The sequence below is a fragment of the Haemaphysalis longicornis genome, unplaced genomic scaffold, assembly GCF_048455015.1.
Source record: "Haemaphysalis longicornis isolate Haplotype H1 unplaced genomic scaffold, Haemaphysalis longicornis Haplotype H1 scaffold_12, whole genome shotgun sequence".
In the NCBI taxonomy this organism is placed as follows: Eukaryota; Metazoa; Arthropoda; class Arachnida; order Ixodida; family Ixodidae; genus Haemaphysalis; species Haemaphysalis longicornis.
In genome coordinates, this window is record NW_027526225.1 from 7247344 (window position 1) to 7310049 (window position 62706).

Genomic DNA, 62706 nt, shown 5'->3' on the forward strand with positions numbered 1-62706 from the left:
ATGCTGTCCTGATGATGGTGTTCCTTAAATTTTCTTCGGTGCGAGTAAATTTGTAGTATTGTACAGCTCTGCAATATCCGACTAATTATCAGTGGCTGAATGAGTCTTACCATGTATCCTTCTCTCTTTTCTGCTCTTATCTTGGTTAGTCATTTTTTGATGTGGGCAATTAAATGTTTTCTCCTTAGTGGCGATTGCGAGTTCGGCTCTGCCGCTCGGCTCTATACAGCCTCGCCGAGCATTCATACGTGACTGTTCTCTGGGAGGACATCCTTCCATGTTTTAGGATGATCTTTAACTTTTCCGCGTGGAGCCCTCCGTCGTTTGCCAAACGGAGCTTGCAGAGGAGACACAACTATGGGAATATTGAAAAGTAGTTTAAACATTCACCTGATATGACCCTATATAGACTAGGTTTCCGTAGCTTATCCCTCCATTGAAATGAATTGAATGATATTTATTAACACCACACCAGACCTCACCTTCGCGAGCGCAGAGATTTCCCGCGATTGGAACCCATATACTACGTATAGGGCAGCGACCACTTTCAAATACTCATGTGCACCCTCCGCGGAAAGAGACTCGGAACAAAGAAAAATATTCTTCATATAAACTGGCAAACCTTCCGAGCTTTAAGCTCCCTCATTGAGGCCTTGGCTGACCCTTATTTCGTTTACGGTTTATTGCCGGGGGAGAGGGGGGAAATGCAGAGGGGAAAACGTGGGAAATTTGGGGCGAAAGGGAAAACATAGCTAGCACTCGACAAACCAGGCTAGAGATCTTTGAGAGAGGCCTTCGTCTTGCAGTGGGCACAACCAGGCTGATAATGATGATGATGACTGGGTTTTACTTTACTTCGTTTCTGCTCGTAACCAATGCCTTCCTTGATTCCTGAGGGACTGGCGCTAATCCTTTGCCCTGGTTTTAGTTGGGTGACCCAATGTTGGTGCCGGCATCAGTATAATGGGAAGTGCCAGTAGCTACAAAAACGTCTAAAATTGCTGAAAACAAAATGAGCCGCGATGATGATGATAATGAACGGAGCGGCTAGCGCCACCCGATGGCTAACGCAGCACCCGCTTGAGGTTTCGCTCGTGTAGCGTCGCAAGGATAGCTACATTTCCCTTTTTTAAAGACGATAGTCTTTCTTGGGCTACTTAAACCCAGAAATTTTGGTCTGTCTGTATGTCTGTCTGTCTGTCTGTCTGTGACTCGATTCAGCCACCCGGCCAAAGTAAAACATTGCCTGCGCGATAGTCTTATATAGTCACAGCTAAATGTGCCCGTCTATAAGTCCGGTGTAATGTTCATACTTGTCAATATTGTTGAAGAACAACAAGACATTACGCATATATAAGACAACAAATTAATACGCAAGTGATATTTGCAGCTTTCCTTTATAAAAATTGGTACATGTTTGATTTTGGCGAGATAAAATACTTCATCAACTGAAGAAAAAAATATCACTCCGCCGTCGCCTGCTGTCTCCCGCGCCATATAGCCTCTGACGGCATTTGAAGAAATCAAGTGGCAACAGTTACGAAGGGTTCCACTAGATAGGTTCCACGTTCTGCTTGGAACGCACGTGGACTAGGGAAACGCGGTTCTATAAACGTTGAAGTAGGGCGCCTCGATTCACACGCGTCTTCACCGTACGGCAGCATTGGCATCGAGACACCCGGTTTGGAGCAGTGGAACGCGGGAAATTTAAAATTATTTAAGCAAACCTTTGGCGTCTTTACCTTGGGAGCAACGCGACGCAAGAGCAACAACATGAAAGGTGAGCGGGAAAGCGACGGGAGGCATTTACTTGGCAAAAGTCGATAAAGACTATCGTCTTTTGACGATATTTGCAACGAAAGGAGCAGATACGCGGCTAATTTTTCCGCTTGCACCGCAACCGACCGTGCGTTCACACGTCTGAGCGCGGTGTCGGTTCGACACTAAAGTTTTGAGGGGCTAGGCCCGCCCATCGGCGTCTAGTCGCGCGTCTCCACTGCTATCTGTGTTGTTAATTCATCTGTGATGAGTTCTGCTGCCAGAAAATGAAACCTTTTATCTTGTCAACACAAGCAAGGAAATGCCATCGCCGCCCGGGGCAGTATCCCAGCTAGCAAACCTCAGCAATTTTTAGTGCGGAAGGGAGCATCACGTTCGCGAAAAGGCGCCATTTTCAGCGTAAGTTTGGTTCTTGAAACGCGTTTGGAACCAAAAAATTACACTCATCTCCACGAAGGGAACCATGAGTAGGATGGGGAGCGTCATGGGGGTTCCGTTTGCGTTTCTATTATGTTTGTTAGCCAAATTTGGTGGAAATGTAGGGAACCCCGCAATGCTCATATATCCTACTCATGGTTCCCTTCGGGGAGATGGGTGCAGTTTTCCTTATTGTATGCGTCTATGCGCGAGTGAGACAGATTGAAGTGGTATCTAAAGGTCTTTATTTAGGTTTGTACGTATTCTTACTTTGAGTATGACGGCCTTATGGTCGCTGAAGTGCACAGTCAGTGGATCTCGTATAGCAGCGGTTGTATGTAGTCGTCGCCGTTGCAGTTGGTAAAGACGAGATCGATACACGTTCCGTGGATTGTAGTTGGGTTTAATTGCTGTTAGTGTTTGCGCTGATGCTCTCACTTAATTGCGTCAGCACACTCACTGACGGGGCTGTTGCTTCCATCCTACTTCATCTGAAGAATCACGGAGTCAAGCGCAAGCACAACCGGAGTTGTTGTTGTTGTTCCTCTTCTACAGCACGTACCCACGTGGGGGATTGGCCAAGAAACGGTGGTGTGCGGACGCCGGACCACCGCCGACGCCGCGGGACATAACCCCGAGCATAAGACGCTCCGCATCTAAAAGTTTCGAAAGGCACTATTGATAATCGAGTTACGCTTGTGAACACGGGGGTAAGTTACCTTGCCTCTTTGCAGCACCGGGTAGTTCCTAAGCTCGTGCTAACTGGGACCGATTCATCCCCGAAACCTCCCATGACCGCACTAATTAAAACATTTATTCAGCTCAATTTTCGAGGGTTGGACGCTACTCATCCTCGGTCTTGCGCCGTGACGCTACAGCTACTGACGAGTTGTTCAGCTGCTGGAGGCGACTTGTGCTGCCTCTTTATGTAATATTCGACCAAAGCACGGTGTTACAACCAGGAGTCCGAAGGTCCCCACGAAAAAGTTCGAGCTTCATTGATTAATTGTAGGGTTTAGCGCGCCGGCGCAACGCAGGCAATGAGGTGCACCGAGGGCTCCGGATTATATTTCACCACCCGGGGATCTTTAACGTGCGCCGAAATCTCGAACACATGGCTTTTTTTGCTTTTCGCCTCCATCAGAAAAGCGGCCGCCGCGGCCGGGAATCGAACCCGCGTCCTCGTGTTCAGTAGTACTTTAGCCATTCAACCACCGCGGCGGCTGCAAGTTGAAGCTCTTATACGTCGCGAAGAGTCCACACACGCTCTTTTAACCTATCCGTTGTCATTGTCCAGTCGTCTGTGGAGACCAGGGTTCTTACGGCGGCCTAGCTCGATTCTCGAGATTCGGCCGCAAGGCTAACTCCGCTGAACACCGCCACGGATCGCCAACTTGGCGTAGCGGCAGCGAACAGCAAGGAACACAGGACACAGAAGTCGCCCACTCCGACGTTTATTGCAATGCAATAAGGGGACGTCGGGCGCGTCGCTCTACACCGCCAAGACCACCTTAGCCAGGACGGCAGAAACAGGCGCGAGGGCGGACAAAGGAAGGCCAAAAGGAGCAAGTCGTAGTCACGGCCGCTCCCGACGATGGTTCGTATTCAAAGAGGCTCTCCATTTGTCTACGGCCCCGGACCAGGCCGCCGGAACTTCCGGGCAAACCTGTCACTTGAGGGGTTCGGCAGCGCCCCCCGCTCCCACGGGCATCCTCCCGGAGGGGGGCAGCGCGCGGCCGGGAAGAGAGAGGTACCACCCCTCTCGCCTCCGCGGCGGGCTGAGAGAGATAGGAAAGATGGCGGAGCTCCGCAATCCCCACACGTCTTACGGCAATCCAGGAGTATATGCAAGTGCATTTGTAAAATGGTCCGGCAGTGTTCCCAGTAGTGCAGCGGTGCCTACAAAATCAAAATTTGCTTTTTCGTAACCTATAAATGCAAATAAAGAAGCGATTCAGGATAGTATATAATGTATTATATATTAGGAAAGATTCAATGTCTCATAGTCCACGAAATTTCGTACTTCCTACTTGATATGAATGTGGTCCACTGTAGCGTCACCCCTCGCAAATCCAGTCTGTTTCATTGTTACAAATCCAGAGTGTCGCTTATGCGGTAAAATATTGGCATTGTAAAGAACTTGCATGCAGCACAGAGTAGGCTGATTGGTCTGCAATGAGAAGAAAAAAAAGCGGAGAGTCTGCTCCACGTACTGAACTTTAGGTTAAAATGACATTGTACTTTATGTACCGATATATTGTCACGAAGCCAAAGACGATGCAGTTGTCTTCAAGGGAAAGAAGTTTATTGGAGCGAACTTGTGCTCCCCTAACAACTCAAAGAATACACAGGCGGCGAAGCAGCAGTCAACAAAGTGACGTGCGCTAAGGAGCGTCGGCGATAGTAATACCGCGGCGTCTGCTCTGCAGGCTTTTAGATGCGACTGCATCTCATTCACTCGCCTTGTCCCTGCATCCGGCGTCGTCGGCGTTGTCGTCGGCGTCCGCCCCTCCCCCATTCTCCTCGCCGCGCGAGCTGCGCTCTCCACCGCTCACCCCCTCTCCTCTCCGATAGCGAACACTCTCTCGCAAGGGGCATTGGATTGGATTGGCGTGGATTGGCTTGACTTGGCTTGGATTGGATTGTGTTGGATTGTGTTGGATTGTGTTGCGTCATAGCCGCGGCAGACGCACTGGCGCCGGCGCGTCCCCTCACCGTTATGCGCGCTATAAAACGCGGTGCCTGCGCCGCTCCGCTCCATCGTTCCAGCGCCGTTCCTCCGCTGTCCAACGCTGCAACGTGAACCCCCTATGCGTCGCATCTACACAGGGGTTCCCGCGAGGGGAGGTGGGAGTTTTTCTTTTTATCTTTCGGCGCGCGTGGTTCTCGAGCCGTCGATTCACACCCAGAACATTGTAGATCAACGAAAGTTATTCTAGTCTAGTGACGTTAGGGCGAACCGCTCTCCTTATAAGAATGAGATAACCCGTGCGGCATAAAAATAAAGAATGGAACAAGCGGTTCACTTGGGACATCGATAACACAGCCGAGCGCGGCTGGGCAGTAAAAACAATATAAACAAACCAACCCGTACATGGTTCGTGGGAATATCAACCCGGATGCCTATACACCGTTAGTTGAAGATTAATTAGGCCGAAACCGTGTAACCGCGGTGCCACCATGGCCTGCCACTGAACAAAGTGTAACTATGGTGGTTAATAAGCGTCTCCGGTAGGCAGGAATGGCACCATGCACCAAATGTCTTCTCAGCAATGCGTTTGTGTTCAGAGGTGAAGCAGACTTTAGGAGAATCGGTGTAGGCTTAGTCTTTGCACGCTGGCTTTCCCACATCGATAGTTGCACAGTTAATCAGTCAGCTATTAAAAAAATATACGTGGTTTAGCTTTGGTTAACCCCAGTTGACATAGAAAGCTTCACTGCCCTGGTTAGGTCCATTTTCAAGGGGTGGTCGAAGTGTGGTTCCGCAATGATATACAGACATGTTTACAATGAATACACAGCTTATTCATCATCTTTTTAAGCCTCGCCGCATTACGAGCGACCACAGCGAATTTATTTTTGAAATACCTACAGCGCCCGTTGGGCATTTGGTTTAATTATTAATCACAAAAACAACAAGTAATCATAGAAATGCAAACTATATAATGGGAATACAGGTTTGTCTCTGTAATCAGAACGCAGCAGAACATAGCAACAGAACATAATTCAGAACAAAGCAACAATATACGGTCAAAAGCAGTAAATCAAATGTTAGCATTCAGGAAACACTTTCAAGAGCAGTCAGAACATTTGGTGAGCGCACAATTTCATTCGGGAGCACGTTCCAATCGTTAATTGTATTGGGAAAGAAGGAATACTTAAATACATTGATGCGGCACTGTAAAAGTTTAATTTTTTCTAAACTGTCTCTTCGTGCGGACACGTAATTCGGCGTTTTTAGATAAGTGTTTTTGTTAATTCCAGTTGACCCTATCTTAATGTTATGGAGAAGCTTTAATCTACAAATTTTCCTACGCGAGCATAATGTTTGTCACCCTAAGTTATCTCGGATGACAGAGCTTCTTACATTGAAGTTGAAGTTACCTTCCTCCATAGCGCACGGCACCTCCTGGCCTTCCTTTGCGGCGCGCGCTTATCGCTGCGGTAGCGGTCTCCTTGCCTTCCTCCGCCAGGTAGCGACACTGGTTCCGCGGACGTCTCCGTTCCCTCCTCGCCTGTCTCTCCCCTGCCGGCTATCTCTCCCTGCTATCGGGTCGGGTGCTTCGCCAGGTGGCGGCAAGGGTCCCGCGCACGTCTCCGTTCCCTCCTCGCTTATCTCTCGCCAGAAGAGTTGCAAGCTGAGCTAGTTGGAAAGACATTCTTGGATGAAACCAGCGCGGGCTTAAACAAAGACAAAAGAAGTAGAACACAAGTTGTATCAACGTGCGCTTGAGAGAGCATGAATTGTCATCAAAGGGCGCCTCATCATCACATCATTCTTCACATTGTACTAAGCGCCGAGGATGTAAACCTCATTTTCGTGCCACTGACATTTTATGTAAGCACCGTGAACAAACGCCCCGCGAAATTATGGAACCGTTTCGCATAGCAGAAAGGGGAGACGTGTCAGCCAAGCAAGCGTGTATATTCATCCCAAAGAGATTGCATATCTTTGTGGGCCTAGACTGTAGCCGGTGTCTATCTAGTTGCCTTATCACCGTGGCTTTCGTAAACTTTTGCTCAGGCGCAGCATTTTTTAATGTTATGTGTTAAGTGTTTATATTCTCCCTTCTTGATATTAAACTAGTTTTTAGACCAGTGGCTGTTCTTGTGTTCTTCCTTTGTCTTTGTTTAAAGGGGCCCTGAAAGGCGTTTTGAGCACACTAAATTGACTAGCGCAATCGTTAGATTTGGTCGTCAACATCATCTGTGCCAAGTATTACTCTTTTACGCGCAGCGGAAAGCTCACACTTTTGTAGCAAAGTTTGTCGCCATCTTCACATGTCTACATCATCGATTCCCAGATGTTCGTCATGAGCTAGACATCCTGCTATTGGGTGGCTTTTTCACGCACTTCCGGCAAAGAGATGAGTCGTCTGCTCAGCGTCGGCTCGCCGGCTGATCTGCCAGCGGAGTGCCGGAGTGATTGGACATTTTACGAAAAACGAAACAAGTGTAAACAAACGCTTAACCGTTTGTATTGAATGCAACAGGGCCATAACACGACATGGATATTCTCTTACCTGAGTACGTTCCATAAAGAAAGCGTTGAAGCCCCGTGGCACTTCTTTCTTGCAATCGCAGAGAACGCCCTGAGCCGAATGCCCGGGTTTGACGCATACATTTTATTCAACTTCCAAACAATCCAGAGATGCGTTTCGAACGAACACAACGTCCCAACATGTGTTGCAAGTCCGAACCGCGATTGACATACGATGGGTTGCCTCCTCCTGCCCCTCGTAAATTCGGCACTCACCTCGCGCGCGGTTTGCGGGGACGAACAGCAAGTCACTTAACTGTGTCGCACAAGCCGAGATGGCTTTTAGCCACGCACACTGCACATACCCCATGCGAGGTTGAGTCGTACGCCGCTTGAGAAAGATAATCCGGACCATGGGAAGTACTATCCACCCGCAGAAGCACAACGTCGCATTTCATCGCGAAACAAAGGCGTCCACAACACACACACCATCGCCTCCTGTAATGCCAAACGCATCTCGCACTTCCAAATGGGGGCGAGTAGTATGCCTGCAGTGCCCATTTGCCGCGAGGTGGGGCCCCAAGCTGAAACGGGGTCACGCAACCGTAACTGACTTCTAGAGCGGTTTGTGCCTTGTTGCCAGGGCAACCGATGTTTGATATTGTCAAATAAATGGCGCTCGCTCCAGCGCTAGAAAGCTCAGAGCCGCGGTGAAGCATGTTTTGCCAATGTTGCCGCTCTCCACCACGCGTCGCCCCAAGCTGAACTGGCGTGATGTGCACGGGTTCTGTATCGGTTTAAAATGTCTTTTTCACATGCCGCCGGCAGGAATTACCGCCGCCACAAAATAAGACCCGGCACCAGCGGGGCCAGATCTGATACGGCGCTTTTTGGATAAACAGTGCGCTGTGCATCCAAGGGAGCGAGCGCAGGATCCTCCCCGTGCGGCTGCGAGTTCGCCGCCGATAAAAAAGTCGCGTGCCTCCGATAGCAAAGTTCTGCAGCAACGTACACCGCGAAAGGGCAAGGCCAGGCCGCCGCACACATGGGGCCAGATTTTTCATTCGCTTTTCCAGCCTTGAGCGGAGTGCGGGATTGATGGTGTCAACAAAGCTTGCCCGTAGCAGACGGCTGTGTGAGCAGCGCAATAGCGGAAGTACGTCACCGCCGAGGAGCGAAGCATCATGGGAGGAAAGGCTCGCTCGCCGTCAACAGCGGAGAGTAAGTTGAAAGGAGGAGGAAACGCGGCGCGACGATAATGCGCGGTTTTTGATTTACGATTTCTCAGCGAATACTCATCGCTTCAACAAAATTCTTGCGGGAGGAGATTGCTAATACATTGCTTTATTTGGTTACATGTACATCCACGTATCGGCGGAAGGTATTGCAGGACCCCTTTAAGTTCGCGCTGGTGTCATCCAAAAATACATTGTAAGCTGGGTAACCCTTAATAGAGGTATACATTTTCGAATTTTTCTAACCCATAATTTATAAGGTACAAAAGTAACCTATATCTCAGTAATCTTTATATAAGTATACACGTAAGGGTTACCGAGTTATAGGTTACTTTCTAGCTTTCGGCATGTATACCTTTATATGGTGACATCTGCCGCCGTGCAAGGCCACACACCTGCAAGGTGTTATGCTGCATATTAGCGCGTTTCCGCCGACGTCGCTGTGGAGAGCCGCCGATGTCGCCTTTCCGGAGCGGTTAACGCAGGATGCGTCAGTGGAAGACGATATCTGCAACAACGCTCTTTATGGCGCAGTCTAAACTCGGAAAGCATCGAGTGTATTAAATGCGAATGCATTTCTTAGGCGAGCCATGTCAGGCGCCGTGCGGTGTCCACGCGGCCGCAGGTGTTATCTCTCCGCTCTCACCCCCTCTCCCATAGCAACAGCTGCGAGCGCGCGCGCTCCTCCTCTCCCCTAGCAACCGGAGCAGGTGGTGCGGGCGGATCAGCGGCGAGTGAGTGGAGAGGAGGAGCGCGCTCGGGAGTGTGAGGGCGCTCGCATCGCGGGAGCTCGCCGGAGCCCCCGCGTGTGTGGGAGAGTGTAGGCGAGGGTAGGCGAGGTGCTTCGGTGCTTCTCCTCTCGACGCTCGCCCCACTCTCCCACGCCCGCATGCTTCTCAAAGACCCGTTGACTGTGCACTTTACCGACCACAAGGCAGTGATCGTGGCCGTCAAGTACAACGACAACACAAACAGGTGTTAAATAAATGGTTACGCTACAAATCACCGTCTCCTCATTCATTATAAATTCCGCGCACTCTCGCGCAAAAGGAATGCATTCGCATTTCCTCACGATTCCCTTCGGGGAGGTGGGGTGATTTTTTTGTACGTCTCTTCAATGAACTGCCGGCCACTATTGAGGCTGTGCAAACATTACAATAAGGATATACTAAAATAAAAGTTACTTTTATAATTAGTAAAATTGCGGCACCATAAAGCTCGAAAATATTCTCTTAATATACCTATATGCATCCATATGTATATGCATAAGACGACCTGTTCGATAGTCATTACCCAAGTTGTCACTCAAAAATCTTGGAGAATATTGGCAACGCTTGAGGCATATGAACAGGCATGACTAAATTTGATGTTGGCATCAGCTTTGTGCCGTTTAAGAAACGAGCATCACACATGCATGAAACCTCTTATAGTAAATTGCAGGAATGAAGTTACGCTTTAGTGAAACCACATTTCGCTAAATAAGCCAGATTAGATGCACTTGACAGCGTACTTCAAAAGAGACGCCAAAGCTGTGATAACATAGCCTTAATCCAAAGATTATTGTGGGACCACTTGGAAAAAAAATCGTGCAATACGTGCACTTATGTTTGTACATATTATAGGAGCGCATTTTAAGAAGTTTGGCATGAGTATTTCAGAACATACATAGTACCCATATTTAAGGAATAACACATGAGGACTATTCCTTAAAAAGCACCAAAGCTGCGAACCACCCTAATCTTATTCTTGTCCCTTAACGAGTATTAGGCGTTTCCTATATTTCTATATAAGGTAGAATTCGTTTTAGTCATATATCCTTAATTGTACCTGTTTAATAAACGCTGCGTGATCTACTTCACAAACACGGCCAAATATACAGATTTTTCACCCTAATAGCTGCGCGGATGTATGGAAAGTATTCCAATATTTCGGATTGTTTGGATCCTGCCATTGAACAAATTGTGGACGAGACGAGGAAGTAAGGAAGAACATTTATTATAAAACCACTGTTTCATACAAAGCAGTATTTAGGGCTGTATTCGCTGCATTCTCCGTGTCACCCAGAATCTAACTTCACACACGGGATTCATTCGTCTTTACGAATCCATTTTACACTTCGCTCTTAGGTTTGTCATTTTAATTACATCTGAGTTGTAGATTCACACACTAACGTTTTTCTGCAGCACTAACAAGCTTTCTGGCGAATTGCAATCTGTCTTTTCAACGAAAGTTCTCCTGGCATATAAATTTGCAGCATGAAAACAAGCACTTGGGTAGTGCACAAGCAGGCACGAAATCAGGGCACACTGAAGATTTCCAGAGGTCATCTGAACTTGTTGTCTGCTGCCGTAGATGGAGGTATATATTTGAGGGGCCGTCACTTAGATTTCCCCACCTTGCAAAGCCATCTACAAAAAATAGAAAAAGAACAAAATCCAGTGCCACCATGAGCCCCAACACCAAACCACAGGCATTCGAAGCACTATAATTACATTGCATGGAAATAAAGATGAAGAATAGAGAATTGAATTATAGGCCAGGCCACACCAGAGGTACATCAATTTACGTAATTTAGAGTAATTTCACAGTAGTTTGTTCATCATTACACAGAGTACTTTTGCAGCATAGTTAAAGGAGCCATGAAGAGAAAACAAAAGTTTGTTTTATTCGAAAGATTAGGTGTTTCATAGTACCCCAAGCGCTTTCCCGGAAGCAAATGATGCTTTATTCACTGAGAAATAAGGCAATTTAAGCCAAACTTTTAAATCTCCCGCTAAAATTGCACATTTGGTGACGTGAGCAATGGTGTCACACGGGCCGGTCCATGAAACAGATACTTAGTATGTCGACTCCATATAGCACCCACACGCGGGAGTCGACCGAGACGGCGGCCATTTTAAAAATGCTAGTAAAACCTAGTGCACCCGCAGCCCTAGTCATGGAATCGCCTGATCCGGAGAACAAAACTCTCGCCGAGGAGCTCGGGCTTGCATTTAACAACCTCACACCACTTGAACGCTCAATGCTTCTAAGTGCACGAGCGGCAAGAGTTGTGGGATACGCGGTGGACGGGAAAGCGACCATTCCGCGGTAGCCACAACAGACGAACGCCCTGCCGTCGGCACCGCTGCCTCGTCAGCGCCGTCGCCACGGACGAATACAGACTGGTACGTATGTGCCGTATTTTTATTACGGTTAATAATAGTTCAACTTCAGTAGCAGTATCGCTTATGCCAGTTGGCCGGTGTCGTGTATGGAAAGCCGTTCGCGCGAGCTCTCTGCTTCGACCAGAAAGATACGAGCGTCAATGCGCGGTGTTTACGGCATTTTTCCTCCAAGGTCAGAGCGCCTCGAACCCGAAAATTCGTCTGCGCGACGGCGAGATGTCGAGCTCGGCCAGGCGGTTGTTTCGTACGCATTGGCGCACACGCTTGCGTGTTCGTTCGGAACTTCAACCGTTTACTCCACCGTTCTTTGTCATAAAAAGAATGTGCAGTATGTTTCACGGGCATTTAGCTCGTTATGCAAACTGTAAGCCCTGCCTAACATGCGTTTGCTTTTGCCGGCCTCCGCCAATCGCAGAGCTTAGCCCATGTGACGGCATAGGTTCTGTTGCGGGAAATGAGCTGGTGGGTCGCATGACCATTCCCGTTTTTCCTAATTATGTAGCTTATTTGAGCGAAGTTTGCGTTATAAGTGGTGTCGTTATGGTTCTAACGAGGCAATCTTTCGAATGAACCAAACTTGTGTTTTCTCTTCATGGCTCCTTTAAGAACAAGCGAAGCAACTGTACTCATACCGGCCAACACTCCCGAATTTTCATCGTGCCGTGTTCAGTTTATGTCGCCCGATGTTCTTGCAACTCACCCAGAGCAGGCAGAAATTTTGGGCCACGCGATAAAACTTGGGTGCTGCACATACATTTGCAAAAGAGAAAAAACAACCACTTTCGCACCTCCATGTGGAATCATTGATAGTGCAGCAGGCAACACCACGAACGTCATATCCCCCCCGGTACTAACAATTTTATTTTGAACAAGGCCCCCTGTAGAAACCGCAAAGTCTTTCATTTCAGTAAAGTGTTCTTGTCAGTGTTTTGATTTTCTGCTTTAATAAACAAGGAACCGTAGACTTACAATTTTTTTCCATGGAGATGTGTTGCGGGAGTGGATACACCTAGAGTTTGCACTGATCTTCAAGTATCATTTCCAGGAGGTCCAATAGACTCTTTGTACCTGTAATGGCCGGAAGGGTTATCTAGGTTAAAATGCAAAAAGGTTGACTGCTGGGCCAGTTGGTATACATTTATAATGACAGAACACCACAAACTTGATAAGACGAAGAGAAGAACACAACACGAGCACTCACTAACAAGTGGAAATTTATTAAAGAGCTCTTTTTTGTAATATTCTGCTGTAGCCAGCAAAACAACCCATGAAATAGACTAGCTGTAGTTGATGAAAGACTACACAGCTTTATGCTTAGGACATCGTTACGTTAATTTATAATCTACATGCAGTAACAAACTGATAGAAAGAGTCGCTAAGCATGAGGCAAAATACGGTAGGAAGTATAAAACACTATAGCACTACTTGAAGAAAGACGTGGCATTTTTAAAGGTGAATCATTTTAAGCTACTTTTTGTCTGTGCAGGCCTGGTTGCAATCTTTACATAGAATATTTGAATAGATATGTTCCAGTTTTCGCATCTTCATGCCGTTGTTTCCAGTGAAATCAGACTTCATTTCCATTTGTGTCATACTCGGCGGAGTCTTGGTTGTCAGCTGAAGGAACACTGTCTGTAACAAAACAGTAATGCTGATAAGTCATATCATAGGTGTTCACATGAAAGCATACTTTTCGATCAGCCAGGCATCGATGCGGGTACAGCACCCATGTTTGCCTCTAAGAGTAACTTGGCCAGCCCAGCCTGTAAACAAACTAGTCACAATTTCTATGTCATCTGTAAACAACAATCCAGAAGCCTGCATGCTGCCTCATACATCCCCTAACGGAGCTTTACTACTTTGCACTGGGATCACGGTCACAGCCATTGGCCCTGCGTTCCACGCGAATAAATCAACGAGAGATTTCTGCAAATCAGAATAATGAGCCCCTTACATGGTGAAAATGATCCGCTGACACAAAATGACCATCACAAAATTTACCCGCTCAGGAGTAAAAACTTCGCAGAAATAAAGAGGCATATAGAGAAGAATCAGTTTAGAAATTTTGAGCAGCATTTAGTGGACGACTTTTCGGAAATGCACTATGTACTTGTGTTTACCCGAACAGGCTCCTAGAAGACGAATAAACTAGACACAATTCCGAAGATATCAAGCGAGAAAAGTGAGCGTTCCGTGACGGCTGAAACAAAACGATAATTCACAGAGAATCGTGCGATAGTATAAGTGCTTAACGGGAAGAAAATTCAATTATTCAACCAGAGCTATCCGACAATTACACGGGCCAATCACTTGTTGAGTGTGCCCGATGGCCCAGACAAGCAGTGATGCCAATTTAGCGCTAATCCTGGCGGATTTCATTTATTCTGACGGGGAAAAAATTAGTCTACCGGCTAGTGGATCGTTTTTTTTTTTTTTTTTATTTACAAATACCTCAAAGACCCCAGTGGGCGGGGTTTTACATGAGGGGTGGATGAAAACAAAAGGTTACAAGTATAGGTACAGGTTACAAGCAAGCAAGTTTACAAGGTTACAAAATATAAGTACGAACGGTTTCGGTACAAATGCTTAAAAAAAGAGTGCACAATAAAGAGTGAAAAACATGGCAAAATTAGTACAAATATTCTTCAATGGCCGCTTTGAAGCGCGCCGGATTCGTGAGAGCAATGATGTTTTCGGGGAGGCCGTTCCAGTCGATGTCTGTCAGTACGGAAAATGAATGAAGGTATGCAGATGTGCGTGCGTGGGGGGGGGGGGGGGGGGGGGTAAACTGCTTTGGAATGGTTTATGCGATTCGATGGGTGGTGAGCGGTTTTTATGAACAAGCTGCCACATGATAACGTGTTGTAAAATTTGTGAAATAGGCAAAGTCTCGCAACTTTACGTCTAATTTTAAGGGAGGGCAAGTTAGCTTTACATTTTAAATGTGTTACGCTAGAATGGTAAGAATAATCAGAGAAGATGAACCTGGCTGCACGGTTCTGGACTGATTCGAGGAGGGTACATAAGTTAGCTTGTGGTGAATCCCAGTCAGCGCACGCAAATTCTAGTTTAGGCCGGACAAGTGTTTCGTAGGCTAGTAGTTTCACGGAGGGTGGAGCCAAGTTCAGGTTACGTCGTAGATAGCCAAGCGTACGATTCGCGTCATTTGTAATGCGGTTTATGTGGGATGACCATGAAATGTCACGGGAAATGTGAATGCCTAGATATTTAGTGGACGATACAGAAGAGATGACAGAGCCATTTAAGGAGTAGTTGTATGTGCGATAAGACTGACGCCTACGGAATGACATAAGAAATGTTTTGTTAACGTTAATGACCATTAGCCATTTTCTACACCATTCGTCAATCTTACGTAGGTCTTGTTGGAGCACTGAGTTATCGGTGAGGTCAACAATGGGGCGATAAATGACGCAGTCGTCTGCGAATAATCGAATGCACGAAGAAATGTCAACTGGTAAATCGTTTATATATATGAGAAAAAGTAAAGGTCCGAGAACGGTACCTTGGGGAACACCGGAGAGGACAGGGGACAGAGAGGAAGAGTTATCGTTAGCGTATACGAACTGCTGTCGGTTGGTTAGAAAGTTGGAAATCCATGCGAATACGTGTGCGTCAAGGTTTAGGTGTGAAAGTTTTAACAACAAGCGCTTGTGGGGGACTTTATCGAAGGCCTTCTCGAAATCTAGGAAAATTGCATCGACAGGGGTGTTAACGTCCAGGTTAGAATTTATGTCGCTTAAGAAGAGTGCTAACTGAGTGTCACAGGAGAGGCCCTTTTGGAAGCCATGTTGGTTGGGGTGGAAGAAGTTAACAGATTTTAAAAAGCTGGCTACGTGTGTGTAAATTATATGTTCCATTATTTTAGAGCAAACACATGTCAGGGAAATTGGACGGAAGGTGTTATCAGAGGCTTTCTTGGGTACAGGAACAATTTTACCAATCTTCCAATCTTGTGGCACGCAACCGGTGGAGAGGGACTGCTGGAAGATGTGGCTAAGGATGATGCTTGAGATGTGCTTGGTGTTTTTGAGGATTTTTGCATTGATACAGTCAACGCCAGAGGCCGAGGTTAATTTCAAAGAGTCAATGACGTTTGAGATGCCGTGCGGTGAGAATGTAACGCTGGGCATGTTGGTGAGCAGTTGAGTAGGAAAGGATGTAGGGCCGTCATCCGGTTCGCGGGTGAATACTGAGCAGAAAGAAGAGTTTAAGGCCTCGGCGACGTGGCATTCAGGGATGGCATTTCCAGATGTGTCAAGCAGTGACACACTCGGGTTTGTGTTCTTGGGGTTAATTATCTTCCAGAACTGTTTGGGGTTTGTGCGGATGAGGCTTGGTAAAGTTGATGAAAAGAAGGTACGTTTGGTTTTAGATAGGAGTGACTCAAACTTTTTCGATGTTGCTCGGTACTTTTCCCATGCGCGTGTGTTAGCAGAAGATTTCGCGGTTTTGAATTGCCTATTCCTTTTTCTTTTCAGCCGTTTTAAAGTGGCATTGAACCATGGGGATGCGATGCGTTCTGTTATTTTTTTTGTAGGTATGTATTTCGCAATCAAGCGTCGCATTTCGTGCTTAAAGAGGGACCAATTTGTTTCAACAGACCGCTGTTCAATATCCAACAAGAATGAATCGCAGAAATGGCTCAACTCGGCGTTCATCTCGAGATAATTTCCTTTGTCGTAGAGCGTTATTGTTTTCAATGCTTCGTGTGGGCGTTTGTGTTGACACTGAAATGTACCATGAATAACTGCGTGGTCACTGATTCCGTCTAGATAGGTGAGTGGAAAGAAACTGTTAGGGTCTGACGTTAGAACCAGGTCAAGTATGTTGTTGGAGTAGTTTGTAGTTCTCGTGGGTGATGTGACCAGCTGCGAAAGACCGAATGTGAGACACGTGTTTATGAAATCGCTTTCGACGCTTTTGTTTGCTGACGTGATAGCGAGATCACACCAATTAATAGACGGGAAGTTAAAATCGCCGAAAATTACAATACGCGTGTTGGGGTGTAGGATTGAAATCAAGTGCAACGCATCGTGAAAGCTGGACACAAACGACGTGCCGGCACATGGAGGGCGATAACATACACCCATTATTACCGGAGGGTATGCAGCTGTGCAGCGAATAAATATAATTTCGAGTGGGGAGCTGATAATAATACGAGAACACTGCAAACTACGATGAGCCCCAATCAGGACCCCGCCGCCCCGTCTGTTGTCCCGATCACATCTGAAAATGTCGAAATCTGGGAAGGAATGCTGTATTTCTGTGTTGCATATGGATTGATTTAGCCAGGTCTCGGTAAGTATTACAAATTTGCAATCAGTTGAGGAGACAATGTTACTTAGTAGATTACGTTTGGGAAGCAGGCTTCTGATGTTCGTAGAAATGAATGATACAACACTGTTATGGTGACTGGAAACTGTGTTCGTAAACCGCTATGAATCGCGCCGCACTACCTTTTTACTACTATGATCGTACATGTATGTGGCATCGCCAAGCTTCAGTCTGTCGTGTCGGAGCTTGTAGGGGGTGCCTTGTGTTTTGCCGAATTCTGTCAATTTTTTGCGGGCTAGGCGTGTGTTGGGCGAGAAGTCTTCGGAGACAGTAACCTCCAACCCTTTAATTTTCCAGCTCGCTCCAAGGATGCGATCCTTATCCTTAAAATGGGTGAATTTTACGATCACCGGTCTTTTTTTATCGGGATGGAATGCACCAAGCCTGTGTGCGCGTTCAATGTCACGTGGTTCGATGTTTATCTGCAGTTTCGCTGAGCAGTGACTAATTACCTTTGCTTCGGACTGTGCCCACGTTTCGCCTGCGGTGTCGGTTAGCCCAAAGAAAAGCAAGTTTTGGCGTCGGGCTCTGTCTTCGGAGTCGTCAAGGCGGGAGGCTAAATGAGAGATTTCACTCGCGTTCCCCTCAGCTAGCTGTTGAATTTCCTGCACCTGTGTTTTAATGCTTACAATGGAAGTGCAGTCCTCCTCAATTTTAGATAAACGTTTCTTTATGTCCTCGAAAATTGCGTCATTTTCGGTGAGTTTAGCTTTCATTGATCTCATTTCGCTAAGCAGCGTTGACTGGCCTTTTTTAATGTCATTAAGTACTGCCATTAGGTCACAAGGTTCGTCGGTGGGAGCGGAACGGGTTGCCGGACCGGGGTTTTCTTCAATATCTCCGCACAACAGCAATAATTTCAACAGAACACGACCGCAATCAAGAGCAATGGAACAGCAACACCGTGGGCCCGGCAGCACAAGCAAGGCGGAATAACGCGTACGTCGCGTGAGCAAAGACAAGCGGTTTGTTACCTGCGTCAGAAAGACAGGGTTCCGGTGAGCCCAAGCCATCGCACATGTGCCGCCGAGCCCACTGAGCGAGCCGCAGGTCCGGGGATGCTCTTTGTAGGCTGCGTGGGTTGTCGATGCCGATCCGGTTCCCCTTGACCGTTCGTGGAGTATGCGCAAGGAAGAGGGCAGCCAGGTTGACGTGTTCTCCACGGGGCAATGACGCTGCTGCACGCGCCAGTTTTGAAGATCGCTAGATTGGCTGTCGGCCGGCACTGGAGCCTCCAAGCAGGGCACGTAGATTCCTGGGATCGCGTTGATAGCGGTGCCAGGGATTTCACCAGGCAAGGGCGGGAAGCAGGCCAAGAGCAGGAGCTGCGTCAGAAAGACAGGGTTCCGGTGAGCCCAAGCCATCGCACATGTGCCGCCGAGCCCACACAAGCCATTTTAGCCCCACAAGCCACACAAGCCATTTTAACAAGCCATTTTCATACATAGTGGATTTCTGGCGGATACCACACGCAGTGCACCGATTTAAAATCGCCCTGCAAAAAATCATTTCCGTGTCCTCGAAAATTGCAGAAATTGTTTAACTTCAGAGGGTAGGAGGGCTCCTGTTCATTTGCTCCGCCTATCCCAGACAAAATCCGTGAGGTTTCAAAGCGGCGATCACTTTCTAAGTAACACAACAGACGAACTGCGATTCACCAATCCGTGACTCTGCGCGCCCCCTGCCGCTTGCCGTGCAAGCAGTGAGTCCGCTATCGTGCAGGGTATAGTGCCTAGACTATATTCTAGGCACTATATGCCGGGAGCGGGCTGGCTCGCTGTTTGCACCGCAAGCGGCAGGCGGCGCTTGTAGTCCCGGCGGGAAGCGAGGCGATTGGCGAAGCAGCCACCGACTTTTTGTTTTTTGTGTTCGAAGTTGCAGAGAACAAAGGAAGACGTCCGACTGCTCTGTGTCTAAAAACGGTTCTCTTTATTCTCCGTCTAACCTGACTCCCTTTTCTATTGAGTTATGCCGAAAGTGGTATATTCGCAGAAGTTCAGGACGGAGTGGTTGAAGGATCCCTTGCTCAGCAAATGGCTGCAATGCAAAGCGTCTGCTGACGGAAAACAAGTTGCGGTGTGCAAGAACTGCGGCTGTCAACTAGGCAGCAGATATTCAGACCTGAAAGCTCATGCGAACAGCAAGAAGCATAGGGAACAGGCTTGCAGTTCTTCAATCCAGAAGCAACTGGGCTTCACTACAAAATGGCAAGTCCAACCAGGGAATGCCGCTGAGGGCAGAACTGATCTATTTATCGCCGAACATTCTTCAATTATGACTGCCGATCACTTGTGCCAAGTCGTTTCCTGACAGCCAAGCTGCAAGAGCGTTCAAATGCGCCGCTCCAAGTGCGCTTCCGGGATTTAGAACGTTCTTGGCCCACACTTCAAGGCGAATCTGGCCCAGGACATTGGGGACAGCTATTACAGCTTGATCATTGATGAGTCGACCGACATCAGTGTCACAAAATTCCTTGCCATTTTTATCATCTATCTCAGTGTCACCAAGTCAAGGATCGTGACCACATTCCTTAACTTGTGCACCTTGGAAGTGTGCACGGCAGATGAAATTGTGGCGGCCGTTAAATCCACTCTAATGGAGCACTGTCTTAAACTGGAAATGATGAGAGGCGTAGGGACAGACAACGCGAGCGTTATGACGACGATCAATAATGGCGTTCATCGGAAGTTGAAAGCTGAGGCTCCCCACCTCGTACTGATCCGCTTCGCCTGCCACTCTTTGCAGCTGGCCACGTCGGTTGCTACAGCGGAAGCATTACCGAGAAACTTGGAATACCTAATAAGCGAAACGTACAACTGGTTCGCAAGATCCCCTGCCCGGCAAATTGTGTACAAGAAGTTCTACGGTGTAATGAATGACGGCGATGAACCACTGAAGATTGTGCAAGCGTGCAGGACGCGGTGGCTATCCCACGAAATAGCCGTATGAAGGATCGTAGACCAGTGGACCGAATTGAAGGCGCACTTCGAGATGGCAAGGCGGACTGAAAAGTGGTATGCGGCAGAGGTGCTACATGGTATGTACGAAAACCAGATCAATCTGGGGTACTTGCTTTTTTTGAGACCGACTCTGGCAGATGTTCAGAAGGTTAAGAAGGCATTCGAGACGAAAGATACGGACCAAACAAAGCTGCTGAAAGAACCCATGACTTTGCTTTCAAGCTTGGTTAAAAAAGTCGTAATTCCGACAGAGCAGACTGACGTTCTGACATGCAGACTGGAGGACCACTTGAACTCCAAGCCATATCTGGGCTACCTGTTTGAGACGTACGTATGCAACGTGAAAGCTCAGGAGACCGACGGGGTCTCTCTCGCACATGAAGCTGTGGGGCGAGAAAACTGCATAAGGTTTATTACCACGCTAGTAGATCAAATCAGACAGCGACTTCCCGACAACATCACAGTTCTCCAGAAAACATCTCTTATCGGTCGAAAACGCTTTCTTCGTCGTGAAGGAGCCATTGATTCCTCTGCTGGAAGCAATGGCAGTGCCCTCTGAGACAATCGGAAAAATTCGAAACCAGTGGAGCAATATCACCCTCCTGAACTGGAAGCAAATATCGTCCACGCAGTCGTTTTGGTGTCAAGTTCACTCTTGTAAGGAAGCCTGCGGCGAAAACCCGTTCGCCGAGCTGGCCAGATTTGGCACGTCGATGCTCGGGCTGCCGTATTGAAATGACAAAGTAGTCAGCTTAACATAGTAAAATCCAAGCTGAGGAACAAGCTGAAGCTTGAAAAACAAACGCCATCCTCGTCGTAAGAGCGGGGCTGAAGCGACACCAGAAAAGTTGTTTTGATTACGAACTTCCCGCGGCAGTTGTTGGTGCAATCGGGCCATCTGCAAGGTATGTGCAACCGAGCCACCTTTCTGGTCCCTCAACAAGTACCAGCGGTCCTGTGGAGATAGTGTCAGACGACGACAGCGGCGACGAAGACCTCGATGTGTTTTTCGTTGACCTGTGAGTTTTTGTTTTTCATCAGTGTGAACATTTATAACTTTTAGGCTCATCTGTGATGAGGTTGACCAATGATGACCACCACAGCACTGAAGCCTCAGGTGTTCTAGTTAGATTCCTTGGAAGACTCTTTTATATGTTATTTCAGCTCTCGTAGTTTTGGGGAGCTTTTAGGTATGATAAAGGTATTTATCATACAAAATGGCACGGTTTTTTAAATAAAATAGGCCCCATCGGAAAATTTAGCGGATATGTTTTATAATCTAGCGGAATCTGGTGGATTTCTCATTGCTTTTTAGCGGATGTCTGGCGCTCAGCGATAGCAACACTGCAGACAAGAGGTTAAACGAAACGCTCAACAGATGGCGAAGGCGCACAAGCTGACGCTCTACTAACACCGCTAAAAGCACGACATGAGCTCCCTTATCTGTTGCAATGAACCGGCTTGCCCGATCTTCCGGTCTAATCTGATGCAACGAAGCAAGCCCGTGATTTCATTCAATAGCCGTGGCGAAAAAAAAAAATACACAGCCAAACAGCCAGTCAGGTAAGGAAGATTCCTCTCGTATGCTGTTTGTTCAAATATTACATTTGAAAAGACCCCAGTGAAAACATACATCCAATGAAAACGCGCAAACCGTTGCGGGAATACACTACCGAGTTCGCCCCCACTGGCGCCGGGGCATGCGGACTTGAAGGTCGTAAAAGAACGGCCGTGTACCGCTTCCGGTCATGAGCAGGCTCGCCGCTGCCTCCGCGACTCACTCTGACAAACAATTTGTGTAACAGCAATCCTCGCTTCATCATAGGTGAACCACAGCGGTGAAAAGGCTCGAGTGGCGCGAAACGCGGCCACCGGACCTGTGGATGCTGCCATCTGTATCCCGTCATGCAACGGAGAAATCACAGGGCGCAGGGAGAGATGGCGCGACAAGCACCTCTTTTACAATTAGGTTACAACGTAAAGGGTACATGTAAAATTGTGTTGATGTAACCTATAAATCAATAATGTAACCTATAAACCGCTTTTAACTTCACGCTTGTAACCCTTACAATGGACTGGATAAAGAAAACATCCGAATAGTTCCATTGTAACCTTTATTCTATTGGCGGTGAGCGCGAACACAGGCGGCGCTGCGAAGCGCGCCTCCGTGACGTCAGCTTAGGGATTCTCGCATTTGTCGTCTGCTTCACTCAGGATCGCTCTCCCTGCTGTTTCTTTGCGCTCGGTCAACGTATGATGCTTGTCCGCACCAGAATTGGCGTGTGGGTAACTTTTTATCATAATAATAGGCTTAAAATCGCATACAATAGCTCATGGTGTCAATTAAAGTATAGTTTTGGATACCGCTACGGGAGAAACATTGCCGGCGCCACCCCATTCCTTGCGCAGCCGGTCCTGTGCGGAGCGCGAAGAGTCGGAGCTAGGCGTCAGCTTCTCATGTAAGCATTCGAACAAAAGGAACAGTCAGCAGCTAATAACCGACAACAGCGAAGATGGAAGACCAAAACAAATTCTAGGCCTTCAGGGCTGTCGGCTTTGGCAGAAGGCATCACGATTCCCGGTAATCATATGTCAGGTAAAACAGTTTTTGCAACCTTGCCGAACGCTCGAACGCGTTTTGTCACATCACTTTACGTTGTCAAGGCATGAAAGTTTGCCGACATGCACTATACGCCTCGAGATTCGCGATCGCTGCGCCGCCTGCCGCCGCTTCTCCGCGGCGTTTGCGGGATTAGCGCTGCGTGGCTGATAGGTGGTCATGCAGTGTTTTGGTTCTCTTTCGCTTCTCTTTGCCTTTCCGCGCACTAAACTACTTGTTATGGTGACGTCTGCAAGCTAACTGCACGTTTAGGGTGCTTAAAAAAACCGCTGCGTCTTGGTAGAGCGCTCGAACGCTAACAAGAGCTACCCGGGGAGGCGGTTCTGCGCGCTTCTTGGCCGCTCTTGCGGGCGTCGGCGACGGCAGCAGCATATCACCGCTGTCACCTTCGAACACGTCAGCACAAGTGAATTCTATTTATTGTTACCTCGTTTAGACCTAATATTGGCACTGTAAGAGGTTGGTTCGTTTTGCAGCGCAGACAACAAATGCGGCTTTGCTTCGAGTACGTACGTCGTAGAAAAATATGTTTCAGGGATGTGATAACCCAATAGCTGACAAAAACTTGTGCCTTTCATGGGAATATAAGCCACGCGAAAATGTTAAGTACACTCAAAGGCTGTGCATTGTCAGATATGTGTTCACTCATGCCTTATAGTAAGAACCAAGGTATATGTTAATGAAACCACGGGAAAATGAATGGTCTGCAAGTCAGGAATAAATAGAATAGTCGTACGGGAATGAAAAAAAAAACCGAGTGCAGCTTCTGAAATGCTAAAGAGGTTTAATTGTTTGAGCAAGGTAGTAATCACCAGACCAACTAGATCCGAAATGCGCTGATATTTTCGCTAGGCATGGGGGGGGGGGGGGGGGGGTGAGGAGGAGGACGCCCAACTATCGTTATTTACAAATGCGGAGCGAAATCAACGAATGAACGTTTTTGTTATCACACACACAAGCTGCGTGTTCATTTTTCGTTTGTTTTTCGCCTTCAACGAACGGCTGATCACTCGGCGGACGCATTTTTTTAAGAATACAAGGTAGGCAGTTCACAAGAAATACGAGGTGTCGTTGAAAGAGTTGATTGATTGATTGATTGCAGGGTTTAACGCGCCGACGCAACGGAGACGATGAGGAACGCCGTAGTGGATGGCTCCGGATTAATTTTGACCACCTGGAGATCCTTAACGTGCGCCGAAATCTCGTACACACGGACTCGTTGGAAGAGTGTCGTATCTGATAAGGGTCTCTGATTTCGGTTTATTCTAGATTCTGCAGTCTCCCAGTGTCATACGACGATGTTTCGAAGAAGAGTTTGGTCGCGGACGCGGATTACTCTATAAGCCCATCTTCGCGCTTCTCGTACGCGTGGAGGATAAATGTAACAGATGAATTTCTTGCGAGCGCTCACCTCGGGACAAGACGACCCAGCATTAAATTTGTCGTCGTGTGCTGACTCCGGAGTGTAATTTTGCATTATCCATCGTACTTCTTTGGTACAATGTTTGCGAAATTTATGCCGCATTGGTTTGTTCAGGGTACTGATCAATATCTGATATGTGATATTGGCAGGCGTAACTTTCGTGCTGTCAGGTATGAGTGCTCCGCTGGATTTTGTAGTGCACAAAGTCGATTTACATCATAGTGTGTATGGCCGCAACATGACCATCGGAGGAAACACTGCTTACGGAGACACTGCCACTAAATTTCAGGGCAGTGGAATTGCAATCAGCTGCATGCAAATACTGGCTTCGGGACGCCGGCCTATGACACACGCCCGGCGCTCATATAGATCTTTCTAAGATCGCGTCATAAACGTTTATACTCTCGTGAACACACCAGGCTTGCAAACAGAGTGCCTGCTCCACGTTATTCGGTATTTCGAACGCGGACAAGCGGTAAATTGCTGTCTTGAACGAGCCCCAAAAGCAACGGCGACAGGGGGAGCGGGCCGGGGACTCCCGCGCCTGCTTTCGAAACGGGCCGCTAGGGGGATTTCAGTGGCGCCCCTACAGGCCGCGCTCGAGGCGTATAGACTGCAAAAACTGTAGGTTGAGTTCCAAATAACCCAGTGTGTATATACGCGCGTGCTGATTCTATACCGGGCATCTAACCAGTATGGAGGTTTATTGAGCAAAACGAGTCACGTCTTCGTTGAATTTATAGTAAAACATATATGTTTGTTAAGACCTGGGGGGATATTTCGGAACATTTTGCACAGCCATATCTTCCCGATATTCGGATATGCGTTATAGGTAAACTGCATTTAAGAGGAGGAGGAGGAAGGGGAGGAGGGAAAAACTTTGTTTAACAATTAAATTGATCTGGTTAGTGGGCCGGGTCCTCAGTCCAGGACACGAGAGTAAAAGTAATTTACTTCAAATCGTAGAACGTCATCCCGAGTAGAATAGGATTTGTTCTTCGCGCCTGGAAGGCTTGAAAAGCAAAAAAGAGCTACTTGGAATTCTTCTTCGGTTTCTAGTCTTGTAATATATGCAGGTATACTTTTTATTACGTTAGTTAGCGAGTATATCATGCCTTCAACACCGTAATCATGTCATCATTGTTCGAGTTGAGGGTCAGTTCGTTAGGATAACGATATAATTACAATAGGAATTCGGAGCACAAAAGCCGCGCGCCTTCGAGTACTGTGGACCACGTTGTTTAGGGCGCAATCGTGGTGGCGTAGCACAAACCTTCTCATTGTATTTGCATGTTAATAAACAAAGCACGCTGCGGACATGCAACTTCTTGCACGCAGCCGTATACAATGAAAGCCAATTTGTGAAGAAGTGAATGTATGCCATACAAAATGAAGGAAATATCCACACCACCTTTGTGAGACTCCCAAACATCCCGAAACCTCCTAATAAGAAGTTGGTGACGGCGCAGAAAAATTAATGCGTTGGGCAAAAAAAAAAAGCAAGAAACTATAATCCGATACAAGACAACAACGAAAGAAACCGACGAAAGCCGCTTTATTTCCTGCTGTGCGATGAGCGTGTGGAGGCCGCTGCTTGGTACGTAGTATTAGACTGTTGAGTCTTCATAGGAGCATCTCAAAAATACTGCAGGGAAGCCTACGCATTTTGAATACTTATCGAGAAGCTCTGATCGCTGATCCTCGCGAATCAGCAAGAAAGGACGAGTTACACACGATCTTCTGACCAATACCCTGAAGAAAGCTGTTCTCTATATATCTCTTGGTGTGTTGCAAACTTGTGAAGGATACAGCTTTAAATTATTAAGATGCGTCAGAAGCTGGCAAAACAACTGAGCCCCTAGAAATACGCTTTTTAACGCACTACACCAACGAAGCGGGCGATTTCTAGCCCAGGCACTGTTGCCCCTCACAAGCGGAGTGTAGCAGACGACAGCGGCGCGAATCCCTAAGCCGACGTCAGAGCTAGAGGGCGCCACTCAAAGTTCTCACCGCCAATAGGCTTCTTCCGTTTATAAGTTACAATATATGTCACAAGGATTAGGCTGCCTGTCTCTCCCCTGCCGCCTATCTCTCCGCGACATCGGGCCGCTGCTCCTGCAGTGCCGGGCGCTTGCGGAAGGGGGTGTGGTTTGACCTCCAGCTCTCAAGGTCAAAACCGGTCACTCCGCGAAGACTGCCCGAGGTAGCGTAGCTTTCGCTACAAAATAAGGAGGGAGCAGGGTTACAACTTGCAGTCCCACTTTGGACTTCTCTCCACCGCCTCTACGGAGTTTTGGACTCCCCTGACATAGCGCAATGCCGCGCGCTCTTCGGCGGCCACCTGTTACGACTCTAGCGCCTCCGCAGTGATGGCATAGCAGCGCTGTGTGTGCCCACCAATAGTGGGTTTTCTTAGCCTGACGTAGAGGTCGCGCAATTGTCCGTACAAACCAACATAGCAAAGTCCTAGTATTGGCCTCGTGCGCTGGTATGGTGGCGCCACTGAATTTGAACCAGTTGCGCCCCCTGTCGATCCGCGCCGCATCTTTTGCTCGTACCGCGCTTCGCCGGTCCGCGTATCCCGTGCGCAGGGCCAGCGTGACTGCGGGAAGCGGGCCGTGCGTGAACTGTTCTGCGGTTTCAAATAAATAGGAAGCCCTGAGAAATACTAAAAAACAAAGGGGTCCTCACCTGTGGGCGAAAAAAACAAAAACAAAAATTAGACGCCAGCAGCCGCGTCCTTCCGCATAAACGCAGAAATTCAGAGCAAAACATGACCGTCTATATATAGCCCTGGAACATGGTGTGATTCAAATGAATAATTCAAAATACAAGTGCGGCATGGAGTAAGCAGAAAATATGGAATATACCCTACTTAATTGCGTAATGATCGCATTTTTTTTCCGAAAATATTATGCAAAGTTAGGGGTGCGATTATTACGCGAGGTAAATTTTCCGGGAAAAAGTTTCTGCGCAGGAAACGCAAGTTGCAGGTCAGAATGTTCACGATAAGTCTCATGAAAATAATAAACGGAACGAATAAAAAATAAAAACCCCACTGACCATCAAATGACCACCGAACGATGCAAAAAATGCAGTGATTAATACCGAACGCACCGGAATTACGGAGCGCACCGGAACGAGTTTGCTGTGAGGTGAGAACGGGTCGACCAATAAGTGGTGCTGTCAGTGTGGGACATCAAGACACGGCTGCCGACACTGACAGCCGAGCGCGTTTTTTTTTTATATGTTTTGTGAGTACATTATGTGCATTATGAGAGTTTCTTCTGCGCCAATTATGAACTCACGCTTGCCGATATCGCTAATACCATCAAGTCCGCGGCAAAATAACGTAGCCATGTCCGCTTTGAAAGAGGAGGAAGCCAACGTAAGCACGAACACCGTCGTCTAGACTTGGCACACATATGACATATGGCTGCGGCAAGTTCAGGGTGCAATCATTGCGCGGGAAATAAAAAGTCATAACGACGAACTTCAGGTGTGCGATCATTATGCGAATAAATACGGTAACTTTCAATTCGTCAGCGTTTCCCCAGAGCACAATGTGTGTAACACATTTGTCGTAAAATAGCGTAATTGTATATATATGTTATTTGTATAGAAAAAACTAAAAATATCAATAGAGCTTGTAGAATCCTTTTGAGATCACAGCTGCATCGCCATCGACCGCCATCAACCTGCTGCAGCCAGCTAACCTAATCGACTTGATGGCCTCCGGCCAATCTCCCTTTGCTGGCATCATCATCACCAGGGATCGCGCTTCACGAGCGCACGCATTGCTTCTTTTTCTTCTCCTTACCGCTCGACGTTCCATTAAAGACAGACCTCCATGGTCGCTTCTCTCCCCACTTGACGGTCGAGTCTCGTCCTTGGAGGTCGACGGATCCCACAGAGCTAGAAATGAACTAATGAAACAAAAAGAAAACCAATTCACCGCACTCACCTGTCTATTGATTCCAAAATAACACAAACCGGAAAACGAAAAAAAATCGGAAAAGCACCAATCTGGCTGCAATTGAAAGCGCCAAGGTAAACAGAAGCGGCGCAGGAATCCATACACAGCAGATGTAAAATTCTCGACTTTTGTTGATATTTCACGTACGTAACCCTTTGCTTTGTTTCTGTACTTGTCGGCAAACCCAACGCGCGTTTTCTTTCCTCCCCCCCCCCTTCCCCCCCAGAAAGTGCATGAAGCCTGTTGGCCGCGGCTGGGGCTAACACGGCGACGGTGGCTGTTTGCATGAGTAGCCACGCGAACCAGGCAGAAACTGCCCACGGAATGCTGCGTGCGTTGGATAAGCCATCAGTGCGTCCAACGCAGGACACATAGCAGCAGATCAAACCCTTATTTAAACGTTAGCACTGCAAGCGTGCTCAGATACCTTATCGGAGCTCATCCTGCGCTCTCCTTCATAACATTCGCACGAAAACGAACATAATGTATTCTTCGACGAAGTTATAGCCTTGTTTTTGTAACCGCAAACGTAGAAGTAGGCATAAGTGCTTCTTTTTCACCCGTAAAGGCGCCGTTCTGCGATACCTCGGCCGCTGGCGGCAGCTGACTTCTCCGGCCCCGTACGAGAAAAATTTGCCGCCGCGGCTGCCAGAGGGCGCTGCCTGTGCCGCACAATTAGCACCGCACTAGCCTTATTGGCGGTGAGATCTTTGAGTGGCGCCCCCTGGCTCTGACGTCGGCTTAGGGATTCGCGCCGCTGTCGTCTGCTACACTCCGCTTGTGAGGGGCAACAGTGCCTGGGCTAGATATCGCCAGCTTCATTGCTGTAGTGCGTTAAAAAGCGTATTTCTAGTGACTCAGTTATTTTGCCAGCTTCTGACGCATCTGAATAATTTGAAGCTGTATCCCCCACAAGTTTGCAACACACGAAGAGATATAGAACAACTTTCGTCAGAGTATCGGTCAGAAGATCGTGTGTAACTCGTCCTTTCTTGCTTATTCGCGAGGATCAGCGATGAGAGCTTCACGATAAGTATTCAAAATGCGTAGGCTTCCTTGCAGTATTTTTGAGATGCTCCTATGAAGACTCAACAGTCTATTACTACGTACCAAGCAGCGGCCTCTACACGCTCATCGCACAGCAGGAAATAAAGCGGCTTTCTTCTGTTTCGTTCGTTGTTGTATTGTATCGGATTAATGATTCTTGCTTTTTTTTTCTGCCCAACGCATTAATTTTTCTGCGCCGTCACCAACTTATTAGGAGGTTTCGGGATGTTTGGCAGCCTCACAAAGGTCGTGTGGATATTTCCTTCATTTTGTATGGCATACATTCCCTTCTTCACAAATTGGCTTTCATTACGGCTGCGTGCAAGAAGGTGCATATCCGCAGCGTGCTTTGTTTATTCACATGCAAATACAATGAGAAGGTTTGTGCTACGCCACCGCGATAGCGCCCAAAACAACGTGGTCCACAGTACTCGAAGGCGGCTTTTGTGCTCCGAATTTCTATCGTAATTATATCGTTATCATAGCGAACTGTCTCTCAACTCGAACGATGAGTACATGATTACGGTGTTGAAGGCATGATATACTCGCTAACTAACGTAATAAATAGTATACCTGCATATATTACAAGACTCGAAACCGAAGAAGAATTCCAAGTAGCTCTTTATTGCTTTTCAACCCTTCCAGGCGCGAAGAACAAATCCTATTCTACTCGGGATGGCGTTCTATGATTTGAAGAAAATTACTTTTACTCTCTTGTCCTGGACTAAGGACCCGGCCCACTAACCAGATCGATTTAATTGTTAAACAAATTTTTCCCCTCCTCCTCTTGAATGCAGTTTTCCTATAATGCATATCCGAATATCGGGAAGATATGGCTGTGCAAAATGTTCCGAAATATCCCTCCAGGTCTTAACAAACATATATGTGTTACTATAAATTTAACGAAGACGGGACTCGCTTTGCTCAATAAACCTCCATACTGGTTAGATGCCTTGTATAGAATCCGCACGCGCGTATATACACACTGGGTTATTTGGAACTCAACCTACAGTTTTTGCAGTCTATAATGCATGTCGGCAAACTTTCATGCTTTGACAACGTAAAGTGATGTGACAAAACGCGTTTGAGAGTTCGGCAAGGTTGCAAAAACTGTTTTACCTTACATATGATTACCGGGAATCGTGATGCCTTCTGCCAAAGCCGACAGCCCTGAAGGCCTAGAATTTGTTTTGGTCTTCCATTTTCGCTGTTGTCGGTTATTAGCAGCTGACCGTTCCTTTTGTTCGAATGGTTACATGAGAAGCTGACGCCTAGCTCCGACTCTTCGCGCTCCGCACAGGACCGGCTTCGCAAGGAATGGGGTGGCGCTGGCAATGTTTCTCCCGTAGCGGCATCCAAAACTATACTTTAATTGAAACCATGAGCTAGTATATGCGATTTTAAGCCTATTATTTTGATAAAAAGTTACCCACACGCCGATTCTGGTGCGGACAAGCATCAGACGTTGACCGAGCGCAAAGAAACAGCAGGGAGAGCGATCCTTAGTGAAGCAGACGACAAATGCGAGAATCCCTAAGCTGACGTCACGGAGGCGCGCTTCGCAGCGCCGCCTGTGTTCGCGCTCACCGCCAATAGTGAAACCCCGAACATACCAGATCCCAGCGGAGCACGAGCTCCGTAACAGTTTTTATTTTAGCTCAGATTTTAATTTCACGCGTGTTGCGATAGGTTCCCGTTGGGCCAGGGAGACCCACTGATAAAGTAGAGCCAAACGCGATAGAGCCAAACGCGAAGCATCGTCCTCAACCACGTATCACTTCGATAGCCCCGTCAGGGGTGGGGATGGAGGACCGGTGCAATGGCGGCTAACAGCCTGCTCGCCCGGTCATCAGCACTCAACGGAAAAAAATCTACGTGGCATAGAATGATGAACCGTTTATTCGAGCCGTCAATGATTAAAACTTCCCGCGAAAGCACACTTATATTCACACAAAGTACATCACATTCTTGAGCGCTTCGGCCACCTTGACGGCCTGGTCGTAGCTGCGGATGGAGGCACCCCCGCGAGACCAGCAAGCGCTCGCTATGTGCTCCTTGGCACGGAAGGCGGCCAGGTGGGCGTAGTACACCGGGGTAGGGATACTCACGCTGCGCGGGCAGCGGGCGTACGTGTGGCACAGCTGGTAGCTGAGCTTTTGCCAAGTGTCCAACTCCAAGTCGGACTCGTCGTGGAGGACCACGTAACGGGCCGGCCGGCTGGTCCCCTGGATACCAAAGTGGCTGCAGAGGAAGAAGTCCTTCTCCCGCGGGTGGGTGACCACCGAGTCCACAACAGTGCCGGGGGGAATGTTCCCCATTTTTCCCACGCCATCGGCTTCCCTAACCGGCTTGAACCGCGTGCGGTGCCGCTTCTGGACGACGATGAAGGAGATGGGCGGAATGGACGAGATGACCTCGCTGCAGGCCTTCCGAATGGCAGAGAGTTCATCGCGCAGCACCGAGGAAAACTGGCCCTCGCTTACGCCGTCGCGGTAGAAGAAGATCCGATCGGGACGTCTCCCCTTTTTCTCCCAGTAGGCCCTCAGGAGCTCGGCGACCATATCCTGCGGTGGAGAGAACAGCTAGAGCTCAGCAGGTCAGCTAACAGCACATTCCATATTGACGGAAATGGAGATGCAAGACGGCCCACCACAACCTTTGGAACTGCTCAACAGTAGGTCTGAAGAACTGGGAAGAAAAAGCTTTAGCATCCCTTCCTGAACCAAAATTGGTGCAGCTAGCACTTGTGGTGTGGAGCTGGAGAAACAGCAGGCGGCCCCCCCTCCCGTCGTCGGAGACCTGGCTGGCGAACGCCAACGCTACGAATAACGCAGAGAAAATAATGCTGTGCGCTCGGAATGCGATGAGAGGTCAGTAGGACAGACGCCGGTTTCATAACACGAGGGAGCCAAAAACTGTTCCCACCCCGGTAAAGGTTCTTTACAATTAGAGGTTTTCTGTTCGCGTTGGACAACGTACGGCCGGGTTAAACAGCTCCACTCGTAACCTTTTAAAGACCTAACTCGCACACGAAGAACATGCTCATGCGACGATTTGTCGCGCACTAAGCCAACGCATCGACGATGCTACTGTACTCCACGATCGATGCGCGCACTGCTATTTAGAACCTTCCTTTTTCGCGATTTTGAAGTACGCGTTTTGCCACAATTAAAGAAGCGCGCTTTCGCGCAGCGCCGTGTGTACAGAGGTCTCATCGGAGCTGTTTGCTCGACCAACCAGTCCGTGTGGAAATGCAATCGTTTTTTTTTTTTTTTTGACCGGACGCCATCGGTTAAACTACGAAAGCTTTCGCTTGGACAACATTAGCACGTGAAGAGGAACGAGCGAATTCTTTCCGCCGTTTGTGGTCGCAGTGCGTGGACTTGGCTAGGACAACACTTCCCGAATGTAATACGCTTTGCTCAGGGTCGAGCCGACGGCGACGACAGGAGACAGCCCACTGTTCGATCTGGACAAACGCAAGAGCGCGTGTGTTTGTCGTCTTTCTGTGGTCGGTGTCACAGTCGCGGTCTAATCTAAATCAAATATGCGTAGACGCGGCCCGCGAAGCACTATAGCTACCGACTGCGGGTGTGAGTTACAAGTCGCGAAATTTCAGCCTCCGCTTTGCAAGTACCGTCCGAAGAATGTGAACACCGAGGAAAAGAGTAGAGAGCGTCTACTCAAGCACACTGGGCACAGACCTTGAGGTTTGTGATGATTTCAACCCGGGCGACAGCTTCGTTCTCCTGCCTCTGAACGCGAATCGATGCCCGGTACTGCGACGGAACATCGTCCAGGCTTCCGACACAGGCAGCAATGGAAGGCTTCTCCCTGCGCAAAATGAAAGGGAGACATAGGGCCTATAAATGCGCGATGCTGTGTGAACGGAAAGGGCGTGATCCTGGAAACGCTCCTGGTAATACATTCAGTTCAGGGTTAGTCAATCTAAGTTAGCAATTACAAACAGTTGTCGTTTGCTTTGTCACGATCGCACTCCCTTTTAAGTCAACGAGCAATGCACCCATGTTCCTGCATCACGAAGTGCTCGACGTCCCGGTATACCGGGTTAAGAAAACGGGGGTTGGGAGGGGGGGTTTGCCGACCATCAGATAAAATAAATGTTACAGGAGGCCGATTGTACGTCAGCAAAGTTACTTTCGGGAGCGGTATATCAACTGGCGTCATCCGAGAGACATCTGGCACCTCATTCATTACCGCATTCAAAAACGAATGTGAACTCTGGCAATCACTGAACAAAGCAGACAAGTTTCTGTAGCGTTTGTAGTGGTCTTAGAATTATTACGGGCAATTTCTGGCTCCCGTCCAAATGCCAGGCACCAGCGATCGCTCCAACGAAAGCGCAATAGAGGCGAAACAAAGCGAACGTCATCGCAAATTAAGCAAAGAGGGAAAGAAAAATAAGCTAGGACCAGCAGCAAGGGGTATATGGGTGGCGTGAACGTAAAAGTTGCGGCTACGAGTTGAAGGCCCCCCTGCCGCGAGCAGCACAACGCCATATGTCATTCCCCTCCCATCTGCAACTTTGTCGGTACAGTACAGGTGTGGCAAAACAAAGTCTTATGACATTGCCTAACGCGTCAACAGTTTTCCAGTGGGAGTAGTAGGGACGGCCGAGGCGTGTCCGCCTGCACGCGCCACACCACGGATCAGCGAAAAAACTAAGCGACCTAGGGGCTCCAAGCATGGATAGGGTGCCTCGACTCGAGCACATCCATGTCAAGGAACAGGGGATCCGGCCCGAGCGCGACGAACAAACAGGTGAGCTGGGCAGATGTAGCGTCTGCTACTTCTCCCCCTTCCCCAGACTCATTCCGCCTCGACCAAAGCAAAGCCTGTCACACAGGGTGCCAGGAATGAGCACAACTTCGATCGCAACTCGAGCAGCAACGGGCAAAGATTGCAGAACTCTCCAAGCCCGCCTAGAAGCAGGCGAACAATCTCAATCCGACAACACAACTGAAAAGCGTGAGCGGCCGAATAGACAGGACGAACAGCATGGCGCGTCAATGGAAACAAGCCTCCCACTACCTCCAAACACTGAGACACCAAGGCCAGCGTCGAACCCTACAGCCACCGAAACCAGCCGGATACAGTACGACGAACAAACGACACAACCTCCGTGGTTCGAAACAGCTATGATCAACTCCGCCAAATCACTGACCGATGGCATGAACGGCCAATTTAACGCTCTCGGACAGGACATACAGTCAAACTAGACTAGAACGAACCCGGATAGAGTTATTTATGCTATATATCGAACAAAATAAATCAGTTGCGGAAATACACGCGAACCAGTCCTAATAACGAACTTCCCATCTGGTATATCGAACACGGCGTGTCTAGAATGGCCGCAAAAATGCATGGTCCTGGAACTCGCGATGGAACCAGTCCAGTCAGCGAGTACGGACCAAGACGGCAGCTCGCCAACCTCCCGATGCTGTGCCGACAGGAGTGTCCTTCGAATATTTCCCGAGTGTCGACGACGACGTTGCCGTCACAAAGCCCCTCGGACGCGGGCACCGTCAGCAGCACCGTCGTAATGCTGATGAAAATCACCGAGGAGGCAGAGGATGTCGCAAGTGAAAGCCGTCCGACGCTTAATGAATTGCTTGCGGCAGTAGATGTCCTCCGACAATATTTCTGCGATATTGAAGGACACGGACTCGACCTGGTGCAAACAATGTCTCGTGTAAAGAGTGCTGTGCTAGTTGACGCTGCCGAAACGAAAAAGAACAAAAATCACTTTTTTTGGAAGTAGGCAGTTATGTCGTTAAGGGGGGACTGTAGGTGTATTATTTGCAATAAATAGATTGTTTTCTGTATGGTAATGACCTACTTTCTTTTGTTCGTATCTGCATGCGGGGATGGCAAGGGGATTCCGGCGTATTGCAAACTCTTAAAAATAAACTCGTTAAAGGCGGGTTCGGCTATATCGAACTATTGGATATGTCGAACTAATCGTGGCGGATATTGCACTTCGCTAAAACCGGGTTTGACTGTACAAGCCATCAAACAGTGCCTAAACAATGTCGGGCAGGAAGTGCAGAACCACGTAGCTCTCATCGAATGGCTGGAAGCGGGCTTTGCTCGCGCCAAACTGGGTGACAGCGCTACCACCCGCGCAAATAAAGGTCCCACCCTATACACTAGGAATGCAAAACCGGAATACAAGGATATCACTGGACCTCACGATGCCTCCACGAAATGATAGGCCCGACGCCACGGCAATTCTGCAACGGAACTGTCGCGGCATAAAATACGCGTTATCCTTGGACCCACAACCAGATATAACAGCCCTCCAAGAAACGAATGGAAACACCATCGATTGCCTGAATATACAACATACGCCGACCCGTCCGGAACAGCAACGCTCGTGCGGAGCAGCATTTCGGCGACACAGCATCTTGCCTCACAGAGGGTCTGTGAGCATACGCTTGTGGACATCCACTAGCGCTCAGCCCAGGATAGAACCAACCTATTCATTCTAACATATACTGCTGCCACTCGCGCAATCAACCCGGAGTACAGGAAACCTTACAGGAAGCCATAGCGTTAGCAAGGAACCACCCCACACTTATACTGGGCCATTTTAATGTTCCACACCAGATGTGGGGGTACAAGAACACCAAGAAAGGACAGGTGACAGTGAACGTACTCAACCAAAACCATCTCGTCCTACTCAATGAGCCTGAGACCCCAACCAGACTTGACACCAGTACGCCAAGAGACGAGCCCAGACGTCTGATTGCTCGCAGGGGCACTCGACGTCTCGTGGATGACTACTGAAACTAACCTCGGATCTGACCACTATTTCTGCCTTGAACTACAAGACCGATAATATAAAGCATAAATAGGTGCAGCCCGCATTACCGATTGGGACAGATTTCGCAAGACCAGAATGTCTCGGGAGTCTCACCAGGATTGGGTGCGGCAGATCGTTTAAGGCGTGAAGGCGCATACCCAAGTCATCGCCACCACATACAAGAATCCCTGTGTAGACCCGAAACTGAACCACCTCTGGGAGGCTCGTCCCAGTCGAGCCAGAAGATGGAAAAAATCAGAGGCATAACCGCAAGCTCCGCAAGAAAAATGGATAAACAAGCGAGCAGCAGAGTAAGCAGCAGCCCATATAGGCAAAGAAAATTGGCCCAAGTTGTGCGATGGACTCGGGGGCACTATCCACGAGGAAGACCTGGCAGCTGCTGCGCCACTTAATCGACCCGATGAAGAGCAAATGAGGATCGGAACGTAGCATGACCAGCACACTCAGCGCATACCAGGGAACTACGGACCAACTTCTGCAAGATCCGGAACGCAAAGACATGAAGACTGAACGTAACTCCTGGTTTCCTTCATGCACCGGGAACCCGAACGCCGAACTCGACGAAAAGATACAGCTCTACGAAGTTAACGCAGCCATCGTCGAAAGCAGAAAACTCCGCGCCCCCAGGACCAGACCTGGTCACCTACAAAGTTCTGGCAAACTTAGACGACCCAGCACTTGAAACTCACGGACAACTTAAACAATTTCTGGACTGAGGGGAAAGTTTCAGCACAATGCAAGATGGCGGAAATCCGCTTTATACCAAGACAGGGGAAGTCACCACACATCGAAAACTTGCGGAAAATTTCTCTTACATAATTTTGCCTACACAGGACGTAATACTAAAGCGCCTCCTGGACGAGAAACACCTGGACGAGACCAAGCATATGCCGGGCACAATTTTCGGATTCCGAAGATTGAGGGAGCGGTAGCATCAAGGACGGCACATGGCTACCGGTAAGAAGGCTCCACTCCCACAAGGCTCTACCAAATAAAGTTTGTTTCTCTCTCTCTCTCTCTCTCCATCGTACAGGGTGCAGACACTTATACGTTTGCGCCGCGATCTCGTGTCAGTCGCTCGCCGCCGGTCATTGCTGCGGCGGCGAGCGAGCCATAATTATCGCTGCAACGCGGTTTTCTCGCGACGTTTGCATCATCTGTTTCTCGTTGCTGGGTCTTGTGATGAAGGACAACAGCAGCGCGTTGAGCACTTTGACCCGACAGCGGCGGCACGGGACCGTTCAAAGGGCATCTCCCCCCTGGGCGGAGGCGCTGGCATCGAGGCACCTTAAGCATGGAGGAGTAGAACCGCCACGTTGCGAAGGCAGTACAGACCCTGTAAATCGTTTTAAAAGGTTCCGGGAAGCGGCGGTGCCTAGGAGACAGTATTCAGGCCGACAGCACGCGGAAAGGCTAACGAGCGAGGAAGGACTGGAGGCGATGGCCGGAAAGTGGGAGTTTGGCATTGTTACAACGCGATTGGCATTGTTACACAGGCTGCGTTGACTGAGGACACATTTTATCCTTGGAGCCCGGCATGTACCATCGAGAGCAAAAGTTGACGGACCCCGAAAGCAGCATTTTTGGATTGTTGCGGTGCCGCACGGCAGCCCGGAGTGCTATGTGCGGTATTTTTTCAATGCTGCAGAAATTCTACGACATCTTACGTTTTTTTCTTCCTGTAGCAGCCCATAAAATCTGTTATGCACGTAAGTTGCCATTTCCGTGGTCCGTAAACTTTTACTTGTGGCTACGGACTACGTGCAGGAGGAATCTCCGAACCAGAATACCTCTCATGCCGGTGCCCTCACTCACTTGTTTCCGGGCGCAGGGTGAGTGACGTCGGCGCCAATGACGAGCGTATCGGAGAAGTGCTGCTCCTGGTCGCCACAGAAGCCGTTGTTGATGCCCCCGAGTTTGGAGTTTATCTTCAGGCACAGGTTGGTCACGAGGGCCGCGCAGTTGCTATTGCTGTTGATCTTGGTCAAACTCTTCTCCATTACGCATTGCGTGAGGATGCCTAGCCGCACATCGGCCGCGTGCTTGACGTGGGCGTAGCACGCCTTCGCCCTATCCCCTAGAACCACAATTACGAGGCGCAGGTTGCGGTACTGCGTCCGCAACTGCGCCAGGGTCTCTATAATGACCGGCAGCGTAGCGGCGCACCGTCTATCCTGCACCAGCGGATCGTACACTGTCATTCCCAGGGAGCCTCCGATTTCGCGGAGCGTATTGACCAGGTGTGCAGTGTCCACCCACTGTGGGCAGCCGCACTTCAACAGGGCCCAGTCCTGGATAGGCTTGGCGTGAAGCAGACCACCCGACTCCGGCAACTGCCACTGCCCCCTGAACGGCCGCACTTGGTCCACGCCAAAGGCCAGCATCGGGTCATTAAGCCGGCGCCCCGTGAGCACAGCTGCTTGTGTGTCGATAGCGATGCCGAACTCTTGCAGGTAGGGATCAGCGTGGTCCACCAGGTCATTGACAGATGCTTGGATGGCACCGAATCGTTCGCGGGGAGACTTCGCGGTCGCTTTAATTATGTCCGCAGTCATCGTCGGGCTCAGCGTTTTTCGGTACGGCTGCCCCTCCACGATTTCGCATACATCGATCGGCAGGTACACCGGCCGCTTCGAACTGCCCGCCCGGATGCAAGGCAGGTTTTCGTCCTGCATTGTCCCGGGGTACTTCTCCCTGAAGTAGCTTGCCACCGACAAGACCTCCGTCTGTCGGTCCGTTAGCGTGCGTGTAAACGTGATCTCGCACGCAGGGAGGCGGGTCACTTCGGCCACTTTGTACTGGCGAGGGCAATGGGTGCCCTTCACCCTGACCGACCGCAGCGCACTAGACAGCACGGCCAACTGCTCATCAGAAAGGCGCGCGAGATCAGAAGGGTCCCCCCTTTTCTTCAGCAGTTCCTTCATGCGTTCCACGACAGACCCAGACTTGTAAAAAACCATCGCCGAGCGGTCAACGTTCAGCATGAGCTTCTGTTGGGCTGGCCGCACGCTGGCGTAGTAGCCGGCCCGCAACTCAACGACTGCGTCAAGCGAAACTCTGTCTTCATTTGCCAGGTCAGCGAAGAGGGAGCGTCCGACAGGGGTATGGTTCAGGCAGGGCCCGTGCCTCATAATGACGTCCAAGGCCTGTATCGCCCCCTGTGGCACAGCGAGCGTCCCGTCAATATACAGGTCATTCAGCGTCTTCAGGTTCAGCTCGGCCACCAACTTGACTGCCACGTTGTACTGCCGCTCTCGTCCTCCATCCACCTGGACGGACACAGTAAAGTTGTTGACAGCGCCCAGCTTGTTCGTCCGCGTGTACAGGTTCTTGCGGCCGTCAAACACTGGCCGGATGTTGAAGATTTGCTCGCAGGAACTATGAAACTTGGCAATAACCTGGCGGTTGATGCGAGCGATCAGGGAGGGTACCCACTCCCAGTCGTTACCCGGGGCAGCACCACCGGCGGGAGCCTGGGAGCGGCGCTGAGAAGAGACAGTAACGTCGTAGTGGTACACTGTGCCTTCGAGGACTCTTATGGGGTAGTGGTTTGCCAACAATCTGATTGTGGCAGCCGTCGGACCGGGTCCTTCACGGAGCGGCCTTGACCTCTCGGGAGCCGACTCCAGCTGGTGCGGTGTGGGCACGGCAGCAGCGATAGAGCTCATGTCCAACTGCTGCATCTGGGCCTGTCGGTACGGGTTCTGTGGGCTACCCCGAGCCCCACCTAGCGGCTGGTGTTGAGGTGCCGGGTCACGAAAATCCTGGTATCCACAAGCAGGTTGATCTGAAACAAATAAGATCTGTAAATGCAAGGCCTGTCGACACCTGTGGCACGCTCTTTCGAAAGGGACGCAGGAAATTCGAAACATGCGAGTTCAAAGAAGAAGAGAAAATTTAACTTGGTACCGCAAAATTTGGGAAAGCCGACGCGTGGGACGATTTACCTCGCCCAGTAAAATGCTTTGTACCAGGCCTTGCCTTGTCCGCCACAGAACAATCATCTGCAATACTATCTGAATTCCGCTTTTCCGAAAAGCCTTTGCGACCATGTTGACGGCAAGCTGGTTGACGCCATAGTGGGAACGAAGTAAAGGCTCATGCGAATAGTTTTCCAACTGGATCGTGGTTGTGGTGACGTCAATCCCGCAGGTCAAATGGTTTTCGCCGCGAACTTTTTGTTTAGCCCGTGAAGGTAGAGTTAGGCCTCGTCCGAAGAAAATTCACGTAAAGAGTTGGCTTTCACAACTATGACTGCGTTCCGCGTCGATACAATGGGAAGTGAAGCCATAGTTATGGTGGACGCCGAACATTCTTCCGGCTAATGAGTAATTTAATTTCGTTTATGCCCTACCCTCAAGGGTCCGGAGAGATTACATAAGGGGGAGATAACAGGGTTTTCAGGAGAACTATTGAACAACACCAGCAAAAGCAATAACGCAGAAGCACGACATACAAAACAAAGGCCTTAAAAAATGCGCAAAGGTAACAGTGAAGACAAGGGAAGAGAACTCTACAAAAAATTAGCAATGGTGCAGCTCTGCTATGCCAGGATATACGTAGCGAGAGCTAAGGGTCAGCTGGTTATTCTTAGGTTTCCTGGTTGTCTAGGATTAGCTGATTATGCTTACTGCTGCTAAAACGATTTCCAATCCAATTCAGTCGCAGCGGCTCCGGCGCGCCGTGAGATGTCACTGCTCCTCGCGCATGCGCAGCACGGCTCTCCAGGAGCCACGCGAAACTGCTCAACCTCTGCCAGTAGCTAACGCTACAGAAGCAGTTGAAGCATCAATAGGACCACCAAGAAGATCGTAACGCTGTGATCGTTATTCTGGGACGTCGAACATACTCGATTACTTGGAAGACCAAACTTCAGGAATGTAGGTAGCAGTGCACCGTAAAGGGACTCTACAACACTGCCGGTAAACGCAAGAACTCTCCGCGGCGACCGGAAGGACTAAAGGAAAGACTTAGCTACGGCGAGCACGGAGCCGTACACATAGCAGTGCGCTCGTCGAAGCAAATACGCACTTATGGTTTGCTTTCATTGCGATGTGCAGCTGCAAGTACCGCACACCCGGGACATCGCTTGAAGGAAGACATTCCAGCGCGCAAACGTACAAGTTAGGGAATGAACGAAAAGTGGTCTGGACACGAGTCTGGTGACTTACTGTGAAGGCGAAAGCGCAGTGGTATGCCGAGATCCGCATTTTTTTGTTATGTAAACTTCCACGCACCGACACCGCCACGCCGTTTTGACGTCGCGAATCTCTTTACACGCTTTTAACTATATCGTAAACAGACATTCTGAATTGTGAATTTGTACATTACCTTACTGCGGATAAGCTAGCGCCATTACCAGCAAGTTGCGCAACTTGCGAAAGAAGCGCTACCAGTGGCGAAAACAGGACTATACATTATCATTGCTTCTGCGTTGAGTACCGCAGATTGAACAGTGTTACAAAGCGAGAAGTCTATCCCCTGCCCAGAATTGACTCATTAGACCGCCTGCGGGATGTTAAATTCTTTTCTTCACCGGACCTAAAATCTGGCTATTGGAAAATCGAAGGATACGAGCGAGATCGCGAAAAGACTGCGTTCGCGACACCAGACGGCCTGTACGAAATCAAGGTCCTTCACATCGGCCTATGCTCTGCGCCGGGCTACGGTCCAGTGCATGATGGACACTGTTCTGGCTGGACTTAAATGGCAGATGTGCCTGGTGTATTTGGATGACGTGGTTGTGTTTTCTAGCACGTTCGCAGAGCATTTGTCCCGTCTGAGAAGTGTCATCGAAGCCATTCGTGCAGCACAGGTAACTATCAAGCCGGAGGAATGTCACCTGGGTTCCCAAGAGCTGAAATGTCTGGGCCATGCCGAGTGGTAATGGCATTCGGCCAACCCAGAAAAGAAAGACTGCTGTAGCCTCGTTTCCTCGACCCAGTGATAAGAAGGCTGGCAGACGCTTCTTGGGACTTTGCGCATACTACAGACGCTTTGCGGAAGGCTTTTCTCATATAGCGGAAGCCCTCACGCAAAGTAAGATAGCGCAGCCTTCGAATGAAGTGAAGAACAGCAGAATGCGTTTGACGCCCTCCGTGAGCGCTTGCAAACTGCACCCGTACTGGCCCACTTCGACGACGCTTCGGACACCGAGATTTGTACTGACGCCAGCAACGTTGGCATCGGTGCCATCCTTGTACAGTGGCAGACCGGTGTAGAGAAAGTGATAGCATACGCTAGCCGCGCTCTTTCCAAAGCGGAAAGCAACTATTCCGCGACAGAGAAAGAATGCCTAGCAGTAGTGTGGGCTATCAACAAGTTCTGCCCGTACTTGTACGGTAGGCCGTTCCGTGCTGTTAGCAACCTCCAATCCCTCTGCTGGCTCGAAAACCACAAAGAACCGTCCGGAAGGCTTGCTCGATGGAGCTTACGGCTACAAGAATAAGACATCACGGTCGTATACAAATCGGGTAGGAAACACTGACGCCGACTGCTTGTACCAAGCACCGCTTCCGGCCGGATAGTCGGACGCCGATGAGGAATATCCGTTTATCGGAGTTGTTCATACTGCGGACATGGTAGCACATCAATTGGCCGACGCAGACTTGCGACCACTCATTGAATGCCTTCGTGGAAACGTTTCCACGGCTCACGCGCCTTTCTTCGGGGACTGAATTCTTACTGCCTACTGGACGACGTCCTGTACAAAACGAACCACGACCACAGCAAGGAGAGAAGTGTCTCCTTGTCATTCCGTCGGCATTACGAACCGAAATTGTACAGGCCTGCCATGATGAACCAACCGCTGGGAACCTAGGAGTCGACTGCACGTCAGAAATATATCAGAAATACTACTCGCCAAAATCACTATCAGTGCAGCAGTATGCGAGGACCTGCTTTGACTGCCAGCGACGCAAGGCACCAACCGTCAAGCCAGCAGGACTACTACATCCGCTGGATCCGCCGGATGCACCATTTAGCCAAATTGGGATGGGCCTACTTGGCCCATTTCCGAAGTCGTCATCGGGGAACAAGTGGATTATTGTTGCCACGGATTATTTGACGCAGTACGCCGAGACGGCGGAGCTTCCACGTGCAACTGCTGCAGAGGTGGCCAAATTTCTCTACAACATGGTTCTCCGCCGTGGCGCACCTGCTGTTATTATAACAGACCGCGGCATAGCATTCACGGTAGAGTTTGTGCAGGACGTCCTCCGGTTGATGCACAGCGCTCATCGGAAAAGTACCGCATACCACCCCCAAACAAACGGCTTGACGGAACTAAACCGAACATTGGCAGATATGCTGTATGTACATTGACCTTCACCACAAGACCCGAGACGAAATTCTTCCGTACGCCACCCTCGCTTACATTACGGCTGTGCAGGCTATGCAGGCTAAGGCTATGCTTCACTCCGTTTGAATTTGTGTATGGTCTCGAGGTCACTACGACGCTAGACGCAATGCTGCCTGTCGAGAGTGGGGCAATAACGGACGACAATATCGAAAATCTGACGCAGACAGCCGAAGAGGCTCGCCAGCTGGCCCGCTTTAGAATCAGCACACAGCAAGAAATCGATACCCGACGGTACAATACCGTACGTCGCGATGTGGAGTACCGACCGGGTGATCTCGTATGGGTATGGACACCCGTTCGCCGTCGCGGGCTTTCAGAGAAGCTACCGCGACATTACTTCGGGCCTTATAAGGTTCTGTCGCGCCTATCGGACGTTAACTACGTCGTGGTTCTAGAAGATAACGAGTTTTCCTCTCCAAGGAGACAACCTCGGCCAGAAGTTGTACATGTTGTACGCCTGAAACCGTATCATGCCCGGTGACAAGGCGATGACTGTTCGTGCGCGTTTGCATCCCCGCCGCATGCTGACGTTGTAAACAAGCGGTTATGATTACCCACTTGTTTTTAAACGAGTGGCATCGGGTAGATGCCATCCAGGAGGGGGGGGGGGGGGCAATGTGACGGCTGGTAATGCCCGGGGCAGGCATTCACCAACCGCTCTTGTTTCTTTCCATACCCAACTTGGGGGATGTCAGCTGATAACGCGTGGAGACGAAGACGACCAAAGGGAGCCAGAGAAGAAGAAGAGATGGAAGCGCTCGAAAGTTCGGCCAAGGCTAGACGTTCGCAGCTCGCTTGTGGGCACAAGGTCGCCCGACAATTGTACTAGTAGTTTTGTTTATTCCGTGACAATATGTATTCATATATATTGTCACGTACCCAAAAACGACACGGGTGTCTTCAAGGAAAAACAGTTTATTGGAGCGAACTCGTGCTCCCCTAACTCAAAGGATACACAGGCGGCGAAAGTGCGGTCAAAAAGTGGCGTGCCCAAGCGAGTGTCGGCGATTCGAATGCCGCGGTGTCTGCTCTGCAGGCTTTTATAGTTCGGCGCGAGTGTTTCTGGAACCGTCGAGTTACATGCACAACATTGTAGATCGAGTAAGATTATTCTGGGCTAGTGACGTCAGGGAGAGTCTGCTTATGTGAATGTGATAGTCAGTGCGGCATAAAAAAGAATGGAAGCCGCGCTTCGCTGGTGACGCAGATAACACAACCGAGCGTGACCGAGCAGTAAAAACAAACACGCATACATGGTTCGCGGCAATATGTACGCGTGTGTAGACATACATATAGACGCCACCTCATTTTCACGGAAAGGGCGGCAGCCGTAGGGCCGTACGTATACACAAAGTGGCTCACAACTCAAACTGTTACAACGTTCCAGTTGCGTACTACTGCCCAAACATGCCCGCGAATATCTGTGCGCTTGGCGAAAGGCGACAGGAAGCAAGTGCGCCTAAAGCACTGCAGCTCTCGCGCGGGATGGGAAGTTCAAGTGAACCGCGCCAACATGCAAGGAATATATAGGCCAAACGTGAAGGCGAATATGCGAGCGTGGAACGGAACCATGTGCGCATGCGCAAAGATGGGTCACCTGGGTTGGCCGGGAAGCGGACGCCCGGTGTCCTAGTGAAGTATGGTGTCAAGCGAATGCAAGGCCGAGTATAAGCGACAAAAGAACAGATTGGGAACGACGGCAACGGAATGCAGCTTCTGAAGTGAACAAATGGTTACTGGGGGTGGAACGGGCGCTAGGCACGGGCGAGAAACGGCTGCGTTGCGAACTTCTGAATTTGGAGCAAGTGCTAAAAAAATATGTGCCCGTCCACTCTGAAGAAAGACCTGCAAAGCTGAACGTAGTCCTCGGAGTGCATGAATCAAAACAAGTTTCTTTGCAATTTGCCATTGAGCATACTACATCAGCCGCTGCTGGAGAAAAAAAAATTCTCTCCGCGAGCAAATTAGCCGAAGGGAACTTGGAAGGACGCGAGCATTACTGTAGCGCACAAACATAAGGCTGTCCGTTTCCATCCCGTGTAGTAGGTATCTTGCTGTCCGTAACACGCCAAACCATTACGCTCGACGAAGGAGCACACCAGATGGGCCGTTTGACGTTCAAGTTTAAACCTCCCGCCAGGACAATGGTCATGTCAGCAGTGAAGACCTGAAGCATACAGCTACGCGTGCACGCACACCCCCTGTCCACTTCCCACCCTTGCACGCATCAACCGGCGATGTACGCATGGCTAAATTTAAAGGCACTGGCGAAAGTGTCGCTGGGAAAGCCATTCAAGCTAAACAAGGACTTGGGTCCCGTCGGCGATCCAAGCGGGCAAGCTGCTATCTATGCTGGAGGGATTTGCAGCCACTCGGCGAGCTGGAACTTCCGGCGGAAACGGCGAAGGCAGGGGCTTTTCGTTGTGGCGCCCATTCGCGCTTCTGTGCGGCCGACGTTCCTTCAATTCCCGCTCTTCCTCTGAGGAAATGACACGCGTCCGTTCCACAGCGAGTTAAAACCTGGAAGGACTCGAGCTGTATTCCATCGGTCACACATGTCTGTTTCCTTAGTAGTGTCGCAGACATCTTACTTGCACTGTGAAACACCGATAAACCCGAAACGGTCAACCATGGAGGACAACTGACGTTGCATTGAGCCGCGAGACTGTTTTAAATCTCCCGCGAGCACGAAGGGAGAATCGTTGGTACGGGCATGAAGCCTAGCTGCGTGTGCATCCCCTTCCTACCCCACCAAACCGTGAAAGCATAAACCGGCAACCAGTTTTTACCCCCGTGCTTAGGCGCGAAATATGCCGGCGAGAAAGTCGTTCGGAAAGCCCTTCAATTTGAAGAACAATTATGGGCTCACTGGCGTTCCAAGCGGGTAAGGGTAAGGAGGAATTTGCAACTGCTACATTAGGTGGCATTTCTGGCAGCAACGGTGGCGAAACGTTCGGCTGCAGCAGCTACGTCGTTTTGTCGCCCATTCGCGCTTCTGTTGATTATCCGCAATCTGGTGAAGCGCTACCACCGTCATCAGCCGTACCCGCAACTTACGAAACAGGCAGCGGGGGTGTCGAGCGGTGTAACAGTTGTGAAAAGGCGTCGGCAGTGGAGAGGAAGAGCATAGAAATGGCGCCGAGTAAAACGGCTACACCGGAATGACGGAGAAGGGGGGAGGGGAACAGACTGCTTTGCAGTAATAACGGCCAAAATACGAGGACTGAAATACATAAACGACAGAGGCTTAGTCCTGATCTGATTAGCGCGCTATTTTGTTTGAAGAATCATAAGCCGAATCTCTAAAACGAGTTCAAGGAGTACATCGGAACGGGTCGCAAGTGCGCAGAGGAGTGGGAAGGGATGCATACGCGCTCAAAGATCCACTAATGAATAGTGCACTGTCTGTGGGAGAACGAATGATTGCGGTGTTGAACGAAAATGACGACGCAATTTTAAGTGCAACTCGAACACCCCACCTGCAGCGGGAGGAATTGTAGTACGACACACCATGCGGAAGGTATAACTCAATCGCCGGCAGTCGCCGTAGGACGGCGTGTGTACGAAACAGGTGGGTAACCCCGAGCGACATTGACACCAGTGAACCCCTGAAGTGCATGTAACAGATGGCACATACAGAATCGTAATGCTAGGCTACAACTTCCAAATAAACTGGAAAGCTGAAGTTTGTAATCAGAATGCTGCAATTACACACGAGTTGCCAACCCCAGGTTAAAACATAGTCAGAAGCTCGGCTCCGCTATTTGAGGCTGCGACCAGAAAAAAATCAAACTAAGCGCGGAAATAAGGCGTACTCTTACGGCACAGAAAACAGCACACACCCACGGAGATTAAAAATACCACTCGTCACTAACGTAACGTACGCGTCTGTCTCCAGGGCAAAACTATGGTCCCCAGAACGGTTTCTAGGGACCATAGCGAAATAAAAGCAGAAAAGGACGCGCCTTCGGACGCGTCTACCGCTACGGAAACCGGTTTATCGGACGATTGGTCGCCCCACCCCGCGCGCGTCCAATGTGCGGGATAGTTTCCTGCGCCGCGTCGGCCACCCGATCACTGAGGCGCACATCTGCCGTTAGAGGGGACCACAAAGCCGGCATACTGAAAAAGTGCATTTGGAAATGACTGATTTTAAATTCGGGTTGTGATTGTGAATTAACACGAGAGGTATGTAAAAAAATGTGGCGGGAAAATGGGGAGCCGTTAAGACATGCTGCAACGAGGCGGCCTTAAGAGAAAGCGAAACTTCGCTTGGCCAGTGATTTGAAACAAGGCCTCGTTAGTATGGACCGTGTACACTTGCTACGTTACGCGCTCAGCTCGTATTTATTGCGCGGTATTTCTATTCCACATGCATTCCTAGTATAGAGGAATATGGGACAATCCAAGAGCCCCACTTTCTATGAAAGTCGACTGCGTCGAGAGAAAGAAAAACAGAACCGAGAGAAAGCTGTCGAGCAAAGCGTGGAAGCGGGCCAGTCGCCGTGTGAACATTCCAAAATGTAGAGGGACGGTGTACAGCGGGATTAAAAGTACGAACAGCGGAGCGCACAGCCTCCGACGCATGCTGCACGAGCTGGCTGCAAAGGCGGGGAACCGCGCGCATGCGCAGTTCTTTGACAGCGTTGGAGAGTGGCCTACTCATATGGGAAATGCGTGATCAAGCAGCGACACCGGTCGTTTTTTGTTTTATTTTTTGAAGCGCTTTTCACGCTGCGTCACCACTGAGCAGGATGGTCGTTGAAGGGCATTATGCTAGGTGCCATCAGCCTGCTGCGGACTGAATACAGAATGTAGTAGATCGCAGTCTGGTCAATAGCAACAGATCATTAAAATATGCATAAAAAATGAACGAGAGGAGTCCTCTTTATCAAACATGTCCCTTAACAGTAGGCCACTCAAACTAGCAAGATAACTACGCATGCGCACAGGTTACCGACAGTTCAGCCAGACAGTGCGGCATGTGTCGGAGGCGGTGTGATTTGATTTATTTGTTCGTATGTTTAATCGAACCTATACAAGCAGGATTGGAAACTGCCCAATCAAAAGGGAGGAACATTGAACGCTCGTCGATCGCGCACAAACTGCGCGGATTAAATGCACCGTCACGACGCGCGCTTACTGTTTCGCCGTGGAGCTAAGGGAGGACGCAACCGTAATGCGTTTACGACAGACGTACGCAGCGGTAAGGGAAGAACCATCAGTGCAAGTGTATCGTCTGTCGACTTTACTTTTATGCAGGCCATGTTGAAGGGATTTATGGCGACGGGAAACGGCGATTTCACCCCCGTTCCTTTCCCGTCGCCATAAATCCCTTCAACATGGCCTGCATACAAGTAAAGTCGACAGACGATACGCTTGCACTGATGGTTCTTCCCTTACCGCTGCGTACGTCTGTCGTAAACACATTACGGTTGAGTCATCCCTTAGCTCCACGGCGAAACATTAAGCGCGCGTCGTGACGGTGCATTTAATCCGCGCAGTTTGTGCGCGATCGACGAGAGTACAAAGGGTGAAATCGCCGTTTCGACCACAGCTATAAACTGCCGATTAGAACTGCCAAGAGCTACCATTTTATTACCGTCAACATGGTTACGAGCTACGAGGAGATACGCGAGCCGAAGAAGCCGCATCGCTTGAAGAACGACCGACAGATAGGGCGGCTAAATCCGTTGCCGACACGCTGGAACCATTGCGGCGATGGTTCACCGACGCAAGCACCACATGTCGAAACGCCGCACATTCATGGACACAAACATACGACCCATATCGTGTAATTGACAAGGTCCCGTTAACCGATTATGTGCAAATGTGGTGGCATGTTTGACGTGGTAACGAACCGCGCTTTAGAAAGCCGGCATCGTCTGCGACAGCGAAAAGGCCCCTTGAAAGCGTTCTATTGTGCGAGGCTTTAAACTCGGCAGTGGCGAGAGGAGACCGAACACGCCAGGAGATGGCACATAAGCGAGCGGAGGTCCGAACTAGCGAAAAAACAAGCAGGGAAATACACCGTCGTTAACTCGGCCGTTACGAGCAGTGGCACAACGCGTAGGAGACAGACCGAAGCCATCCGAAAGCGCGAAGGCAGATCGTAGAGCAAAGTGTCTCAAGTGCGAAGCTTACAAAACCCCGAGACACATCTTCACTCGAGGCGGAAGCAAATAGTCCCACGCGTTCAACTGCACATTCATGCTTTCGCATTTACGAACCATAAGAAGCACTTGGGTGTCGCTACACTTCCAGGCAACACAGGCCGCGGCAGTTTGTACGCACAGCTGGAGTCAAGAAAAAGACGAAAAGGCGCCCGCATGGTACTTTGAGTTAAGGCACGCTCTTTGAATGCAGTTATGCATACAAGAAGTAGACAGCGCGGCAAGTCCTGCACTAAAGTTGAGGCAACGGTGCCCGACACGAAGGTGTCATATTTAGTAAGATTGTCATGCACTACTCAACCTTTAAACGGTCGCCGTAGGCACCGTGCCAGGTAACAACATGGCAGTTCTTACTTTGATCACGGTCTCGTCCCCTGCCACGTCCGCGGCCGCCTCCTCGGTTGCCGCCTCGATGTTCTCCCGGGCTGCAGCTCTTTCCTCCGCGATTCCGGTTCCAGCCGCCGCCTCGTCCGTCGCCCCATCCACGTCCTCCCGAACCGCCGGTCGCCATGGCCTTGCAGCCCCGAAAATCGTCACACCGAACCGAAGTACCGACGCTGACGCTATCGGGACGTTGCGCCCGCACTGCGACCCGGCCGCTTCTTTTATAAGCCGACCAGTGGGTGGGTCAGAAACTTCATTATCGCGGCGAAAAGCGTCGAAGTGGACGAGAGTAGGCGCATGCGCAGTACGAGATCCCGGCAATGCGACCGTTGTCTGCCACGCCTTTCCTCTAAGCACGACAGAATCTTTTAATCTGTAGATCAGCCGGATTCGGTCGCTGATCGCGACAATGCGCGCCAAAGATTATACACGCGTAAATGGTAATTCGCGTGTCGGCTGTCTAGCGCTTTCCATTGGGCGAACAGGAGCACTTCTAACTGCACCCAAAGTGCTCTCGCGAGTTCTGGCGTTTTCCAGTGGTCGGGCAGGAGCAGGGGCGTTGTGTTTCATTGGTCGATGAGGAGCACTTTTTTGGCGCCGAGAGCAGCCGAGAGCAGTTCTCGGTGCTCTGTCACCAGCGGCGGAGTAACAGGGAACTCCGAGGAAGTCACACGACCTCTTTTGCGTCACTTCTGGTTTTATCCCCGGGTGGCGGATGAAAAATGGCGGAATCCAGCAGGCGCGGTAGTCGCTCAGTGCGTACGGCAGCAGCTAAGCGCGGCCGTCTGGACAAGGAATTGCTGCTACTTTTAGATGATGAAAGCACCACAGATTCAAGCGCCAGCTCATCATCGGACAGCAGCAGCAGCGACGACGACGACGATTTGACATTGCGTGAGTTTATGTTCGAGCACCTGTTCACCCCGCCGGAGCAGCGACCGAAGGTAGAGTCGTATCTGGAAAAGCCGGTGGACGCTGTTATCGTTCGCAGCTAATTTTTGGGAGACACGATGGTGACCCCTTTATCATGAACATGAACATCCGCTCGGCTTCTTCATTCGTCGCCATGCGGAAGGCAGACACAAAACCACCGGCACGTATCTGGCAAAACTGACGAAGAATAACTGCGTGCGGACATCACGAGCGCACGAAATGCTCCGAGAAGCGAGCGCGGGAAACGTTTGGTCACATGACTCTTGACATCTCGCCCTCCCCCTCTTTTCACTGCTCCCGGAGCAGCGCGAATGTTTCTTTCGCGGAACGAAAGCACACGTCCCCGTTACTCCCGTGTGCTGCTCTGGCTGCTCGCTCCACCTGCTCCTGTTCGCCCAATGGAATTCGCCATTAGCTCGGGGCTGTGTCCCTCCCTCCCTTGTTGTCCGCCGTCCGCACTCTACTGCGCATGCGCGTCTCTTCAGCCCCGTCGAGGACCAAGAATTTTAATCAAGCAATAAAATAAGAACTGGACGCAATGAGTGCACCGCCCGCGTCATTGTGTGTGTAATGCTGGGGGATACAGCGGTCTTGTTCTATAGCTGTCCCGCGAGAAAGCACAATGACACTCAGGTGACGCAAGAGACAAGCCACAACCGCTGGATGAGACAAGCCGTGGCCGCGCCTTTCATCCAGCGGCCGTGGACAAGCATTGCGGTATGGCATCACCATCATCATCAATCGACACCCACTGCAGGACAAAGGCCTATCCCATGGATCTCCAATTATCCTTGTCCCGGGCTAACTGCGAATAATTTACCCCCGCAAACTTCTTGATCTTATTTATAAACCCATCTAACTTTCTGCCGCCCCCTGCTACGCTTGCCTTCTCTAGGGATCCACTCTGTTGCCCTAATGACCAACGGTTATCGTGCCTTCGCATTACATGCCCTGCCCGCGTCCATTTCTTCTTCTTAATTTCTACTAACATGTCCTTAACGCGCGTATGTTCGCCGACCCACTCCGCTCTCATCCGTTCCATAGCTCGCTTAGTCGTCCTCAATTTAAGTTGAACCCTCTTAGTGAGCCTCCAAGTTTCTGCCCCGTAGGTGAGTACCGGTAAGATGCAGCTGTCATACACTTTCTTCTTCAGGGATCAGTGGTAGGCTACCATTCATTATATGAGAATGCCTGCCGAATGTACTCCACCCCATTCTTATCCTTCTAATTATCTCTCAGGAAGGGCGTCAGACAAGGAGACACAATCGCTCCAATGTTATTTACAACATGTTTACAAGAGGTATTCAGGACATTGGATTGGGACCAGGTTGGTGTAAGGGTTAATGGAGAATACCTCAGTAACCTCATATTTGCTGGTGACGTTGCCTTGTTAAGTAACTCGGGGGACGAATTGCAAAGCATGATTACCGCACTGGACAAGCAGAGTAGAATCGTGGTCCTGAAAATTGATACGCAGAAAACTAGAGCAATGCTTAGTAACCTCAAGAGAGCACATTGGTTTGAGAGAGGTCGCGGGATGGCATCGGACGCCAAATCTAAAATGTGGCGTTCACAGATGAATTTACACATTGCGCGCAGTGGGACCACATGAAGGTGTTCCGCCCAGCCGTGGCAAGATAGTTTTACTCTTTATATATCCTCAGGATGAAGCCATCATTTGCGTGTCATTAGATGAAGTTGGACAATCGTTTCTTCGCGTATGACCCTACACACACGAGCAGAACTGTGCTTTTGACTTAATTTTCACTGGCTTTTACCGTAGTTCTTAAGGTTCGAGAAGCATCTCCCCCAAAGCTTTTTTTCAAATGCTGGAGCAGCAGCCCCTCCCTTCTCCCCTTCTCTATCGGCCATGCCAGACCAGAATCGCCCACCGATACACCGCCATCAATGTGTCGCCCTGGCTGTGTCACTGCTTGTATCGCACTTCGCATTTTTTGTAGCGTAAGCTGCACTGGCAGTCGAGCAGTTTCGCGGGGACCCTGAAGGGCCGTGCTGCGCAAGCGCGAGGAGCATTCGATTGGATTGGATTGGATTGGATTGCCCAATCCAGTTGGAGTACGGTTGTGTAGAGAATCGGGTCTGCACATTCGCTGGTCTACGCATTCCAGAGGAGTGACGTCATAGCAGCGGGAGACGCACTGGCTCCGGCGCGTGCCCAGCTGTGCGCCTCCGTTGCGCAGTAGCCAAGTCTGACGCTGCGCCGGAGCTGCTTGATAGCCGTTTCGCGTAGCTCCTGGAGAGCCGTGCTGCGCATGCGCGAGGAGCAGTGACTGGACTGGACCATACTGGGCTGGACTGGACTGGATTTGATTGGACTGGACTAGACTGGATTGGATTGCTGAACCTTAGCTCACGCTACATATATCCCGGCATAGCCGAGCTAAGCCACTGCTAATTTTTTTTCAGTTTGGCCTTGTAAAGCCGAACAGAAGGTCTTTAGCACCCGCTGTACGTGGTGGCTAAGGCGTTGTGCTGCTCAGCACGAAGACGTGGGTTTGATTCCAGGCCGGAGCGGCCGCTTTTCTCACGGAGGCGAAAAGCAAAAACAACTTTGTGTACGAGATTACGGCGCACGTTAAAGATCCCCAGGCGGTCAATATTAATACGGAGTCCTCCACTACGGCGCGCCTCATCGCCTGCGTTGCGTCAGCGCGTTCAACCCCACAATCAATCAAGAAGGTCTTCAGCATAGTTTCTTAGTAGGTATACCAGAGAGGAAACGGCATCTGGGAATCCATGTCGTCGGGGAGGGTTATGAGAAGACCCTCGCTTCTGGCTTGGGCTTGGCACGACAAAATTGGATTCTTCGGGGGGGGGGGGGGGGGGGGGGGGTTAGGATTTGCTTTTTTTACTATGCATTAACACATCTACTAGCTACGAGGTAGCCGAATTGCTCCCTGTTCTGTGGTAGCCGTGCGCTGTGGCAACTGCCTGCTTGGTGAAAGAGCAGGCACTGCGTGATCGTACCTAACGTTGATCATGCCGGAGTCGAAGAGACGTATGCCTGATCGGGTAATATGCCGCCGCGAAAGTTGTACCTTAATATTCTCCACCATACTTAATAGTTTAAACGACCTTAACGTTGGGGCCAAGACAAATACCTACATGGCGGACTTCCTTTCGCAACGTCCCACTCACCTCAACATCCAGGGTCTCGAATCGGACTCCAATAAGCCTGGGCAGCAGGTGGACACCACAACGCTCCGTGCTCTCCCCCTTCCTTTTCAATGTGGCCATGCTTGGGCTGCCTCCTTTGCTCGACCAGATCCCCAACATTCGCCATAGCTTGCACGCCGATGACATTACGGTGTTTACAGCACGTAGTAGTGATGCAGAGATGCAGGAACGCCGGAAAGCAGCCGCTGATGTTGTACATACATACGTACACGATATAGGTTTGACCTGTTCCCTGCAAAAATCAGAGATCCTTCTGTACAACCCCACAAAGCGAGGCAGGCGACCATCATCTGCTCCAGACATTCAAGTGTTCCTCCAAGGAAACGCCATGCCCAAAACTGGCTGCATTCGTATTCTAGGTCTGCGGATCCACGAGAAAGGCACCAATATAGCAAAAATTCAAGAATTGCACAATGCAGCTGCCCAGATTAGTATATTAATAACCAGGATCGCAAACAAACAGCATGGCCTCAGGGCGTCCAACCTCCTCCGCCTTGTGCAGACCTTTATCATCAGAAGAATTGCGTACGTCGCCCCATATCTCAAGCTCAGGAGAGCAGAAACGAAAAAAATAATCGAATTATTCGTAAAGCCACCACGGCAGAAGTCGGCATCCCTATCAGAGCCGCCACAGACCGGCTGCTAGAGATGGCCAATCATAACACCCTGGACGAGCCCACTGAAGCCCAACGTACGTCCCAATACAATCGGTTAGCAACTACCATCACCGGGAGGACCATCCTAGAATCCTTGCGCATTCCTTACGCCCGTCTACGTGGACACAAGACCCCCTTACATCGGGAAATCCGGGAGGACTTCAGTGTGGCACCGATCCCCCGTAACATGCATCCATCACACCACCAGTAGCGCCGACAAGCAAGGGCCATGGCGCTACACAAGCAGTACAACTCTAACCCTGAGGTCTGCTACGTAGACACGGTGAGCTACCCTGGCCGAAGCGCGGTAAAGGCAGTGGTGGTTGAACACCAAGGTAATGCGGTATCCTCGTGTTCAGTCAACACGTCCTGTCCAAGATATGGGAGAAGTGGCCATCGCACTCGCCATCATGGGTACACGGGCCAGCATCATCATATCGGATTCTAAGACCGCCCTGCGCAACTACGCAAGAAGGAGAGTTTCTACGGAAGCGGCGTATATACTACGGACCCGCTCTGAGACAATAGCAAGACAAGACCATCTTATTTGGACAACAGCGCACTCGTCCCCCCCGTGGAACGAGTTGGCACACGGGGAAGCCCGATGATTCTGCAACCAGGCTACCCCTAGTCCGAAGAGGTGCCGTCTGATCAGACGGCACTGGATCAGGGTAGGCTCTGATCAGGGTAGGCTCTGGACATATAAGGAAATTACCCAGCACTGCAGGCTGAGTCGTCTTAAACTTCCGGCAGCTCGCAGATCCCTCACAAGAGGACAATCAGTAGCGTGGCGTAGGCTGCAGACATTCACTTTCCCCCACCCCGCCCTATGCCATCGACAGTACCTGGAAAGGTACCAGGGCACATGAAAATGGTGCGTACTGTCAGCTGCTTCACTCACACACATGGTTTGGAGGAGGTGGGAAAACTTTATTGTGAGCCTGGTGATGTAGGAGTGGCTCCGCAGTCCAGAAGACCATGGGACTACCGTGCTGCCTCAGCCCTGGACACCAGGAGTTGCTGTGCAGCCAAGCCGGCGCTGGTCGTCAGGTTCTCCCACAGCTCATGGAGGGGAAGGGAAGTGGGTAACGGTGGAAGGACTGGGTTGTGTGCGCACCCCAAGATCATGTGTACGAGGGTACATGGGTTCGGGCAGAGTTTACGCGTGACAGGGTATTGGACGGGGTACATCAGATGTAGCCAAGTTGGGTGAGGAAAAGTGTTTGTTTGAAGCCTCCGGAGAATTACTTCATCCGTGTAAGTAAACTGCGGGTGAGGAGAAGGAAAATGTTGTCTTGATTTGCGGTAATGTTGGGTGATGTCCTGAAATGTGAGCCGGGGAACGAGACTACGTGTTTCCTCAGAGGCCTGGGAGGCGAGTTCGCAGGCTTATCTATAGGCAAAATAATTGCCCGTTGGTGAGGAGTGTACCGGGGTCCTCACAATGCCGATCTTCCTATCGATGGCGTGTTGAGCCAGGAGGTTCCACGTAGTTGAGGCAACGTAACTTGATAAAAAGCTTCGACAGACGCCTTGACAGTCCGTAATTACAAGCGTTGCCGGTGTTTGAGTGACGGCGAGGACCACAGCAAATTTTTGCGCCGCCCAGATAGATGACGTCTTGATTGAGGCACAGGTGATGATCTTATCTTTAGTGGTTACCATGGCTAAGCGATGGGACGGATTTAAATAAGGGCTGGCATCTGCGTATGAAACCCTAGGATTGTTTCTGTAGATTTGTTCGTGGGTGGCTACGAGCGTGGCGACGACCGGAGTGTAAAGTGGAATGCATATTTTTGGGAAGAGGGCGGACACGAATGTGTTGACGCCAATTATAGGGAAGGGATTTTCTGTCCGTGGTCTGAGGAGTTGACATTTTGAGGTCTTGTAAAAGTGCCAGTCATGTTGGTGTTTAAGTTAGGCGGAGACGTTGGCTGGAAAGGTGCCCTTCGATGAGTTCCGAGACCGAATTGTGAATGCCTAATTGGAGCAGTTTAGTTGTCGCGTTGGACATAGGAAAATTAATAGCTTTTTCATAGCCGCAAGGCGATTAATGGCTTCCGTTTCACTTTTACTGAGAGTTAGATAGGGGGCGATGTAGATGACCCGTGATATGAGGAAGGCCTGGATTAGGCAGAAAAGAGCTATTGAAGGAATGTATACAGTTAGGGTCAGTGCTCTATGAGACGCGCTCCTATTGGTTTCGGGGACGATGAGAGGCCGTAGCAGGTGCCAAGTTCTTTTGGTTGTCAGGGTACCTTGGGGGCTATCACACAGCTGTAGCCAATTTTCTTTTGAGAGGTTTGGACCTGCCATCTCAAACCCCAGTCCGCTAACCCCGGATTCCACATCAGTAATTCCGAGCAGCGGGAGTCCGTGCTGCTCAGCTGCATTCCCGTAGTACAAGGAGTGGTCGTGCAGCTTGACAAAGCGCCCACCCGGAACCCCCCTTTCGGGTGGTTACGCTCAGCAAAGATGACAAACAAAGTTCTCTCTCTCTCTCTCTCTCTCTCTCTCTCTCTCTCTCTCTCTCTCTCTCTCTCTCTCTCTCTCTCTCTATCTATCTATCTATCTATCTATCTATCTATCTATCTATCTATCTATCTATCTATCTATCTATCCCTCTCCCCCGCTCTCTCTCCCTCTCTCCACGTAGGCAAACGCGAAAAGACTGTTTTGAACAGATCAAAATGTTGCTCAGTCACTACCATGTAAACGCTTTCACTGGTCCCCCTGCACACCCCCTCACCAAAAGGAGGAACAAAGAATGCCTTCGCCATCCTTCTTGACTTTTTCACCATGGTCAGCCACAGCAAGCCATTTTTGTAACTTACGGTATGCTCTTGGCCCTCTTTTTTTTTAATCTGTGCGCTCTAATTTTTACCTCCAAAAGGGAAATTTGAAGGCCTCCAAAGCATTTCATCTCACAGCGCAAGTAGTGACCAGTAATCGCAACTCACGCGCGTTTAATTACATCGCGACGCTAAAGCAGTGTTTGGTTAGGTTTGGCGACAACACGCACAAGACAGGCATCCGTAAAACGCGTCCACAAAGCCGTCAACCCTCCACGCACGTTCTATTCCCATTGGCTGCGAATAATTTCATGCAAGAACACGTTCAACAGAAATCTCTCCCGCCATGTCGGTTGGCCTTCAGCGTCCCTTATTCTGCAACAAGTAAATGCAGTGAGCTCGATATCGATTGTAGGCGCGACATCGGCAGAAGTCGCGTCAACGAACCTAGCAATCTCCAATCCACGCTGTGAAGCGCTGATTGGAAAGCAGCGCTATAAACGACACCCACAACAATTGTCCATGGGACGTCACTTGAATTCACACACGTGGCTCTACAAAGAGTGAAGCCAGAGATTCTTCCAGCTGTTACCTGGGATTCGCGTCAAAAAGCGCCCTCCCCCTCCTCAGCCGATGAATCAAAACCAGCGTCTGTCTCCCCCGTCTCCATATGTGGGCGGAGCTTAGTCGCTTTTCTTCGGCCCCAGAATCGATCTCGGGGGGTGCCAGTAGTTTTATTTAGCCCGGTTGGGAGTCTTTGTGGCGCACACGACGAAATCGTTGGCTGGTAGAGGTAGAAAGCTTTGCTCTAAAAATGCTTTCGCGCTCTCATATATGTTTGCAGATTCCCTGTTACTTTTTTAACTCGACACGCGATACGTAGAGAGGAGAGGAGCAACCCCTCGAGCGGGTACGCGTCAACTTCGATGCGTTTGTCCTCGTCATCATTATCATGCTAATCCGCATCGCCAGTTAGGTCATAAGCCTACTCCGAACATGCTTCCACAGAAGTCGAGGCTCCGAAACCGGCGGTACTACACGCCGCTTCCAATGCATCCCTGCCACTGGGAAAACGTGCACGTGTACGCCCCCACGCTGGTACAGCGCCACATACTACTCAGGCATCGCAGGGTAAGCTCAACTGTTGAGTAGACTTCGCGCAAAGTGACGGCTTGAAGGAATATAGGTGCTGGGGGGCTTTCGCGCATATTCCTCCCTCCAAGAAAAGATGGCAAGGCTTCTGTCATAGATTTCCGACTTGTCATATACTGACTGTTCTGTCGGAATCCATTCTTTGTCGCCGAATTTCCGTAGCATGTGTCTAGAGTGCCGTCCGGCGGTACAATAAGCCCTCCACTAAAGCGACGTCCATCGGCGTTTCGATGACAAAATGCCGCGTCTGGCAGTACTTCGCCTCCATTAATGTCACTGTAAACTAACATAACCAAACGAAGAGACAAAAAATTATTTAAAACATCAAACACTAATCTAAGCCATAAAAATTATCATTAAAACTTTTGAATGTAAAAAAAATAACTCGAGCCACCGACTTCAATAACAAGAACCTGAGACGGAACCTCTACACCACAACGGCAGACGCTGTGGCGTGTATCAGCCCAGCCCTAAATATTCGAATGTTGTCGGACGGCGCCCTAGCCATGCCTGGAGCGCTGAGCTGGATGTGCCTTCGGACGGCACTCTAGACACTGCGATGTTCATATCTCACCCCTGCATCGAGGTGTCGGTCTTCCACTACGTTACCCTACAGCGTCCCCCCATTTGTCAGCTCCCCAACCTACATGTCCAGCCCAACTCAACTTCTTTCGGTGAATTTCAGAATAGCCTTGACCAGAGTTCACTCCATAATCCAAGACACCCGTTTCCTATTTTAAAGGGTTACTTCTGCCATTCTTTTTAAAGTGAAGCTTTCTACCTCGAACAGCCAACGGTTTCTTCGTGGCGTGTGCCACAAGAGACTACGAACGCGGCTGGGGAGGAAGAGGGCGCTTTTTGGAGGCGACCGTGGCACGGAGTAAGATAAAGAGGGGCGCCGGCAACGCTCTCCCCGACACTCACGAAGCACAGTGTAGATGGCGCGGTGAATGAGCGCTATTATCCAGCATTTCCGCGCGCCGGAGCCTGCTCAACCCGGCGGGTGTGACGGCAGGACCCATTCCGTCGGCTTTGTCGTCTGCTTTAGCGACGGTTGTTTTGGACCTGTTTCGTCGCAGCTTCGCCTCCACTGCGCGCTTCCTTAGCACGACTTGATTAACTTGTTCGACAGCATCTCCTGGGTAACCCGGACCCGACGGAATTAAGTGGTCGTACGGCAAAGATACGTTAAGGATTGGTTTGCAGGGCGGGAAAACGAAATGTAGAGACCACACACAGACATCTGGCCGCTAGAGAAACGCTACCTGTTGCGCACTGCTTGCCACCAATGGGACTCCGTTTTCTAAATGGGTGAATACAAATTCGGTTGTGTTTCAACAGGTATTTCAAAAGGCGAAAGGAGCAACTGGTTTTGATAAATAGCGATTATAAAAGTTCCCTCAGCTTTCTGGCAATTCTCAAACCCACTAAACCAACTAGTTTAAATCTGTATAAATGGGGATCACTAAGCTCCCATGCCGAATTGTTTCGGTAGCTGCGCTTGTGTCGCGCGGTGGTCCGAGCTAGCACATCAGAATGGCTAGGTTCCGTTGTCTCACCCTTCGAAAGACACTCCTTTCCGTTTTCTTTCGCCGTGGCCGACGCTGCTGCGTTCGGGAATCCGTTTCCGCGAATTCCGGGTAACGGCCGGCAGAATCTCTGGTTTCACTCTTTGTAGAGCCACGTGTGTGAATTGAAGTGACGTCGCGTGGGAAATTATTGTGGGTGTCGTTTACAGCTTACCTTCACAGCGTGGATTGGAGCCAGTGTCTTTTTGTGGGGTTCGCTACGTCGTCTTAAATTTGCTTTTAGGGTTCTTAGTAAGTTCCAAAATTTCTGAGTCATAGGTAATCACCGGAAGTACGCATTGGTTGGAAACATTTCTGTTTGGAGATAGAGATGGCCTGCGGTTCATTACTTTAGAGTGTTCATCGAATGCTGTCCAGCACATAGAATTTTTACCCATGATTTCCTTCTCGTGATCGGATCGGCACTCAAAACTTCCAGAGGGCGCTACAGCTTTTGCATGCATGGGTCTCATCGCTACCCTTGGTGCCACATTTACGTACCCCTTGTTGTGACAATAACCTGCTTGATATAGCTATTCTTTACACGGACTGAGAGGCTTCCCATCTGCATGCCTGTTTAATTTTACTGGCGTCTTACGCATTATAACTTTAATCGAGTTACAACGCTTTCTGAAATCAGTTAGAGAAACGCTTTTTGAAAGCAGTTAGAGAAACGCTTTTTGCAGTTCCTCTCCCAAACCACTCAACAAGACGACGTCGTCTGTAAATCTTAAGTGGCGCAAATACAGGATGTTACGACAATAATTGGAACACTTTAATTTTTTTTCCTGAGCGAACCGCTTTTCATTTCGCGCTCAAACTTCACACAAAGGTCGCATTTTGTGGTCCATTTTGTTTGACACCGGGAACAACGACGTTACTTACCTGTTTATTTTGAAAATACATAAAAATGATTTTTGCCTATGGGAAAATGGCGGCCGATCTGGACGTGCCAGCCAGTGCAAGCTGATCTTGGAACGGTGGCGCCACCTGGGGTATGAGGAGCGGAACGGACGATGGGGATTCACGCTCTTTCCGCGGCAGGTATAGGATCCAAATGGAGTAGCAGCCGATCAGAAAATGTGAAAGCAGGTGAGGAAACAAATCCAAAGTTTATTGGCAAAGATGAACCGTGAGAATATTTAAATATGATTGGTATCAGCTATTATGACACTATTTGTGATCATCGCAAACTAGGGACGAAAGAGAGTTTACGATCGTCTGCTACCTCATTTGGCTCCTTCCTACCGTGAATCTCCTCCTTCCGTTTCACTCTGCATACCCCACGTGGCGCCGCCGTTCCAAACTCAGCTTGCACTGGCAGCACGTCCAAATCGGCCGCCATTTTCTCATAGGCGAAAATCTTTTTTATTTATTGTTTGAAATAAACATGCAAGTACCGTCGCTGTACCGGGTGTCAAAAAAAAAAAAAGACCACACAATGCGACCTCCAGTTTGAGCGCGCACCGAGCAGCGGTTCATTCAGGACATTTTGTTAGGGTATTTAAATTACCGTCGTTACACCCGGTATCTATACCTGATTTCTCCCAGGCGAGTTCCTTAAATTCCCCCCGTAGGCATTCTGTAAGCTACTTCAATGAGATGGTGCCCTCTTCAGACCGTTTCATGATAAGCTGATGAATCCTTCTACCCCGAATTCACCGAAAGCTCCAGGCGCGGAGAAGGCTTCTGTTCGGGCTGCTGGCCGTCCTCGTGACCGTGCCGCTCTCGGTGGCCGCACTCGTATTCCGGCTGGACGTGTTCGGGGTCCTGCAACTGGCGCCCACCGGAGCCCAGAGGCCTACGCTGACCCCTCCCGCCCACCTTCCCGGAGTAACCATGGAACCACGCCTGCGCTGGAGGGAGCGCGCACTGCGCTGGCAGGCCCCGCATCCCGGACTGCGCGTGTTCGCTGCGTACTACCGACCCGACATCGGGTGCGTTGCTGCGCATGCGCGAGGATGCCCCGCCCTAGTCGGCGATGCTCAATAAGTTTGATCGCCGCCTGCTCTTTTCTACGAGGCAGCCGAACCCATGATTACGCCAAGCGCGCCCTTATCGCTCGAGCGGAACCTCTCCCATTCACGTTACAGGAATTATAAAATTTTATTCCTGAACGTACCGTATTTTTGCGCGTATAACCCACCACTGCATATAATACGCGCCCCCATTTTCAGCCCGCCGGAAAAAAAAAAAAAACTGTGGTTGATTCCTCTGTCATAGGAATCGGTAAAACACGAAAGTGAAATGTGCAGCGAAATCTGGAGCTGAGAATGATTCGCGGGTCGGCGGCTGTCTTGTGGGTGTGCTTGGCGAGCGACGTCCTGCTGGCGGGTCGCTTCAGCAAAGGTGTACTGGCGTCATTTCTATGACGGATATGACGTCAGTGAAATCTTGGTGTATTCAAGCATAAAACACTTTCGTGGTAAAATATAAAACCCGAAAACGAACAACCCGAAGTATA

At 49.8% G+C, this 62706-nt stretch overlaps 1 protein-coding gene across 1 annotated transcript; it reads right to left on the minus strand.

Moving 5' to 3' along the window:
* Positions 1-31060: 31060 nt before the first annotated feature.
* On the minus strand, positions 31061-50175 carry LOC144162362 (protein argonaute-4-like). Its single transcript, XM_077692860.1, has 4 exons — positions 49914-50175; positions 37842-39813; positions 32884-33013; positions 31061-31743 (listed from the first exon to the last, which is right to left on the minus strand). The coding sequence occupies exons 1-4, from the start codon at positions 50068-50070 to the stop codon at positions 31126-31128; spliced, it is 2877 nt and encodes a 958-aa protein (XP_077548986.1). The 5' UTR covers positions 50071-50175; the 3' UTR covers positions 31061-31125.
* Positions 50176-62706: the final 12531 nt, after the last annotated feature.

What these genes read in the sequence shown, in the direction of transcription:
- LOC144162362 (XM_077692860.1), bottom strand. Translation starts at nt 50,070, where the DNA reads ATGGCGACCGGCGGTTCGGGAGGACGTGGATGGGGCGACGGACGAGGC. An exon ending in GGGACGAGACCGTGATCAAA is followed by an intron (nt 39,814 to 49,913) that starts GTAAGAACTGCC and finishes TATTTGTTTCAG; the next exon opens with ATCAACCTGCTTGTGGATAC. An exon ending in CACCCTGCGCCCGGAAACAA is followed by an intron (nt 33,014 to 37,841) that starts GTGAGTGAGGGC and finishes CATTTTGCGCAG; the next exon opens with GGAGAAGCCTTCCATTGCTG.